The sequence below is a fragment of the Danio rerio genome, chromosome 2 (genome assembly GCF_049306965.1).
Source record: "Danio rerio strain Tuebingen ecotype United States chromosome 2, GRCz12tu, whole genome shotgun sequence".
Classification (NCBI taxonomy): Eukaryota; Metazoa; Chordata; class Actinopteri; order Cypriniformes; family Danionidae; genus Danio; species Danio rerio.
Window position 1 is genome coordinate 44,236,980 of NC_133177.1, and position 72,089 is coordinate 44,309,068.

Sequence of the window (72,089 nt, forward strand, 5' to 3'; positions counted from 1 at the left end):
TGACATAAAATGAAAGTAATATAGATACATATAGACAACATGATAATTATTTGTATAACATTGCTATAAGCCAAAAGCAAAGGTGGCATGATCAAACAAATAGTTGACTATTTGTGTAAACACAGCTGTTTTGTTTTAACCACTTAGCAGTTGCTCGTGTGACTCTGTGAAATTTTTGATGCCTACTGATTAAATCAGAAAACAGCACTGGAACATGATTATTTAAACATTTAAAAAACAATTTAACATAATTAAATTTAAGTTAAACCTGAATAGATTGGATTTTTCTTTAAGTAAAAATAAAAGTAAAAAATACTAACAGAGAGCACCAATGATTATTCTGAGACTAAAAGCAATGATTATTACTAAAAGCACAACTGTGTCTGGCTTTAAAGGTTAATAAATATAAAAATCTCAAAATGCTTACATTGTGTGCAATTACACATATTGTTTACTCCCAAACTAAGTTCATCATTTGTAAATATTCATAGCAAGATTTAGCAATTATCACAAATGACTCATATAGAGATGCCATTGATTAAATATTCAAAGAAGGTTATTAGCAAGCGACATGCAGTATAATAGTGCATCACATACACAATATAATACTCTCTGACCCCAAAAAAACAACTCTTCTTTGAGTCAGAGATTATCTTATTAAAATTCCATCGCCCGCGTGCTATACGTTTTTATTTAACTGATCAGCTTTTCAATTAAGTTAGTCTGTTTAACTGTTACTTCACAGTCTAGTCACAAAGTGCGAACGCCACACTCACTTCACACATCATCACTGTGTCTCCGATAGACAGCCATTAAAATCAGGACACTTCTGCCTGACTAAGATAACAAGTGGATTTTGCGTGGAAAGGCTGTGTGTGTGTGTGTGTGTGTGTGTGTGTGTGTGTGTGTGTGTGTGTGTGTGTGTGTGTGTGTTCCCAACCGATGCATAATTTGCTGTGTCTCTTTCTGAGACAGAGATTAGGGCACATCAGTGTTCCTGCGCTGCCGCCGGTGAAGGAGGAGGCTCTACTTCTCCTTAAAACAGTTTCCTGATCTCAAGTGCAGAGTTCAGCAGTTCTCCAGAGCAGCGCAACACAACACGGCTTAAATATTCATCGCCGTCCCTACAACACATTGCTCTGTGTGTCCTGATATGAGTTCATTTCAGAGGCAGAGAGAGAGAACGCCAAAGAATTAAACAGTCAATTATGAACTACGCTGACAACAGTTTACAACAAAAACAACTGTTCTGCGTTGTAATATGATGTAATTTCCTAAGTTGTTCCTGTGATTGAAAAAAACTGACTTATTAGCAGCCAATGTCAAGCTAAAACTAGAACATTTCTTAATGTCACAATCACCAGCAATCTAATCCTGACAGATCGCTGGTAAACATGCAGATCTATTATAGAACTACAAATCCACCAGTATATGGACTACAAGTTCAGTCATGCACCGCTCACTTACACCTGTTCTGGTTTTCCTGCTGACGGCTAACTCACAGCTGAAGCTGTTCACAATTCACAATACCAGCTTAACAAGTGACAATGACAAGACAGGGCATATATACACAAAGAAACAATTAACTAAACAAGCTGAGGAGGGGGTGGAGACAATAATTAAATCAAAGACTAAGATAATGATGGTAAACTGAGGCGACAGGGAGTTACACATGAAAACACTAAACTAAAATACACAGAAAGAAGACTAAGACTTATAAATTGTTTGCCTGAAAGTGATTAATTACCAATTATTTATTGGTTAATTGATTGATTTGTTCATTAATTCATTCATTGTAAAGTGGGATTATCAATGCAACAAAGGCTTGGATTTTTTTGTCTGCAGTAAAAAAAAATATTAGAATAGGATTTACTGTTCGCTTAAAATTTATTTATTTATTTATTTATTATTTATTTGTCAGTTTACTTATATTTTTATTTATTTATTTATTTATTTATTTGTCTGTTCGATTGTGTATTTAATTTATTTATCTTTTTATTTTTTATTTATTTGTCTGTTTGCTTGTATTTTTATTTATCTATTTATTTATTAATTTATTTATATATATATTTATTTATTTATGTATTTCCTTCTTTCTTTATTTTCATTTGGTTGTCTGTAGGTTTGTGTTTTTATTTACATTTTTTTATAATTATTATTTATTCATTTATTTATAACTTACTTGTGGAAAGTTTCCACATTAGATTTAGTCCAATTGAACCAGCAACCATATTGCTGTGAGGCGACAATGCTAGTCACTTTTAGGTACTCAATAAATGAAAATGCTGTATTATAAACAGATTAATTATTTGCTTTAAATTTGTATTATTTGTCTAATTAACAGATTTTCATCTCACTCAAAAAGCATTCTGTAAATTTATTTATTTATTTATTTATTTATTTATTTATTTATTTATTTATTTATTTATTTATTTATTTATTTATTTATGTATTTATTTATTTATTTATTTTTATTTTTTTGCTGTGTCTGCACCAAGTGTGCCGCAAGCCTACGTTTGAGTGAAGGTTTCGGCCGTTAGATCGCCCCCTGGGGGCTGGCTGCAGTACAAGTCATAAAGCCCGCCTCCTCCGTGTTAATGAAGGAGACTTGAGCCCAAATAAAAAAAAATATTACACTTGCAATAAAATGTCCCGAAAGATAGTTCTGGTCGATTAAGGCACTGGTTATTGTGCTGAAATAGGTGCAGATCTTCATTTTTGTAAACAGTTTGTTTTTAGCAGTAATTTAATGCTGGGCGTGTCATCGTGATTGAAAGCTGTGATTGACAGTTTCTCAAAGCGCGGCGTCTGAGCTTCGGCAGGAGACTGAAGTAGACTGAAATGTTATTATTCGATTTCTGTGTTATTTTACCATGACAAAATGAGTTCAGCAGTAAACTATAGTTTCTGACATACATGATCCTGGTGGAACACTGTTTATTCGCTAAGTTCAGGGCTTTTTTCGGGCTTTATTAGTTTGCTGATACACGCCTAGCCACCCAGATAGCAAAACACAGTTCCGGCTAGATTCTCGCCTGCCGGAGACTTATCTCTTAGAGCTCAGACTGACTAATGTTACCTCTGCTGGACCTACTCCGGATGCCTGGACTCACTGCCCGATTCCAGTCCGAGTCAATCGAGCCAGATGCGGCGGCCGAGCGAGCAGGCGCTGCCGCATGCGAGCCGGAATCAGCCCGCGACGCCGCGAGTAAGTTATGCGCTGCGGCCTGGAGCTGGCGCGATTGAATATATAAAACCCTCATATTTGTTAACGTTATTACATCCATTTGTGTTGATATGACAGCAAACGCATGCTGAGAAGTTCGGGGGGCGTAGTTGATTTTACATAAAGCGTTTGATTGGAAGCTCGACTCTGCTCATTTTCGCGGCTCCTCCTCTGGCTCCATTAGACAATCCTTCTGCGCATGTCTGGCTCCAATTTCAGCAGTCTTTTGCGACAGTTTGTGCCCGTCAAGCAGGCGTTTTGCCCTCAAGGCGTTCAATGGGAAAAAGGGCTGTCGCGTCGTCCATATTTTTTACAGTCATTGGTCTGCACACTCAACAAAGTCACTTCATTTGAAGTGAACATGCCTTTCATCACTATTTTCAGTTAAAGTGTTTCAGTGTCTCTGTCTGATGAGGTTCATTTCTCTGCTCTGCTGTTTCCACTTCAGTGCTTCAGGGCCAGAATATCGCAATAGTTGTGCCAGGATTGAACCCTAGAGGCACTTGGGACCCTGAAACAGACCTTTGACTCACTCATAATGAAAGGTCAGACATTTTTCTTTCCTATGATATGACCCTATAAGCTTTCTCAGTTACCAGAGGACACTTCAAACCAGAAACAAAGGCTGAACTCACTGACAGAAGCTCAAATGCAGATCAGCTCGCATAGGAAATTTAACATATATAAGACCAAAGTGATTCAACAAACAAAAAGTACCAATGGTTATATTTACAGAGGTTAAGCTAAAATTTTAGGTTAAACAAATAAATAAAATCCTTTCAACTATACATTTACATTGCAGGAATATACTAAATACAAATGAAATGGAATTTAATTGCAATGCATCACAGTGCGTAGCAAAACAAATAATTTACTAAATAATATTTTAGTCACCTAAACAGATTTAGAAATTGAAAGATAACACAATTAAATTCAACTAAATATTTGTATTTTTTATAATTTTTTTTTTTTTTTTTTGCTTCTCTTGATTTTTCCACTTTTTTTTTTTTTAAATTAGCATTTAATATTTTTCTACAACATAAGTTTGGCTGTACTCATTTTTTGACAATTATTGTAAGCTCCAGATTTGGCGTAAGTACTGACTAGTCTAATGTACAGTTGAAATCAGAATTTTTAGCCCCCTTTGAATTTTTATTTCTTTTTTAAATATTTTCCAAATGATGTTTAACAGAGCAAGGTATTTTTCACAGTATTTCTGATAATATTTTTTTCTTCTGGATAAAACTTTGCTTTTATTTCAGCTAGAATAAAAGCAGTTTTTAATTTTAAAATTATTAGTCACTTTAAGCTAATTTATTTATTTTTTTGATAGTCTACAGAACAAACCATCATACTACAATAACTTGTCTAATTACGCTATCCTGCCTAGTTAACTTAATTAACCCAGTTAAGCCTTTAAATGTCACTTTAAGCTGTATAGAAGTGTCTTGGAAAATATCAAGGCAAATGTTATTTACTGTCATCATGGCAAAGATAAAATAAATTAGTTATTAACAATGAGTTATTAAAACTATTATGTTTAGAAGTGTGCTAATATGTGCTTTCTCTCCGCTAAACAGAAATTGGGGGAAAAAATAAAACGGGGATTGGGGGAGTTGGGGGGTAATAATTGAGGAGGGCTAATAATTCTGACTTGAATTGTATATGCACAAATATTAAATATAGATTTGTGAGGGGCGTACTTATATATGCTGACCACTGTAAATAAAAAATGTAATTAAATAATAAATAAATGAAACAAACGAACATGAAAACAATAAAATACAATATTTAATCTATAATTAAATCAAAAACAAATAATATAACATTTTATAAAAATAAAATGAAATCAGAAATTAAATAAATTCAGCTATTATAAAAATAAAAACATTACCATTAATATAAAGATAATAATAATAATAATAATAATAATAATAATAAAAATAATATTAAAATTATTAGTAGTAGTCGTAGTAGCTATATCTATTTATTTAGTATTTGTTTATTTATTCATTAAATAATTTTTATTCTAATAAGACATGAAATAATATTTAAACATCTTTATTTAGTGATATCTTAATATAAACAAAACACAACCCCTTTAAACATAAATCTGGCAACATTTTGTGAGGTTTAAAAATAAGGCAAATTGGAAAGAAAAAAATTTTAAATAAAGAGTTGACTTCTCATATAAACATTTAATGTATTATTATTATTATTATTATTATTATTATTATTATTATTATTATTATTAGTTATTTTAGCAGTTTGTAGATTATTAAAAAAAAAAGTTTGTTTTCAAATTTGAATACAGTACATGCATCCCAAGAGATATGTAAATGTTTCAGGCCCTCGTTGATCTGAAATGAATTAATTAGAGTGAAAATGGACAAAGTTGTCATGGACATGCGATCGGGCTGCTGTGTCGGTCTAATCTCAGCAGTTCACTGAAGAGAGTCTCACATCTCCTTAAATCAAATGATCCGATATGACAAAACCCTCTGCACACTAGATTCAGTCTGAAATCTGTTCACAACAAACCAAATTAATCCTTTGATACAAACAAAAAGAGGGGAATTGGTAGTTCTGCATGCTGCGTGCAAAAGAAACCAGCTACTTTGAAGTTAACAGATCAAAAAACGACAACATTAAAGGCAAAAAGATTGCTTTACGGAACAAAGCAAACCTCTTTGTGATCTGTGTATATGCAAACACCAAACCCGTCACTTTACTGTCAAAGAGCTGACAGGTCGCAGAAGACAACCAGTTTCGTGATGAATAAATTATGTGTTTGAAAATCTCCATGAAAATAAATGCAGTCAATCTCCAATGAAGTGTTCGAGACTGTTCAGTGACTAGCAGACCGGTCGGGGATTGATTGAGCAGGCAAGAGAAAAATAGAAGAAAAGATAAATGCAAAGCTGCTCCACCCAGCAAAAAAAAAAAACATAGTTTGGTAACAAATCTTACAGCAAACTGACTAAAAACAAGCAACTGCCTTACATCCAGAACAGACCAGCTTAGGTGATGAAATAAAGCAAATCTACTCTATTTGTACACATGTAAATTTATTACCTACACTTCCATATCCATCTGACTATCCATCCTTCCTTCCATCCATCCATCCATCCTTCCGTCCCTCTGTCTATCTATCTATCTATCTATCTATCTATCTATCTATCTATCTATCTATCTATCTATCTATCTATCTATCTATCTATCTATCTATCTATCTATCTATGTCTGTCTGTCTGTCCATCCGTCCATCTGTCCATCCGTCTGTCTATCCATCCATCCTTCAATCTATCCATCCATCCATCCATCCATCCATCCATTCATCCACATATTTACCCATCAACCATCATAGACCTGCTAATTTATCAATCCATCCATCCATCCATCCATCTGTTAATGCATCCACCCATCCATCCATAGACCTGTTAATTTAAACATCCATTTGTCCGTCCATCTGTCCATCCATCAGTTCATCCATTCATCTATGCATCCATCCATCCACCTGTTAATTTCTCCATCCATCCATCCATCCATTCATCCATCCATCCATCCATCCATCCATCCATCAATCAATCCTTCTGTTAATTTATCCACCCATCCATCCACAACAGACCAGCAACGGTGATGAAATAAGGCAAATCTACTTAATTTATCCATCCAATCATCCATCCATCCATTCATCCCTCCATATAAGTCAAATCTACTTAATTTATCCATCCATCCATTCAGCCAGCCATCCATCTATCCATCCATAAACCTCTTAATTTAAACATACATTTGCCCATCCATCCACCAATCTTTCCATCCATCCATAGATCTTTTAATTTATCCATCCATCCATCCATCCATCCATCCATCCATCCATCCATCCATCCATCCATAGACTTCTTAATTTAAACATCCATATGTCTTTCCATCCACCAATCAATCCATTCATCCATAGACCTGTTAATTTATCCATCCATCCATCCATCCATCCATCCATCCATCCATCCATCCATCCATCCATCCAACAATTTACCCTTTCACGCGTCCATCCACCAATCTATCCATCCATAGACCAGTTAATTTATCCATCCATCCATCCATCCATCCATCCATCCATCCATCCATCAACAGACCTATATATTTATCCATTAATCCATCCATCCATAGACCTCTTTTTTAAACATCTATTTGTCCGTCCATCCACCAATCTATTTATCCTTCCATCCATCCATCCATTCATAGACCTCTTAATTCAGAAATCCATTTATCCATCAATCAATCCATCTATCCATCCATCAAACTTTTAATTTATCTATTCATAGTCCTGTTATTTTAACCATCCATCCATCCTTCCATCCACCTATCCATAAACCTGTTGATTTATCCATCCTTCCTTGCATCCATCCATCCATGTATTCACCTATCTATCCATCCATCCATAGACTTGTTCATTTTTCCATCAATCCATCCATCCAGCCACCTTTCTGTCTGTCTGTCTGTCTGTATCTCAAACTGCTGAGAAATTATTCATTTAAAAACAGGATGTTTCAACATCACACACAGCACATTTTGGTCATTTTTGGCTTCATTGAATGAAGCATTACAATCTAAAACAGCTTGTCTGGGGTGCCTAAAGTAACTAGAAGTGGAATCTAATTTTCATTTTTATTTTTGGTCATGGTATTCCTTTAATGAAGAGCTTAAAACATGTACCCAACATTAGTATGCGTAAAACAGCAATCCAAAAAGCACCCACTTAAAACAAGAAGTGGTTTTACATTAAAGAACACCTGCTGGGTATTTAATGATATAAAGTTGAAAAAGTACCATGGCAGGTGTTATAGTGTACCTACTAAGTTCTCTTCAATTATTTCTAAAAAATCCTTCCTGAACAGAAACAGTTCCCTGAAATTGAATTCAGTGTTTGTATTACTTTCAGACAGCCTGAGCAAGACATCTAATTTCACAACCACTGGCCTTGCCACTTCTAAGTCTGAATAAAACCTCGGGAACCTCCCACAAGAACTAGAAGTACATTATCAACATTACAAAAACAAACTTGATGAGCGTTTCACCACAACTTATAAACTGATACTGTTCTGATTACCCTCTTGGTACATTTTTAAGGAACACAATATGAAAATTTCACACAAACACGGGCATTCTGGTTTTAGTGCTTAATGAGGACTCTTCATAAGCATAAATGGATGAGCGTAATATATTTTGTAATTTAAAAACTGCTTACTACATCAGTTCAACCTATCCATTTCACTGAATTCATAACCTGTGGCCAATTTTGAATGCCAAAATATCCCATTAAGCATGATAAAAGACAGATCTACTCATTTAAGCATTTATCTATATCTATACAATCATATACATGTTAAATTATTCACCTAAACACACATATCCATCTATCCATCCAACAATGTAGTCATCCATCCATCCATCCATCCATCCAACCATTCATGCATCCATCTAACAATGTAACCATTAATCTATCAGTCCATTTATTCATCCACCTGTTAATGTATCCACACACCCATCCATCCATCCATCCATCCAACAATTTAGCCATCAATTCATCTATGCATCCATGTGTAAACCTATTCATCCATATATACCTGTGAATTTATTGATTTATTGTGGATGGACTCATTGACGGATAGACAGATTAACAGTTGGATTGGTGACATCCAGCTGTTCATCTGTCTATCCTTTCATCCATTCATTTATAAACCTCTTTATGTAAAAATCCATCCATTCATTCGTTCGTTCATCCATCTGTCTCTTTATCTATCTGTCCACCCACCCATCTATACATCCATCTTTGGACCAGTTGATTTGTCTATCCATCCATCCATCCATCCATCCATCCATCCATAAAGTCATCCATTCATTTATCCATCCACCCATCGGTGGGTAGACCTATTCATCCATATGCCTGTTAATTTATCTATTTATTGTGGATGGATGCATGGATAGATAAACAGATCAATGGCTGGATGGGTGGCATCCATCCATCCATCCATCGTCCATCCATCCATCCATCAATTCATCCATAGACCTATTAATTTAAACATCCATCCATTTATCCATCCAAAAATTTAGCCATTAAATCATCCATCCATCCATCCATCCATCCATCCATATACCTGTTAATTTATCCATTTATTGTGGGTGGATGGATGCATAGATGGATGGACAGATCCATCTGTAGTAATAATAAATTATCCATTTATTTATCAATCCATCCATAGACCTGTTTCATTAAGTTTGATTTTTGAGTGTTTTGAATTATGAGGTCACAAATTTAAACAATAGCATCTTAATGCCTAGGTTATACCCATGTATCAATATTACTTAAATTTCTGCCCTCATAAACCACATACACACTGTAAAAAATGTCGGTTTCCACACAATACCTTCATGTTGTCCCAACTCAATTAAGTTAATAATTGAAGTGGATTGAACAAAACACAAATAAGTTGTCATCATACAATCCTAAGAATGTTGTATCAACTCGTTTAAATAAGTAGTTTAAACAAGCAGCAAAAGGTATTTTTGAGTGCACACACACACACACACACACACACACACACACACACACACACACACACACACACACACACACACACACACACACACACACACACACACACACACAAACACACACACACATACACACAAGTGTCAAGCTGACCTGCAATAAAATACAAGGATTAAGAATGACTTTTACTTCTAAATACTCCGAGGACAATCTTTGCAGCCGGTTTGCTTATCTCATTGGACATAAAAAGCTAAAATAAACAATTATAAATGAACGCTATGTTCTCGGTCTTAATGTAACAGAATTCACTTCACTCTTAGAAAGCAATTGTATCGCTTGGAAAGAGCCATGAGGCAAATTTGTTCCCAGACAAAGTGAATATTACTCAACACTTTGGAAATGCAGTGTCAAAATGACCCTGAGAGCATTCAGGAGCCTTTGCAATCTTGGTGAAAGTGACAGCAGAGATTTGAGAGGTGCTCTTAGGGAGGGAGCCAGGAGCACTCAACAGAATCGCTCTCTCGAGAGCCATCAGAAAAGATTTGTGTTTAACAGAGACTTTTAAAAACTGAAGACTCTTACGAAATACACACTGAATATTCAATGCTCTCTCTGTATTATATTACGCAGTGTTAGAAATATCTGAGATTTCACACGTCTTGCCTTACAGTGCTAGATTTGAATGTTCATATCATCTAATGTTTTTTTTTTTTTTTTAGATTTACAACAGTAAGTGATGTTGTGCATTGCATTCTGCCTGCCTTTGAAACACATATTCTTAATAAACATTTGTTTATTATGAAAAAAAAAAGTGTCAAATGCATTCAAAGGTGTGTACAAATGCACTGTATAGAGCAAAAAAGTCAACACACAGAGTTAATGGTGTCTTATTCAATTTGTATAGTGCTTTTCACAATAATTATCTTCTCAATGCAGCTTTACTAAAGTTGCATGTTATTACATTACAGTCAAAAACTTAAAATTTAGGGTGTTGTATATAGGGTGGACATTATATAATGAAATACAATAAAAAAACAAAAAAATGTATACCTAGGCATAGTCAAACATTTCAGAACATGGAGATGACATACCATGAGCCTCAAAAACCTCACAATCACCTGTGATTTAGCAGTTGCAGATCAATGGAGAACAGCTAAACTGTCTCAGAACTGGACTTTATATCCTATCATGCACCTCACACACACCAGTTCCGGTTTTCTCCCTGATTGCGCACACAGCCAGAATCAACCCATAGACTGATAACATGGACTATATAATCACCTCTCTCTCTCTCTCTCTCTCACACACACACACACACACACACACACACACACACACACACACACACACACACACACACACACACACACACACACACACACACACACACAATCATGTGAATCGTGTAAAATCCTGTAAAAGAGGGTTTAGTAGTAATGCCATAAAAACACTTATTTTGATTCTTGATATGTGTGTGTGTGTGTGTGTGTGTGTATATATATATATATATATATATATATATATATATATATATATATATATATATATATATATATATATATATATATATATATATATATAAATATATTTAAGAACCATTCACACACATACGCGCGCACACTCACACATACACGCGTACGCATGCAATTTAACTCAAATTACTCAAATTAGTTATGATAATAGCAGAACACAAGCATAGTGTCTTTAAGCTGCATCATGAAACACCAGCCTGCATTTTTTTTAGAAGTAGCAAGAAGTCATCTAGAAGTCTTTTTTTTATTATTATTTTATTTTTATCTTCCATGCTTACATTTTTTTTTTTGTCATTTTTACAGATTGTGACACTTTTTAACACCTATAGTACATTGATGATTTAACAGGTCACATAATTATTCATGACACTGTGTGTCCTTATCCTATGAGAAAACGCATTGTTTAATTATTCATGACAGCATGTGTTGATTTCCTCTGACAGTCACTTTAAATGTGAGATTGCGTACAGTAAGTGAGAGACATCCATGGAACAAAAGTATGTTTATTTTTATTTTGTAAGATAGTTTCAGCAAGTCAAAAAAAGGCTGTGTTTTTAAGCATTGTGGGTTGTGAGTTAAATTATTTGACTTGAAAGAAATTATGTGCTACATAGAACCGAGATATGTACTGTATGTACACGTCTTGTATTGTATGGCATTTATTTGTCCATTCAACATACATTTACTATGAAGTAGGAATACATATATACATACATCTATATGACATATATACATATATACATACATATATATGAAGTAGGAATTAATTTAGCTCTTTCAAAGGAGTTCTATGACTAAAATTGTTCGCAGTTCCTGCATTGCTAAACAAGCTAAAACACCAGCACACGGTTGTTGCAATATGTTTTGTATAACTGCAAAAACTTCAACATACATTTGACTGCAGTTTCTAGGTCAAATTAACTATTTTTGATATTTACATTGATGACATTTATGATATTTAAATATCCTCTATAAAGGCTATTTGCAGGGATATATTGTTGACAAATAAATCATTATTACCTTAGTGATGAAAAATCAACTACATAGGTACAGTTCACATTTATCTTACTTTAGCTTTTGGCTTTCTGTTAAACAACCTTAGCATCGAACAGACTTGCCTCTGGCAAAAAAAAAAAAAAAAAAAAATGAACAAAAAGTTTAGCTTTTGAAAACCGATTGGTTGGGTTCAGGTAAGAGTTTATGCCAGTGGTTGTGTATGACAAGCCCAGCTATCTGCTGAATGTGTACAAGAAGGACATGTTTTTGAAACGAACAACAAAACTCACACTGTGATGCATTTCAAAACTGTAAAAATGTAGACAGCGGATCTATAGATCTAGTAACTCTGTCAACTGAAACACGCAATGAAACATGCTCACTTCACAGAAATGTAAATTGAGCTGTGTATTTCCAATAAGTGGGAATGTTGTGAAAAGCAGTTACTTCCACCAATAGTTCTAGGAACTATAAAATGTTCCTCTAGTGCAGAAGCATCAAATGATTCTATAACTCAGGACTTCTGGTAGTTCCTAGAATAGTCAAATCAAGTCAAGAAGGTCGAGCCTTCTCATTTATGGCTCTGGAAACTCTGGAATAGCCTTCCCGATAATGTCCAAGGCTCAGACACACTCTTTCAATTCAAAATTAGATTAAAGACCCTCTTGAAGACCATTCTCTAGCCTCTTCGGAGTATTCTTATTCAATTTAGTTTTTTTTTTTAGGTCTTTTTGACCTATCATCTTAGTTTTGTCTTTTTGTGAACTTTGAGCCTCAATGTCATTCCTTTTGACTGAGAATCTTTTTGTTTTTGACTTGAAGATTTTTGGGTTGTTTGATTTTTTTTTGCCCTTTGAGACTATCCTTGCTAACATAATAAACATTGTTGAGACCTGCACCTGTGTCTGACCAGTTTTCCCTTTATCCCTACCCTGACACTTTCAGCAGTGAAATTTAAACCACACCAAACTAAACTAAACTGAACTTCAGCTCTGAAATCTGGACTCTAGAACTGCATTAAGCTGCTTTGACACAATCTACATTGTAAAAAGTGCTATATAAACAAACATGAATTGAATTGAATTGGATATTTCGAAACAATGACAATCATTGCTATGCCTCACAGCAAAATGGCTTCAGAAATGTCCCTCTGTGCAAGATGCAAAGGTTTGGATATTCTTTGTCGAAATCAAACAAAATCCCTTCTCAGTCAATGGTTTCCACAAATTCAACTATTTCCTATGATGTTTCCTCAAAGCAAACTTTGAAAGCTTAACCTCTAAGGAGGTTTCCTCAGAGGCAGCATATGGCCAGACGTGCCCGGGGGAGCTCTTACATATTAAAGCTGCAGATGTAAGTGTGTCTGGAATCAGCCAGACTTTAGACAATACGAGAAGACAGAACAGAGGTGGCGATAATCTTTTATCCATATTAGATAAGACCAGAAATCTGCTGTTGAAGGCTTTCAGTTAAACAACCTTAGCATCGAACAGACTTGCCTCTGGCAAAAAAATGAACAAAAAGTTTACTCCAAAACACCTATCAATATTACAAAAAAAAATAATAATTCTTTGTTGAGATTAACATTGTTATTAAATGCATCCTTCCAATTATGGGAAGCATCCATTATGGACAGACAGACACGCAGCATTTGAAGTGTTCAGAAGGAAGGAGACAGTTAGATAAAGACTGTTTTATTCCTATGATCAATGATTTTGCCTTGAGCTAGTGGGAGTCGGTATTGACTTGCATAATAGCTCTTGCACTTCAAATATAGCTGATGTGGGAGGACTAGCAACATGTTCATGAACTGTGCAGTCTGCAGATCAGAGCATCGCCCACAGTCAGAAGCACACAGCATATTGCTGGCGTGTGTCACCGTGTGTGCACTAGCCCGAATCTAATACGGCAAAGGGTCTGTTGCTTTTTCAGGGGATAATTTGTATTTCATTTGGTGCTCTTGTTTCGAGCTCTCAGGAGATATCGATTATCAAATGTGGCTGGGGAAAATGGCAATCGAATTCATAAATGGCTCTACATCATCTCAATGAATTATAGACTAAGAGCATGCTGAAGTGGGTTGCAGAATGGCTTCAGTTTTTGAAAGAGTGACGTGATTAAGTTGTTAATGTCTTGATGTGCAATTTGGCTTGATCTGAAAAACTAATAGTAGAGGAATCTGCAATCATTTAAGACATATCTAAATTGAGATCGATTTTTGTTTGAATTGCATGACTTTTAGCAGTGCTTGGTTGTACAGTACTCGATGAATGATTTTTGCTGACTTATATAAAAATGAAAGCTATGTATCTGAAGTGTGTAACAAAACATAATTTAACTAATGTTATTTCAGATTCACAAAATGTTGACAGCCCCCTGTAGTGCAGGGGTTCCCAAACTTTTCAGCCTGTGACCCCAAAAATGACAACGCCAGTGACTCGCGACCCCTAAATTCCTCAGAGGTGGTTATAAATATACAAACATTGCGCACACAACAACACGCCTATATAAACACGAGCCTACTGACAACACAAAAAAGTGCAACAGTCTAACAACCACATAATTTTATAGTCATTGATTAGTTTGTTTAATTTAATATTAACCTCAACTGGTGGACATAATGTTGTCAGCATAGGTCTATTCTTGGTTTAATTTTGGAAATCGCCAATCAGAGATTATTTTTAATATTCAGTTGTGGCCTGCATTTAATGTATTTGATTGCCATAAAGGTGTCAGAAAATTTAACCTGGTTCTGTAAAATTAATCTGCTGCAGCTGACACTATTGCAGTGTTCTTAATCTAATGTAAACACACTAATTCTATGAAAAAAATAATTGAATGATGAAACATGTTGTTGTTTTTTACTATTAAAACTAACATTTTTTCTTCTTTATAGTTATGCTTAAAATATTGTAGTTCTAATAGCTTAATAAAATGTATTTGACTTTTTGAAATCACCAAGTGACCCCCTGTCAATGTCCCCAACAACCCCCACTTTGGAAACCGCTGCTCTAGTGGATTAGTCATTTGAAATGTGCAATGAAATGTGCTCAAAGCAACATCATTTGCATTTCACATAAAACTAAGTTGAGACATGCATTTTCAGTGAGTCTGGCCTGTAAATAGGGTCCCTTCAGCCAATGGTTCTAGAAACTATAAAAATATTCCCATGGTGCAATATCATCAAATGCTCCTGTTCCCAAAAACTGACAATCATTGCTATAACTTACATATTAATAATAATAATAATAATAATAATAATAATAACAAAAAAGGCCATGATGGACAAAGGTCAGTGGGCAAATTTGGCCAGGATGCCGGGGTTAAACCCCTACTCCTTTTCGAAGGACATCATGGGATTTTTCATGACCACAGAGAGTCAGGACCTCTGTTTAACGTCACATCCGAAGACAGCGCTCACTGAGCAGTATAGAGTCCTCTTTACTGTACTAGGGCATTAGGACAGACCATCTTGGTCTCTCTAACACAGGGCCGGAGTGGGACTCTTTTTCAGCCCTGGAGTTTCAAGCCTCAGACCGGCCCACCTCAGTTCACCACTGACTACCACTGACTATATTAAAATAAGGTTATTTCCAATTCAGTTTCTAATTACAATATCACGTATTTTTTTTGAGAAAACAGCTCTTTTAGAACTTTAAATGTTCAACAACCCTTACAGTATTATGTCTTAACAATAAAATGAAAAAAAAAAAATTTGTTGCTCAGACAAGGACCGAACCCAGGTTGGTCGCGTCTTAATCTAACGTACTAACCACTGTACCACAACAGTTGTACGTTAAATGGTGACTTATCTAGTTATATCATCATTAACCTGCAGGCTGCATCCTGCTCACGAGGCTACAAGAAAATAGATAAAAAGAGCAGAGCTGCGGTAAAATAATGAATAAGAAGGCTGTGGTCAAGTAAATAAATAAATTATTTTTCAAAAGTGTGACTGCTGAGAGCAACAGATTCTGGAACTAGGGACACCAGCCCTCGCGGCCAAAAAACATACCGGCCCATCGGGAATTCTCCTGGTCCTCCCGATTAGCCAATCCGGGCCTGCTCTAACACCACTTCCGGCATCAACCTAGCTTTCCCATGTGGTTTCCCATCCAGCTATTGACCAGGGGCAGCCCTGCTTAGCTTCAGTGGGCGACCATGTGAGAGTTGCATACATGCTTTTTTACTGAACTATAGAAAAAAACGGTTGAGTCTGAGGTATTAGTTTTAAAATTATTCTTGCAAAATTGTATTAGCTATATAGCCTATTTTTAACCAATAATGTTTTTTTTTCTGGATTTGTTTCAGATATGAAGACAATCATCAGTCTTCTAAGAAACGTGTAGATATGTACTTTATAAGGGTTTATGCTGAGGAAATGTTTGAGATGTGTTTTGTTTGAGCTTTTAACAATTAGCATTTTTGATGGCATGCAGTGTAATGTAATATTTTCATAGCACATTTATCATGCATGGCCATACACCCAAAGCACTTCACAATAATGAGTGGGGTCGCTCAACACCACCACCAGTGTGCAGCAACTTGGATGATGCGACAGCAGCCACAGGACAATGGCGCCAGTGTGCTCACCACACAACAGCTATAGGTGGAATGGAGAAACAGTGATAGAGCCAATTCAGTCAATAGGCATGATTGGGATACCTATGGGTGGAGTTTTGCCAGAACACCGGGGTAACACCCTTACCTTTTTACAGAGAAGCGCTATGGGATTTTTAATAACCACAGAGATTCAGAACCTCGGTTTAAGATCTCATTCGAAAGACGACACCCACTAACAGTATAGTGTCCCCTTCAAATATAATTAGCTATCAGCAAATAGCATCAGCCAAAATGACCTATAGTATTTATTTTAATTGAATATCATTATGAAAAGTTATGCACCAAAATATAATATTTCAATTAACGTGTTTGCCAAAAGCACATTTCTGTGAAGGAAGCGAAAGTGTCCTTGAGTAAAGCACTCATAACTTCAGTTTGCTCCAGGAGAATGTCGTTTACTGCAAGTTATTTTGGATAGAAAATTCAGCTAAATGACTGCTTACCTGCTGGCATGTCTCAAAACTGATTTTATCTTGAATTCAGGGCAGTCGAGCGATAGAATACATGAATGAAATAGAAAGTACAGTGACTGTGGCTACTGCCAAAATCAATACCATCCAAATCATATGCTCAATTACGTATCCTGCTGAAGGAGTATTGTTTTTAAACATTGGCAAAAGTGTTATACAAGTCTTCTCTAGCAAAAAAAACAAAAAAAAAAAAACATGTCTCAGCTACACCCACTTGCCCTTATAATCGTCCATGCTGCTGAAATAAGCAAAATTAAAAACGTAACCACATTCATGAGGAAAACATACCAGAACTGATTGCATCTGCTGCACAAGCAATCACAATGCCGCGCACCACAAGTCAGCACCTGATAAGCTGCCACAACAAGCTGTGAGCTGCCAACTCAGCTGGACCGAAAGCAAACATATGTAAAAAGGAGTCCTCTATGCGGAGGGATCTAGCCTTAAATAATTCAGAGGATGAGCGCTGGATGCCGGAAGAGCCTGGGTTGTATATCCCAGTGTTCCAGACACTGTGACGCCGGAGCGTAGCTCTTTTCTGGGCGTCCTTAATGTCTGACATGATCAAGGAGAAAGATCTCAGTTCCAGGGGAGGAGGTGACAGAGATGTGATTAGCTGACAGGAAGGTGTATAATGACCAGAGAGAGAAAGCACATATACACCGAGAGAGAAGACACCTGCCTGACAGGTCAAATGCAGTTTAAGGGCCTTCTAATCTCATCTTTGTTTGTTGTGAGGACAAGGTTAAAGACAGAGACATACCATGGATGAGACCTCCACATCTATCACAACACAGAGACAGTAGTGTTTATGTACATGCATAACTCAAGCAGTGTTAAACAAGCAGGAGTGTCGTTTTTCCATATTGTCAGCAAGGTTATGCGGACAGTAATAACATATTTTGCAGGTTTGAAGGCATCACTTTTGTTATTACAGTATATTATTATTTTACAGGTCGGTTCTGCAGGTACATTCATTCATTTCTTTTCCTTCGGCTTGGTCTTTAATTCAGAGGTCAACACAGCGGAATAAATAAAAATCCAGTATTGGGAAACAGCCATACACACTCATTTACACACACACTCATACACTATGGACAATTTAGCTTATTCAATTCACCTATACCACATCTTTGGACTGTGGGGGGAACCGAAGCCCCCGGAGGACACCCACACAAACACATGAAGAACATGCAAACTCCACACAGAAATGCCAACTGGATGTACATATTATATACTAATTACCATAACTGGGTAATAAGGGTACTAAACTTGAAGCTATTTTTATCACTAAAGGAACAGTCAAAAGTGTAGCTTAGATTCTTGAGCCCTACTGTATATGTTTATGAAGGCTCTATCTCATTTTCAAAATCCATCCTATTTATTAGTTCTTTAATTAAACAAGTTTACCTAGTAATTGCTGCCAAGTGGCAAATCACTGATGTAAAATCAAAAAATGTGTTCATTTAATTGCAATATAATATTTTAAAGATGTCAAATGATCTAATCTCTGTGTGGAGCACTGGCTGTTGTCAGACTCCTTATGGAAACAAAAATCTCTCTGAATAATTAAAATTAATTGCAAAATGTATTTAAAAACATGGACATACTTTTAAAAATGTAGTCATACTTCTGTAGTCACTTTGGTTAAAGTAACCTGAAAGTAATTCAAAAGTAGTTTAATGCATATTAATATTGTAATATAAGTTGCAAAAGAAATGACAGTAACTAGTAATGAATAATGTATTACATTTTGTAAGTAACTTGTCCAACTGTGTTCATAACATTGCTAATGTTTGTTTGCAGAATTAGATATTATTGGGGACTTTAAGTAAAATTGTCTGTGCACAATTTAGGTAACACAGCAGATGTTGCATTAGAATTTGAGAATTTGAATAAATTTTTAAATAGGACCTGTAAAATAAAAAATAAAAAATCTGTAAAACATTTGAAATAATTATATAATTATTTGTTATTGGTCTTTAATTTGTAAAGTTGTTTATTCAAATAAAAAACTAATTGGACATTTATATCCTCTAGTCTTTTTTTTTTTTTTTTTTGAGAAATAGTTATTCTTTTCTTATCAGTACATTTTTAATGAGTTAATTTTTACTTTTACTTGAGTAGATTTATAGACATTTAACTTTACTTTTATTTAATAAGATTTTTTTTTAAAGTAACAGTACTTTTACTTGAGTAGAAGATTTTATTACTCTTTACACCTCTATACTCTATACTTAATATTTTATACAGTAAATAGAGCCTGGGGTATCCCATTAGAGGTTTAATATAGCTAGAACTAAATAGATGATTAATGATTTTTAATTTGTGACCTTGTGTTGGACCTGTTGATGAACAAAGTGTTTATATACAATAGGTGGGCATAGATTAATCTAGATTAGATTAATCTCACTGTAATCTTGGAATTAATCCAGATTAATCTAGATTAAAATGGCTCAATTGAATTCGTCGAAGGCATTTAGAATATCTGTGCTACCCAAATAATGACTAAAAGTACGTTTTTGAGAACTTTTTTCTTTCCATTTGGCGTGCGTTATTAAATTTTATAACACTCTGACCAGTCCTTACTCCCTATTTGCATCTACTAGGCCAGTTTGTCACAGGGGCATGAATGAAATGATCATGACAGAATGTGAAACTGCCGAACTGCAGTTAAAGTCACCCAAAATTAAAGGAAACTCGTAATGAAAGCACTTCACATAAACTCTTTAATTATATTAATGTCTATTAAAGCAAACAACTTGATTACAGACGTCCATTTAAACGTAGTCAGTAGTGTCTTCGTAGTAAGTAAAAGATCCAAAAGGGCATCCTGCAGTTTTGATTCAGAAGGGCACTTTTTTGTAAGACAGCTTACCGGTCAGGTACGCATCCACGCTAAAATATCAAGGTGAAAGTCATCATAGCTTGAGTAGAATAGACCCAGCTCCCAACCCAACTTTGAGAATAGATTAACAGCGATAGTTTTCTAAGTCGCACGATAAGAGTCTCGTATTAGAGTCTGGTAGTCTCAACAGGCTAAAATCAGCCATCTACATGGTTAATCAGATCAGATACAGCTGTGGCCGGTAGTTAAGAATAATTATTTTTATTATTTATGAAATGTCCCATTAATTTTATTTTATTAACGTCTACCACTACCCCAACCCTAAACCCAACAGTCACAGCAATATAAAAACAGATCTGGATCTGGAGTCTTCTCTATTAGTATAGCTGATTGACCATGTGGATGGATTAACCATGTGGCAAAAGGCCCCAATTGCCCCATATCTATCAGCAGATGACCACTGATAATGTCTTCAATCGAGTGATAACAGTCAAATCGGGTGGGTTTAAGAGCAGCTTTGGGGGAAAAAAAAAATTGTGAAAATAGTTTTTTCTTTATGTCGTTTTACTCTCCTTGTTCTCAGTTCTTTTTTTTTTTTTTTGTCAACTCATTTTTGTGTTGCATCTGGTTCAAACCATTGGATCTTTAGCTCCTCTCCACCATTCTATTTTGCAGCCAATAAGTATTTAGCAACATTCCTAAACTACAAATACAATCATCCGAATTTAAGTACATGCACAGTGCCTACGAGAAGGCGTCAATGCAGACGTGTCTGTGACAAATCCTGAAGCTTGTTTAAACAGCCACTGTAGGACCAGACTATTGCTCACTGCTCAGGATCACACATACACTTAATATCACAACAATAATATTTCAAGATCTTCAAGGGAAGCCGAGCCAGGGCCCTTGGTGAGCAGCTCAAGGATTTGTACATACCCTTTTTCCACCAAGGCAGTTTTGAGTGCTTTGTCTTTTCACACTCAAAATACTTGTCCTGATCCAGGAAAAGTGCTTCTTAAGTAGCACCATATCAGGGCTATAAGCAAAAACCGCTTGCCATGATCAGCAATCTATACAATAAACAGCATGCTGCACTAACATGTTATTACTGTTGTAATCTCTGTCTAATCAAAATGGCATGCTGCACAAACATGTTGCATTCACTGTTTTTGGATGAGGATTTGGGTTTGCAAATCATTATCATTAACAGCAATGCATTGTGTTTGATTCTTCTGTGTTTGGATTGCTGGGAAAGATGAGACTTATTCAATGACTTCAGATCTGGCTCTACGGTGGCTCACTGGCCCATGGAAAAACAAAAACAGAATACAATAAAAGCATTAGCTCTGAACTAGCACCTAGTTAAGGCTGTTTTAAAAGACATTCTGACCTGGTTTTAATTTAGGATATAATGCGTTCTTCAGTACCTGCCATTGGAAAACATCCACAGTGCATTATACTCCTCCAACTTGGTTCATCGATAGGATGGTATCGTGCAGGTAGTGAGCAGTGCCTGAATTCCCCTAGACATTATGCTTGGAGCTGAGGTCTATCAGACCAGAGCCTCTTGTTTCTTACAGTCTGAGAGAACTTCAGATTATTTTCTGCCAATACTGAGTGGGTTTTTATGTGTGTCCCCTGAGGAGAGGCTTCCATCTGGTCACTTTCATAAAGCCCTGGTCAATTGATGGCTGTGGTGATGTTTGTCCATCTACAAGTTTTTTCCTCATTTTCATGGGATCAGTCTGAACCAGCTCAACTACAATAACCTTTATCCATTCTTCTCTGATCTTTTAGTTTGGCTAGAAAGTCATCTCTAGAAAGATTCCTTATTGTTATCATCTTTTCAGCATTATGGAGAGAACATGCTGCGTTTCCAGTGGTTAAACCTTACATAGACAGGCATGTGTCTTTCCAAATCATGTCCAGTGAATTGAAATTACCACAGGTTTAATTGGTTAAGTGTAAAAAAGATTTCTAAAGATGATTAAGCAAAACTGAAATGCTTCTGAGCTACTTGTCAAATATAGAAGAATGGTTATAAATATTTGTGCAATGGATTAATTGTTTAGATTTTTTAAAATACATTTGCAAAGCTATCAGATGTTATTTTTGTTATAAATTTGAATGATAATAAATACATTTAGGCTGCATACAAAATTGCATACTTCCATACTATATAGTACGCTAAAATCAGTATGCGAGCTAAGTAGTATGTCCGAAATCATAGAATTCAGCAAGTACCCGGATGAATTATGACTCTCAGCGAGATTCTGAAGCGTGCATCTGATGCATGCTGCGCTATCCCATGATGCATGAGAAAATTCATAAATGGCAGGGAAGAGACGCAACTCACGCAGGTAGGTCATGTAATCATGACAAAATGATAGCTGTAGTACGTCTGATCCATGCTCACACTCATACTGTATAGAACGTACTTTTCTAACGGCCGAGTAGTACTTTTAAATTCAAATGCCAAATCTACTGAATAGAAGGCTGTTTTGGACGCAGTCTTGCATATGTAAGGATAGATAAATACAAAACAAATCTCTCAATGAAAAAAAAAAACAACAACAATGTGAAAATGGTGAGTAAATATCATTTAATTTAAAATGGAAAATCACCATTTTATCACTGCTAGATTGGTTTCTGACACACATTGGTTACAGAGCAAAATATACAGCAGATTTTCTCTGATTTTATTTTATTTCATTACTGACTGCACATGTTCTTGAAGTGTATGCTTGACAAACATGATATAGGAGCTATACTTGTATGATTGGCAAGCTGCCCGGGGCCATTTCCATGATGGCCGTAGAGTGGACCGAGTTGCTTTAAAAGGACTTTGATAAATACTGACAGAGATTGACAGTCAAGACGGATAGTTTTCAAATGATATTGTCAGAGTCTAAAACACACGGGGGGATAGTAAACTACTGCTCAAGCTTTTTAAACTGAAGCTTTCACATGGTGTCTGTCTCATCAACCCGTTTTATTTTATTTTTTATTTTTTTCTACCTGCTGGCAACTTTGTCAGTGAGACTTACACCATCACTCAGTCTTTAGTAAGCTTTGTCCTGCATGCAATTGGAAACCTTTTATGCTGGTTGCTATGCAACATACATGTCTTTACTGTAATTCTATGTGTGAGAGAACACAGATGGGCACATTTTGTACCAAGGTCTCCCATAAAAGACAGGTTCTTTTATTAGACCACTTGCTTTGAGAACAAAGGAGATGCTCTCTGGCATGCTGTAGATTTCTTCTTAAGCAGGCCGCTTAGGTAAAGCAGAATAGTTCAGATAATAGTTCCCCTTCTTGCCCTGCTCTCAGGTAGCCCTCAGCACGTTGATGGGTGAGCTGTGCACTCCAAGCCAAGAATCTAAATAGTTTTGTCTGTGCACACACACCTAAGGGGATATCTTCTCATTACCCTGCACCTGCTTTTGCAGTCAGTTTGCAAAAGCAAAAAATGCATGTCTGGCACCTGCTCAAGAGTCTTTAACACTGCAAAGAATTACACTATAAGAAACTATAACATTAGAAGTACAGCGGCAGTCATTTTGACCTTTTTAATTATTTATTTGTTGAAATAATACACACATATAGTTTTATTTCCTGATCTTTACTAAATATGTGTATATTTCCTTCTAACATTGTTATTTTATTGAAATTACAGAACGCAAAAGAGATTATTTCTAGAATTACCAAAAAAATCATATAGAAAACCATGGCTCTAGCAACACCAAAGTCATAGAGTTCAGTATACACCCTTTTACACCCTTTCCTCTCGATAGCAACATGAACATACGACTGAAATTACAACAGCAAGAAAAAATAAGGTATAGTTTACACAAAAATGAAAATACTGTCATCAGTTACTCACTCTTAACTCGTTTAAAAGCCAAAATAAGATATTGTGAAGAGAGCTGGAGACCTGTAACAATTGACATTTCACATAAAGTAGTTATTATGATTAATATTTAAGTGTCAACGAACAATGATATTTAAAAGGTTTTAGCAGCTATTTTGAAAAGGTTCACTTTGGCCTGTGCGTCCTTCAGTTTTGGTTCAAGTAAAAACTAATGCCTTAACTCTCATCTGAATTTGTTTTTAATTAGTAGTTACTGTAAATTATGATATGTAACATAAGTAAAGTTATAGTTTGGATTAGCAGAAAAGGTCAACAAGTACAATCAAATTAATTATAGTACGTAAATTGTTTTGAATCACTAGAATGTCTGTTCAGAGATCATCAAAATGAAGTGTTAATTTGGTATATTCATAGATTTAGCAGGACTATTCTAGTAATTAATTATACCATTTTGTAATTAATTATTAAAGTATAACATTAATTAAGATATGCATTAACATTAAGGATATGCAATAATAAGATGTGATCGTGGAAGCAAATTTGTAATTCAAATTATGTTCAGAGCTCAGTAGTTTAAATTAGGCTAACAGTCAGATAAACTATAGTATAAGATAAAACACACAGCTGCCTAAAAAAAATAAGATATAAAATTCACAGTTACTCACTTAGACCTATTAAAATATTATTAAAAAATTGTACTAAAAGAAAAAAGCACAAGAAAGAAAGCGGTTTTGAAAGAGAAACTTGTTTTATCGAAGTGTTTTAATTTTAGACAGTTATTTAAGATTTTTTTAAAATTAGAGTTAGCCTACCAGAGAAACTTTATGTCAGTGCGGGATCTGAGCGATATTGGTTTACCAGCGAGCAAGTGCACGATCATGAAGCAGAATGCTTAGCGGAGCATCCCATCGCTTAGCTTCACTCATATGCTCTGGCTGCGGCAGTATATCAGTTCAGCATGTTCACTATGTTACATAACTGCCCCCTGCTGGCCATGTATTTCTTGTGTTAGACCATGTTGTGCTGTGCCGCGCAGTACTGCAGTACCATGTGAGATCACTTTAATTCACTCACGCATTCTCAGTAGCCAAATCTGTACTCTAATGAATGCTTGTTGACAAAGTCACTCATGATCAACAGAATGTTTGAAGAGGATCATCTAAATGAAGTGCAACCAATCACTATAAAGCCCTTCGAGGTTTATTTTTGGTTTATTTTAGCTGATTCGCAAGGCATATAGTAGCAAGGTTGAGTTTTGAGAAAACCTCGGAGGTTTCTATACAAACCAAAAGTATTTTATCGTTTATAATTGTAGATTAGACGTATTGACGCAGACGTTGCCGTGGGAGGCTGATCTGACAGTAACGGCCCAATGGTAATTGAAGTTTGGATGTGTTCATGGGTATATTTACCCTATAGGGAATGGAAAGCGCTGATGATCAGAGTTCATAACTCGCCCCAGGAACTCCGACAGAATGTGCCTCAGCAAATCCTTCTGTTTCCAGCCCAGCAAATTCCCCATGCACCCGTTCTTCCAATCTCTACTCAATCTCAGCATCCTCAGCCGTTGCCCCAAACCACAGCTCGGATCCCCTCAGCAGACTTATTAGCCATCTGGCTCCGGAGTCGAGAGGGTCCCCGGGGCGAGCGTCACACTCAAAACAAACCATTCTAATTCCTCCGCCTCTGCCCGTCTCGTTTTTCTCTTTCGAAAATCAAGATTTGCCAGTCTCTGTTATAGCCGAGCACATACACGCACATTGCGGCCCGATCTCTTCTCCCAGTAAGTGGGCTTCTGTAATTTGTCATGTCCATGATGAATTATGCCTTCTGCTGGAATCAAGCCTACTAAAAACTGGTGGTGCAGAGAAAGAGACACGGAGAGGGACTGTGACTAATTTCATTGTGCCTGCAACACAAACACTTGCACGAGGCAATCAGGAGGCCCATTACAGCAAACAATCCAGGGTCACAGGCCTTATCTGTCCTGAGGAGAAAAGAGCGAGGCGATCTGCTGTACAACACACAGATTTGATTCCCCTTTCTATATTGAAGATTCCCCCAAAGCCTTGATCCCCCCCACTCTCCCCGCATCCCGTGTCCCAGGGTGAGGCTTTCTTCAAAAACATCTTCTCTCTAAATAACAGCCACTAGCTTTTATTTACTGTATGTTTCAATCGTGAATCAGAGCTGGGCTGCAGGGCTCAGTTCAGCCTCAGCCACTGGCTGTCAGACTCACATATATCAACTCATCCCTGTGAGAGGTTGTCTGCAAAACCACACGCAGTCTGAAGCTCAGAACTACTATGATCTTATACTTAAACACACAACATTTGGATTTGTTTGTCTTTTAGAGCATTAAGGAGTGTGGGTTTATTTACTGTATTGTGTAGCTGTTAAGGGAGAAAATTGGATTGAACTGGGTTGACCAAGCTACTTTTAAGTTAAAGCTGGTTAGGCTTATAAAGACATAGCCTTTACGGGACCATGTATTACATTTTATTTACAATATCCACATTTTTAAAGGGTTAATTCTTGTTCACGCCATGTCTTTCAAGACCTGCTTATTGATGTTACTGTGATTGATTGATAAATACATGTATCTTCCTATGGAGATTAAAAAAAACATTTTAATTTAATATGTAATATGAAAATGCACACTTTCAACATTTTCAAATCAATAAATAATAAATAAATAAATAAATAAAGCATGCAAAATTTGCAATTTGCACTTTGAAACCTGTTTTAAAATCAACCCAGGCTCATTCTGAAAACGTACCCCAATATCCATGTCTGCAGTGTGCCAAATACATCCCAGGAGTCCCATTTTTTTGCAGTTTTTGTTTTCGCGAATCCACCAGAGGCCGCTGTGTATGCTTTTTCAGATCTCAAATTTCTCTCGCATGTGCCATTCACACCTGCTGTTCTCGCGTAAATCCACCAGAGGCTGCTGTCAACTGACTGAATGACTGACTGACCGATCGACTTACCCACCCTCCTACTTCCCTAATCCCAACCAATAGTATTTTCAAAAGCACTGATTGACCCGCCCACCCTCTTCCCTAAATCCAATGACAATTTTATAAATCAATCCAGAAAAAGAAAGCTTTAGCCTGATTTTCACCACATCTTCAGATTTTACCACATTCTCACCCTGTTATTTACTTGTCTATTTTATTTTTTGGATTTTGTTTTTGCTTTCTGGAACCGTTCTTCCCCGGACTCAAACCTCGCCAACTCCTCTCTGCGTCTCAAGACCACACATGGCGAGCTAACTAGACACACTAGTAACAGTGGGAAAGCTGTCCTTATAAAGGTAAGCGGTCAGATGGTAAGTACGAAAAGGAACGGCGTCACACCGCCCCATAGCATTAATTTTTAAAACTAAATGCAGCCATGCATCCTTCTAGCTACATTATTCGCAATCTCCAGAAAAGTATATAGGGCTCCGTTTTCAGAATGAGCCTGTTGTTTTAAATATTGAATTTTTAGGCCACAAAACACATTTAAGTCTTTTTTCTGGTGACATATGTTGGATTTCTCCAATTACTTAGTCCACTAGTCAACTCAAATTGCATTAAATGCCAAACTACATTAAAATTTGCCTACAGTATATCCAATAAACAAACCTTGAATTAAAATCCCTGCCCACATACATTTTCTTACAATAACAAGTTTTCTCTGAAAGTATGTTAAAATACAAAAGGAAAGCTCGTATGCTGATGATATTATAATGGAAGTTTAACATAATGAAAGAATAGTGCTGCTGTTTTAAAAAATCTATAGCATTCCTGTATTTTTCATTTTAAAAAAATTAAACAGCTTAAAAGAATCCATTCTCTTTTGTGTATCCACAAAGGCATCTTTTTCTTTAGGCTAGCATACTTTTCCATTCTTTCTAAACAAAGCTGGATATTCAAAAACGGCAGCTGCATGATGAGGCAGTGAATGCCTATTTCACATTGAGCACTATGCACTGTTTTGTTTGCCAGGAGTTGACATTTTTTACACTTGGATCAAAATGCAGCACTGATCTGTTTAACTTTTTATTCAGCTGTCTAATCACGGTCACATTCTACTCACACAATGATGGAACAAAAGTTGAAAATAAAAAAGTTTTCATGTCTAGATTAAGGGCGTACTCTCACTAGGCACGGTTGCCTTGAACCGTACCAAATCGCGCTTGTCCTCCCTTCCCTCTACCCCCCGGCAGCACTCACATCACATTTACCTACCGAGCCAGAGCACACTTACGTCTGCGATGATGCGACTTTTCAGTTTACTAACAGAAGAGAAGCGTTCTTGCTCAGCACAGTGTACATTGCTTTAGTTATGTTGTTTTCTATTATTTTTAGTCGTTTGGGATGCAGTGACACACAGTCAAATATTTTGCGGAACAGATCCAGCACTTTTGAAGCTCATAAATTATCATAAAAGTCTTCATGCTGCAGGTATAAGGAGGTTTGCTGAAGATGTAGCTGATGTGCAGCTAGAGGTTTGCGTCTTTAATAAACTATGATGGTATACGTTCATAGAATAGTACGAATTATTAATAAATCCATATGAAACGGTTCTTTAATTTTGACTTCGGCATCTTCCGTTTCGGGATCAGTCACGCGTTGCACTTACACTACAAATGTATTGCGCCACAGCCCAATCAAACCGCGCTCTGGCACACCTCTTTTAACCGAGCCAGGGCCGACCAATTTATTTGCGCCTGGGCCCAATTCAGAGCACTCACACTTGTCAAACGAACTGGAAAACATACCCAGGCACGGTTCGGATAGGCTAATGTGAGTAGGCTCTAAATGACATCTGAAAACTATGAGTTATAATTTTCGCAGTTCTAATGATTAGAGGTTTACTCAAAAAGCCCACTAAATCACAATTTAACAAACGGATAGTCTTTGAAAACACTACTGAGTGAGGAAAAATGACAAAGTGTTCAATGTAGGCTAAAACTAACCCTATATAAAGGTAAAAAGTCAATTATCACTGGTATAGCTCTTTTCCTATTAAATTTAGAATGCATTCAGAGTTTGGAAAGTTCTGCCAGCTTGACAAAGGATCCTATGTTTGGTCTCTATTAGACTTATAGAACAGACCGCACTATGGCTTCCTGAAATGCGCATTAAAAAGCTTTCTGCTCGGCCAGGTTAACAGGGTTACATAAACCGCTTTGTCTCATTTTCACATGAACAGAGCACTTTTAACTGCCCGACTCTATGACACCTAGCGGCAATTACTGATCTCAAGCCTGCTCTAAATCAGTCGCACTGGAGCAGAAGACGGTACAAAAGCAGCCACGTGAAAATGCTTGCTTTCACAACCTAGAAAAAGAGTGGGCATGTATTTAACCTTTAGTCATTACAACTTTCCCTAAAATCTGACCACATGGCCACTTTGTATGGGTGGCCAATTAGTTTTGAGTGGAGAGACTGAATCAGCAAGTACCTTTTGCCCTGGAGTAGGAAGTGCTAACTCATTAAAGAGACAAAACCTGGACTGTGCTATTCCAACATTATGAGCTTCCCTGAAAGAAAAAAAGGCGTCCAGCACTCTTGTTACTACCATTGAGATGAATGTGAATGCTTATGTATGTATTAGTCCTCCTTGCTATTACGAAAGTATTAAACATGAGCTAGTTTTAAATGCATCACACAGACATTGCATTTTGGGGAATTTAAACAATGAATATCTTTGTTCATTCATTCATTTTCTTTTCAGCTTAGTCCCTAATCAGGGGTTTTCACAGCGGAATGAACCACCACCTTATCCTGCATATGTTTTACACAACGCATGCCCTACCAGCCGCAACCCAACTTTCATACACTCTTGCATTCACACACATAAACTACAGCCAATTTAGCTTATTCAATTCAGCTGTGTCACATGTCTTTGAACTGTGGGGGAAATCAGAGCACCAGGAGGAAACCCCCGCCTACACGAGGAGAACATGCAAACATCACACAGAAGTGTCAACTGGACCAGGGGCTCGAACCAGTGACCTTCTTCCTGTGAGGTGATTGTGCTACCCAATGCACCACTAGGACGCCCTTATTTATTATATCTTATTAAAGTATATACAACAGGCTCAGTCTGGTTTTTAAATCTGATTGGCTGATAGCCGTGTGATATTCTGCAAATTTTGCAGCACTTGTACAGCCTCTTCACCCTTGTGTATTACTCCGCCCACATACAATCACAAGCAGAGGACACTACAGTTTGACAAATATTGCTGATGTTGGATGACATAATGTACTTTTGAGGCTTTTTAAGTCGAGAATGTAGTTGTTTAGATTGCAACTATGCAGTTTATTTATAAGGATAGTGTCTATTTTAAAAGATTTATTATTTTGGAGATTCAGTGCATTGGCCATCAGCCTGTCTGAGCAGATCAAAGAAAGTGATGGTTGACGTTCCACCACAAGATGGTGACAGAGACCACATAATAAGACCTTAGAGGGAGAAAAACTCTCAATGTAAGTTTTAAACTACAGCTGAACAAATCATATTAAATCAGGTAAATGACATTCTAAGTCGAGCTCTCTCTTTTGTATTTTGTAGTGCTGTATTTATACAACAAAAACTAGTAGAGTTTGCTTTGGCTTTTTCAGGGGTTAATTATTATGATATCCCAATTGCAACAGAGAAATACTGAGAAATCTTTGTAGACTAATGGCATTTCATGCTGTTCAGCCTTAAAATCTCAAAATGTGAGCAAATATTACCAGTTTTTTCATCACTTTAGCTATTAAGCTTCAGAATAATTCAAATACTTGCTCTAAAATGGTGTGTTTTAAGCAGCGGTTTCTGCTGTCCTGATGGTCAGCTGCAGATGTGAATGAATGAAGGAAGAAAGTAGTTCTACAAACGTTTTTTTTTTGAGACTCTCCGTGTTTGATTTTCTTTTTCATACACACGGTTATGCCCTTGAAATGTTGTATAAATGTAATATCACACTCGTAGCAGTGTGACATCACTAGTGGGACATTAAGGCACTTGGCCTGAAGCCTCGAGCCAACACACGCCTCCTACCAGTGCCAATATACAGCCATATCGTACTGCTACTCGTGTAATATTGCTCATATATATGCATACTTTCCAACACAATCAACCACTGTTTAATATAGGGCAGAGTCTGACTTCTAATCCAGATTCAAACTTGGCAACACATATCATTTCACTTCTTTACAATAAAAAAAGAAAGAAAGAAAACAAAGACCTGAGCAAGCATTAGCTAACAGGACTGCAATTACTGTAGAAATTAATAAAAAAAAAGTCTTTTAAATCTGAACCTAAAATGTCAGTGGTGGCAATTCATTGTTTTAACGAGTGGGTCATTGAATTATTCATCAAAAGAGTAAGTTGTTGCGTCGTTCAAATATATAGAATAATTAAGTAATGTTATAATATTTGGAAAAGCATCATGGTTGCTAGTGTGCTACTGCTTAACTTGGAATTTTTTAGAAAAATAAAAAACAAACACACATGCAGAGGCATTCTAGTAACATTTAGATTCAATAATCCAAAAGTATACAGTACATAATTTGAGGTGTGATGCAAACACATTTTGATTTATAAAAGATGACAAAATCCCAGAAACTTCCTTTTGTTGAACAGTGTTAATATACAGTAAACTCTCCCTTTTAAAACTCCAGCTTTTTCGGTCAAGTAACTTTCTAAGCAAGCATGTCTGTCTAGGAATAATTTAATGTCGCCACAAATAATGAACAGCATTTTTTTTTTAAAGCACAGCATTTTCACTGATAAAGTCTGTTCTCCTATTCCAATTTAATGTGCAGAGACAACTATAAGTAAGATTTTCATAGGCTGAATTCCCCAAGAGTGTTAACATAGTCTTTGTGGTGCCTTCAAAACAACACTCTACAACAAAGGAGGTCTATAACACCTGGATAAATCTATCCATTAGCCCTTGCATTCAGCGGGAGAACCGCAGCCTGCTATATTTGCTCATGTGTACTGATAGATTTGAGCAGTCACAACAGGCAGAATGGCACTGATTGGCTGATTAATAGCTGGTCCACCTACTCAAGATCATTGCTCTTCCAATTGTTCTGTTCTGCTATAGCCAATAGATCAAGTAAATATAAATATACTACCATTGTCGATGAATAAGAATAAAACAAGTAGTGGTCTCTGATAATGACAACCATGGCCTCTGATAAGGTAGATTAAACACAGATTGACTGTATAGTATATAACTGTAAATTTGCAATGCAAAAATAGAAATGCATGACAATCTAGTGTAAGGAAAGAGATCATTTATCATTTTTTTTTTTTTTTTGTGAATAATTCCAAGTTCAAATGTTAGAATGTTCTAAACAAATAGGGCCTATTGGGGGGGGGGGGGGGGGGGATAACTGGAAATAGAACACAGCCAGGAACTATGTTTCTAACTACAACTCTAGAGGTAGTTGCAAGCATACAAGTTTGCGATGCAGTTTGCGAATGTTCCTTGGAACGATGGATTTGGGAAAAGCCAAATCAACAAACTAGATTTGTAACTACGCAACTTGCGACTTTAGTTGCCCGACCATGTTTTTGGCAAACACACCTCTGATTGGCTGATGATTCTGTTGCCGCTTAAAAAGTTGCGAAATTCCCAACTTCTGCAGCAGGAGAGTGACGGCTATGTATACACATCATTGTTTACTTAACACTTCTTTAATTAATGCATGGTTTTCTAAATATTGGTGAAGCTACAAACACAAAAGCTATGATTACATGTGCTTGGTAGCCTATTGTTGGTCTCTAATAGAAATAATTTTGCTTGATGTTTTCTGCCAGTTTAGACCTTTTCAATTTTAGATGACCCAAGACTATCTGTAATCTGTGATGCTTAACAAATGGCATTTTCAAGTGAAGTCACAGTTTAATTTTCAATTTAGGCATATATTTTCAGCTCATATCTTTGACCTTTATCTCTTTCAGCCAAAAAACCATAATGATGTTTTAGCTGTGGAAATTTGCATTCCTATTTTTGTCTCATGCACTTTAAAATGATGTGTTAGTTTGAGAGCAGGCTTCGAGATCCATTCACTTGAACATTTATGGCCTTGAATATCTCACAGTCAAACAAAACTTTTGCTCCCTACAATGTTGCTTTAAAATAAAAGCTGCCACAGCAATCCACTTCACTTTGCCACGATACATACCCACAAATTAATGAAAAGAAAAATATGTTAAAATGAATAACTCTTAGATAGTGCTCCAATTAAAACAGCATTCATGGTGAAAAGTTTTCTAGCAGTAGTACACTTTATGTTCTTCTGTAAATTATTCCTGATTGCAGCTTTAAGGCTCCTACACACTGGGATGCTTTTCGTTTGCGTTTTTGCGTCAGCATTTTACAAGACGTTTTTCCGCCTTCAAACCCAAGCGTTTTTTTACTGGCGTCGAGCGGAAGAATAAGCAAAATCACTCCTTGACGTTAGATGGCGCTACACAACTTTAAGCTTCTGAGCACCTCTAGCATTGAATAAATTATTATTGTTCACCAGAGCAATAAGCAGCTCCATGGCTGTTTCTCAATATGCGTTCTTCAGCGGTCTTGCGTCCTCGTGTTCTCGTGCAACGTCATCATCAGCTGCCCAAGTTCAGTTCCAATACTCAAGACCGCAAGTACAGAGGACGCGTGAAACTTCCCGAATGTGATCTTGATATCGAGGACCCAACGATGCAGACTTGAGCACCGAACTCGCTCTGGAAGTCCCAGAAGTCATTGCGACTGGAGGTGGGAAGCGCTGCATTTTATTTAGATTTATTATTAAAGTTCAGAGATATCTCTTATTTACATCAGGAGTTTCCCTAAATGAAACGGTGAAAGTAAACATTACCATGAACATCTTAATAAAGGAATAAACACATTAAGGGTGTTTGTTTGCTGAAATTCGTTTTAAATCTGTTTTATTCATATTGTGCAACATAGATTTATAATGTTTTCATGCAAAGTATATATTTTGAAAAGGGGAAAAAAATAAATTGTTGTATGAAGTCTGTAATGTTTAAATAATTTACCATTTAAAAGACGTGAAGGTCACGTGACCATCAGGAAGAACGCAGCATCTCAATTCTCAAAGGACGCGTTCTCTGCCCTCGCAGTCTCCTGAGTTCGTTCTTCCCAGGACACCTGGCAAGACCGGTCTCCAGAAGAACACAAGTCCATTCTCTGCGTTCTTGGAATTGAGAAACAGCCCATGTTCATATCGCTTCTGGGCATCTTCTTCAATGCGCGCTCGCATTGACACTTTTGCACTTGAGCGCCTCCAAGTGCTGTTTACTGTAACTTCAGCAGCTCCGTGCATATGAACAAAAGTGCCAACCTGATTGGTGCAGAAGGTTTTAACACGGCGCGTCCAATAAAAATAAAAAATAAAAATGAGTATGAGCCGTTTTTTTTTTTTTTTTTTTTAATGACACTTTTGCGCCTAGCGTTTTGCGCGTTGGTTTGCACGATCACATTGGCGCCCTTTATATAGTCACGATGCATCTCATGCTAGTTTTTGTTTTGTTTGCAGCGTCAAAAACCTTCTCCACCAATCAGTTTGGCACTTTTGTTCACGTGCACTGAGCTGCTGAAGTTACAGTAAACAGCACATGGAGGCACTCAAGCGCAAAACTGTAAATGCGAGCACACATTGAAGAAGATGCCCAGAGGCAATATGAACGCTGAGCTGCTTATTGCACTGGTGAACAGTCATTTCTTTATCGCTAGAGCTGCTACTTGAACCATCCATGCTTGTTCGAGTCACCAGCAACTTTAACAACAAGCATGTGAACTTCCTCTCTTCCTCCTCTTCTGTGTTATAAGCGGATGTCAGAAGCTTAAAGTTGTGTAGCGCCCTCTAAAATCACAGAGTGATTTTGCTTACTCTTCTGCTTGACACTAGTGAAAATCGCTTGGGTTTGAATATGGAAAAACTTCTTGTAAAACGCTGACGATAAACGCAAAGAAAAGCGTCCCGGTGTGTAGGAGCCTTAAAACATGTTTCCCACTGTAAAAACACTTTTGTGAAATGAAAACACGTTACAGGTCTTTCACAAAACCATCAATGCCAATAAAGGACCATTATGTTTAAGAGTAAACTATTCCTGATGTACAGTATTAGCATTAATAAGACAAAAGCTAACCATCGTGTCATGAATCTGGTTTATTGATTAAAAACTGTTTGCTGTCATTCACAGAGGCCTTCTGTTCAAATCTATCTGTGCTGTTCCGTGTGCCTTCAGCAGATCTCATTTGTGAGACGTCCGTCAGCTGTCAGAAAAGCTTGAATGCTCTAATGGTCTGCTGAATTCAACACACCATCAGGAAATAAAGGTAATGAAAAAGGATGAGAGATTTCTGTGCGAGATGGAGGAACAGAAGGAGATGATATCACTCCTCCTGTGATGGTAATTAATTGTCTCCTTTTTATATTTCTCTCTCATTGTCTCGATCTTATACAGACATTAAAAAAACAATATTACAGTATAATATAATTAGACAAATATCAACACTGTGAACATTAGCTTTTCATTGAGGCATGACTTCTCCAAGGCAACTACAATCTTACTGTAGGAAAACATACAGACACGGTGAATGAATGTATAACTGCAAGACAGAATTTAAAGCTATTTTCAATAAATAGCTCTATCTGGTTCTCAAATCTGATTGGCTGATAGCCGTGCAATATTCTGTAATAACAGTACTTTTACTGTCTCTTCACCTATCTGTATTACTCAGCCCACATAGAGTGACAGCAGATGAATAAACTCACTACAGTTTGACAAGTATTGAAGCTTTTGGATAACATAATGTACTTTTAAGGGTTTTTTTTTTTTTTAAATGAGAATGAAATGGTAAGAATGAAGTTGTTTCGATTGCAGTTATGTAGTTTATTTCTAGGGAATGGTGTCTATTTTGAAATAATTATAATTTTGGAGATTCAACACGTCGGCATCCATCAGCCTGTCAAACTGAGCAGAGTAAAAGCTGTTGACTATCCACCACAAGATGGTGAAAGATACCGCATAATAAGCTCTTAGAGGAGAAAAACTTAGCGTAATTTCAAGCTGCAGCTGATCAAATCATTGTAAAACAGGTAAGTGAAATTTTAAGTCGATTTCTCTCTTTTGTATGTTGTAGTGCTGTATTTTTACCATAGTGTTTCCGATAGTGTTTGCTTTGCTTTAACTTTTCTAGAGTTAATTATTGTAACATCCCGATTGCAACAGAGTAATACTGAGATATGTCTCTAGAATTAATTGATTGATTGATTGATTGATTGATTGATTGATTGATTGATTGATTGATTGATTGATGGATTTATTTATTTTTTATTTATTTATTTATAATTCATAAGGAAACATGCAGGAAAAACTATAAGGGTACATTACTAAATACACACAAAAAAACGTACAAGTGTTGACAAAAAAGATAAAAAAATGAAAATAATTTTACAGTTTATTTGTTTTTTACTCTTTTTAATGTTAAGTGTGCCACAAAATATTATTATCCTATAATTTACAGTGAAAAAGTCTCAACATAATTCATAAAGAAATTCTATGAAAAAATATTATTATCTGAAAAACGTATACATTTATCTTATGTAAATGCTTTTGTTGTTTATTTTTTTTTGCACTTGTTTTCTTTTTTGAATGTTGTCTCAAGAATACAATCATATGCAAATTATATATAATGTATAGATTACTTTTATGGCACAACATAAAGCAGGTATAGAGTATTAAATTAAAGTATTTTTAAATTACCACTAACTAAAACTTTTAATTTTACTTGAACAATGTGTCTGTTACAGTTCGTTTAAAGTGTAAAGGTGAAAAACAAGATGAGGATCCAAACGCAGCATTTAACATACAGCAACAAAAAACAACAGACAACGAGAGGGAGTATCAGTTAATACTATATATATATATATATATATATATATATATATATATATATATATATATATATATATATATATATATATATATATATATATATATGTGTGTGATGATGTTCAACAGAGCAAGGAAATTATCACAGTATGTCTGATAATATTTTTTCTTCCAGAGAAAGTCTTTTTTGTTTTATTTCGGCTAGAATAAAAGCTTCATTTTCAAGCTTTATTTTATTTTTATTTTTTTATAGTCTACAGAACAAACCATCAATATGCAATAACTTGCCTAATTACCCTAACCTGCCTAGTTAACCTAATTAACCTAGTTAAGCCTTTAAATGTCACTTTAAGCTATATAGAAGTGTCTATAAATATCTAGTAAAATATTATTAACTGTCATCGTGGCAAAGAGAAAATAAATCAGTTATTAGAAATTAGGTAATAAAACTATCATGTTTAGAAATGTGTTGAAAAAAAAAAAAAAAAAAATATATATATATATATATATATATATATATATATATATATATATATATATATATATATATATATATATATATATATATATATATATATATATATATATATATATTATGGTACATATAAATGGCAATAAAACATTTTAGTTCCATTGTGCAATGTAGGACTAACAAATCTGAAACACAGTTGACTTGTAAGTTACAGTTTCACATTGTACAATTTACATAAACATATTTTCATATTTAAAGTATGTTTTTACCAAGCTGCTTTACAGCGCACTCTTACAAACTGCATATGATTTCCACCAGAATCACGCTGTTCTATATGAGAAACATATTGTTATATTTGGAGGAAGGCTCATTCTGCAGCGGTAGCTAACAGGAGGTTATTATGCCCTGCACAATCTGTCAAACACATGATATCATAGTTATTTTGAGGGGGAAGGCGGCTCTGGAGGCTTACATTTCCATACAAGAGTGCATGTGTAATGTCTCTGAGCACTTTATATCCTTAACATTTCAGTCGAGGCCCCACACAGGCAAGAAAGCCTCCATCTTCTAAGGGTAATCACAACTGTAATTGGATAAAAGAAAGCCAAGCCGACACCGGGCCTTTTAAAGGCAGCTTTATCACGCGCAGTCAGGCGACGCTAGAAAGACATTCGCCCGAGCCCATTCACGCCAGTCCTGCGTCTACCTCAAACGCTCCTGCTTTCAAATGCAGTCACATCAAACGTGTTATGTTAGGTTGTTTGCGAGTCAGCAGTGAGATCAAATGTTCCCCTGTCGCTTTAAAGGTCCACTGAAGTGCCTTGAAATGTGCAGCTTTGTTTGATGTGTGATGTCATTTCAACTGAAACATGGGGTGAGTTGGGTAGTCCCACCCCCTTTTGAAGATAGCCAATAGCATTTTTATGTCAACAATTTCTCTACTTTACTACTTTAGCATTCAGTGTAGTTCAAATGGGTCTGATTTGTTATGTAGGCTATGTCTCTGCATATATCTGCTCTGTGCCATTATGTCCCTGGAGTTGAACGTTCTTTAGGCCTTAGTCTTAGCCTTACAGCCTAATGACTATAGCCCCATTGACACCCTCTGCCAATGCATTGATGAAATGAGCAATTGGATGTGCCAAAACTTTCTTCAGTTAAACAAAGAGAAAACTGAAATGATTGTGTTTGGAAACAAAGATGAGGTTCTCAAGGTAAATGCGTACCTTGGCACTAAATGTCAAACGACAAAAAATAAGGTCAAGAATCTTGGTGTGACTCTGGAGTCAGATCTGAGTTTCAACAGTCATGTCAAAGCAGTCAGTAAATCAGCATACTATCATCTCAAAAACATAGCAAGAATCAGATGCTTTGTTTCTAGTGAAGATTTAGAGAAACTTGTTCATGCTTTTATCAGCAGCAGGGTGGATTACTGTAATGGACTCCTCACTGGTCTTCCTAAAAAGACAGTCAGACAGTTGCAGCTCATCCAGAACGCTGCAGCCAGAATTCTAATCAGAACCAGAAAATCAGAGCACATCACACCTGTCCTCAGGTCTTTACACTGGCTGCCAGTTACATTCAGAATAGATTTTAAAGTATTATTACTGGTCTATAAATCACTAAATGGCCTAGGACCTAAATACATCACAGATATGCTCACTCAATACAAACCTAACAGATCACTCAGATCTTTAGGATCATATAAACTAGAAGTTCCAAGAGTTCAGTCAAAGCAGGGTGAATCGGCTTTTAGCCACTATGCCCCTCGCTGCTGGAATCAGCTTCCAGAAATGATCAGATGTGCTCCAACATTAGGCACATTCAAATCAAGACTGAAAACACATCTGTTTAGCTGTGCCTTTACTGAATGAGCACTGTGCTACGTCCGACAGATTGCACTATCATGTTTTTCTCTTCTTCTTCATTCTTTTATATCACATTTTACCTGTTTTTATGTTTTGTTTTGTTTTTATGCATTTTTATTCTTGTTTATGTAAAGCACTTTAAATTGCCATTGTGTATGAAATGTGCTATATAAATAAACTTGCCTTGCCTTGCCTATGTTCATTTGGCATGTCATGCTTGCACTTTAGTCTAGGTCACAATTTACGATAATAACAAACCATTAACTAACCGCACTAGTTTTATAAACTACTAATTAGCTATTTATTAATAGTAAAATAAAGGACATCTAATTGACATCAAAACATAGTTATTTTGGCTAAAACAATGCTAAATTTGGGCTCTTTAATTGATATAACTAATATATGTACTAATATATGTCTAACTAAAGTTCAAAAATAGACTATTCAGCAAACAGACAGGAACAAATAACTACAGAGGTGAATCTGTTCAATCTGTCTTGATGACTAGTCTATTTTTGGACTATTGTTTGACATACTGTATATAGACTGTCTAAACAGCCTAAATTTAGGCTTCTTTTAAAGCGGTAACACTTTAGTTTAAGTCACAATTCACAGTAATACCAAACCATTATGTAACCCTACTAGCTCATTAAACTACCAATTAGCTGTTTATTAATGGTTAGTTAGGTAAAATACATCTGACATCCAAACATTGTAATTTTGGCTAAAACAAGGCTAAATTTGGGGTCCTTAATTCAAAATCTAATATATGTCTAACAAAAGTAAAAAAAAAAATAGTCAACAAATAGACAGGAATAAATATCTACAAAGGTGAAGTCTGTTTAATCAGTCTATTTAATGACTGGTCTATTTTTTGATTATTGTTAGAAATGTATAGAAACAGCCCAAATTTGGGCTTCTTTTAAAGCAGTAACACTTCAGTTTAGGTCACAATTCACGGTAAAAACAAACCATTACCTAACCTTACTAGCTTAATAAACTACTAATTAGCTGTTGATAGTTAGTTAGGTAGAATTTGGCTTTAGGTTTTGGGATTGGGAATCAGAATGAGATCATAATTTAATAACAACTAATGAACAGTTAATATCTTAATGATTAACAGGTAATAAGTCAGTAGTTAATAGCATGAGCACTGTGCCAAACTAAAGTGTTACCGTTAACGCAAAACCAGACTTCCTTCATCCAATTGGAAAGCTGTCTGAATCGTTTATGCTTAATTAAGTGCACTATGTGCTATGCACCATATAGAAAATTGGGAAACACTTTACAATAACAGTAATATGTTAATATTTAAACTAGACATAACTCATGAGCTGCTAATGTATAATTATTTTATGACTTTACTTGGAGGGCCACATGACCTATACTCATCCTTAACTACTCATGAACTCCTGTGTTTAACTTCATGTTAATGTTGACAGGACACTTTTCTATTGTCATTCATTGTAAACACACTAGAGTACAGACTGTGTAGTTAAGAACCGGTTAATGATTATGTGCCCCTCCAAGTAAACTTACTTACTTACTTTAACATATTATGAGTTGATGATGATAAAATTAAACACATACTAATGTGGTAATTAATATGTTAATTTACAAACAAGCATTTACTAACAAGTAATTAAGCTGTTATTCACACATGAGTTATTGTGAGTCATGTTGTTGTAAAGTTAGTACTAACTAGTAGTAACTTAGTGGTAGGTTGTAGTAATGTCTGTTCATGATTAGCACATGCATTAACTCATCATTAGATCATAATAAAGCAATGTTTAATTTACATAATAACATATCATTATTCATGTACTATTATTGTAAAGTGTTATTGAAAATTATAATTGTGTGAAACAGATTTTACACTTTGAATCCGCCTGTATGCTGGCTAGAACTAAATGATTAGAGACTAAAGTGTGATGTGATATGATCAAATATTCTTTTTTTTATTATTTGACTTAGTCACTGATTTATCAGAGGTCACCACAGTGGAATGAACCGCCAAGTATTCCGGTATATGTTTTGTGCAGCGGATGCCCTACCAGCCGCAACCCAGTACTTGGAAAGATCATAAAATATTGTTGATTCTTACTATCTTTTAGAAATAATGATACAAAGCTGATACTGGGGCATTTGTAAAACATTTTGAACTTTTTAGGAACAGATATGTATCTGAAAAGTACAATATAGACCTATTAGGTTTCTTCATTGTACATATATTGAACCTTTTAAGCACAAGTATGGACCCTTTAAGAACAAAAATGTAATTTTTGAAAAATCCTACACCAGTGACAGCTTTTGTACCTTTATTTCTGAGAGTGTGGGCATGAAGTATGAAATTGCCTGTTTTGCACCAGCTTAAATTCAACGAACATTTTGTGTGTGTGTGTTTGTGTGTGTGTGTGTGTTTAAAGGACAACTAATAGACATCCGTACATAGTCATTTTGGCTAAAATAAGACTAAACCTGGGCTGTTTAATACTCGATCTAATATATGTCTAAAAATAGTTCAAAAATGAATGAATAATGAAAAAGAATAAATAATGCCCCTCTTGTTGAGCACTACAGGGGCTATACTAGATAATAGATAGCTTAATTTGTGTTCAGATTTTTATGTAACGATAATTTTATTTATGTATAAGTAAAAGAAGTTGTATTTAAAGTAAAGAAAAAAAATAAATAAATAAATATATATATATATATATATATATATATATATATATATATATATATATATATATATATATATATATTTTATTTTTTTATTTTATTTTTTTTTACTTTAAATACAACTTCTTTTACTTATACATAAATAAAATTATTGTTAATTTAATTTAATGTGAGTATATTCAACAAAGGCAAATTATTGAACTATCAATGTTAATTCAGTGTCAGTATTTTCAGTGTTGGGAAATAGGTAAATTATCTATGTTTATTCAATGTAAGTATTTTCAATGTGGTGAAATGGTTGAATTATCAACATTTGTTCAATGTCAGTATTTTTAACAATAATAAATGACCAAAATAATAACGTTAAGTCAATGTAAGTATTTTTGATGTAAAAAAAAAAAAAATGGGTAAATTATCAACATTGATTCAATATATTTACAACAATGGGAAGTGATTGAATTATCAATGTTAATTCATAATTGAAATCAATGCTAAATATCCAACTTCAACCAAAATGTTGATTCTGGTAGAATTTCACTAGTAAATCAATGCCACTCAGCTGTCTGGGTACAGATGTGATGTCTGCTAATTTGATGACTAGTCTACTTTTGGACTTTTGTTAGAAATATATATGATTGTCTACTAAGCAGCCCAAATTTAGCCTTGTTTTAGCCAAAAGTACTATGTTTTGGGGTAGATTTTTAATAACAGCCAACATTTAACCTTGTTTTTGCAAAGATGTCTGTGTTTGCATGTCTATTTGACGTGTTTGTCTGTGTTTGCATGTCTAAAGACAAAAACTGCTTGGTTGGTACCTTAAGACTTGCATATGGATATTAAAAATGATTTCAGGTGGACATTAACAACAATCCCGGAGTATTTAATAGCTGACTTACTAATTTAGACTTTGCTCATTTGCTGGAAATGACATGACAGGGGAAAAACATAGACAATTCTACTGAAGATTGTACTGTCTGGTTTTTGATTGATGGCTATTGGTTCTTTTTATATTCTGCTCACTGTATGGGAGGGGGAACCTGTTTTCTGCACATACAGGGGCCATCTGGCATACTGGCAGCACATTTGTGGGGTGAAGAAAATCCTCTGGCTCCTGTCTTATGATGTTTAGCATGTGAGCGTGTGTAAGAGTGTGTGTCTGCACACCTGTTAAAACCACAGTGTTTGTCTGAAATATGTGTGTGTACTTGCGTGTGTGGATGCATTTGCTGATGCACGAGAGACTGCTTTGTTCCACTGAAGGGAATGTGATTTCAGTCGTGCCAAATGCAGTCTGGAAAACACATTGCAGTAACCTTGACCTTCAGTTCAACCTATCGTATATTGACCTGACTGACATGTTATGTCGACCATCTGATGGCCTGTCCTACTTTTGGTTGCCTTTGTGTGTAAAAGCTTAAAAGCTCTAACATTGACAAAATATCGACAAGGGACAAAAACCAATCAGCACTTTCGGAAAACTAAACTTCATGATCGGTCCATTTTGGGTTTTTCTTTCCATTACCGACCGAAGCAGCAATCCCAAAAGTTGCTATTTAACTATTTAAATTAAGCATGACATTTCATTGCAAAGTCCAAATGGTCAAAGTAAACAACTGCAAAATAATTTTGTTGATGGTAGGGGAGAACAGGGACGAAAGCAGTATTTTTGCATGATATTTTTTGCAGAAATATATTTTCTAACTCACAAGAGTGCTCTATCAAAATCAGGTGTTATTTTTGTATCAGTATGGAACAACTCCAGTATAACTAACTTATAAGTTACTTTTGAGCCCATCATCAAGGACAAAAAGAGCACATGACTGTGTCAAAAGTAAGACAACAAGATTGTATTTACTAGCTTAATCTTGCTTATTTTGAATATAGCTGACTATGACCTTGAAAATGTTTACTGCAAACATATTTTGTGCTTTATTCGTTAATTTTTTTTCAGCTTAGTCCCTTTATTAATCAGGGGTTGCCACAGCAGAATGAACCACCTATTTTGTCCTTTATTTTTGTAAAAAAAAAATTAAAAATTAAAAATTTTAAAATTTAGGCCCATCAAATATTTTAAAAAGCAATTCAACATTGCAAATTGAAAATTTGTTTACAATTTTTTTTATATTTTTTATTATCATTGGTAATATGCACTCATTTTATAAAACATATGGATCAAAACACAGCAAACTATAATGTGGAAGTGATGAATAAGATATGAACATTAGCAATTGGACATAAATAACGATGTTACTTTCGTCCCCACAGGAACTCTTGCCATATTTTAACCTGATTTACTTTTAAACTGAAAAACTTAGACATTGCAAACTTAAAGACATGTTATTGCATTAAATAACCTGTAGATTGATCATTAGTGTGATGCATGAAAAAAGAAACACAACTTGTAATGAGAAAAAAAAGACAGCTAAAATAATTTGCTTTTTGAATTAAAAAAAAAAAGTTAAATTTATTTGTTATTTGGCAGCTCACCTAACTTTTTGGAAGCAGCAATCCATTTACCTCAATTTGATCAATCGACTACACTAAACAAACAGAAAGAGCTTGGGTTGATTTTTTGTTGCTTGCAAAATAAAATAAAACAACAATTTTATTCAGCAAGGATGGATACAAATTATGAAAGTAAAGGGTAACATGTTATTTTGATGATGCATTTGAGTATTAGTAGACTGTCTGCTTAATATCTGTTGATACTGCAGCTAAACAGACATTTAACTGAATATAAGAAACTTTGCAAATACATGTCAACTTGCACTAACCATAACCCTAACCTAACCCTCTATGGATTACCTAGCAACATTTGTTTTCTAAATGAGTTAGAAAGTGCACCTTCCAAAACATGTATACGCGGTCTTCGACCCCTGAGGGTTAGACATTGTAAAGTTAAGCACCCTTAAATGTTTCACAAGCAATCCAACAATGCAAAATGCTATTTTCATTTCTACAATTTTTGAATATTTTTTATTTTTATTGGTAATTTGCACTGATTTTATAAAACAACTGGATCAAAACACTGCAAACTTTAATGTGGAAGCCAGAAATGAGGTATGAATATTAGCAATTGGATATAAATAAGTGTGTTACTTTCATCTCCAGGAACTCTTGTCATTTTAACCTGATTTACTTTTAAACTGAAAAACATAGACACCGCAAACTTAAGAGTGTGTTATTGTACTAAATAACCTGTAGATTGATGTGATTTTTGCCTGTAGAACACATGAAAAGAGAAACACAATGTGTAATAAGGAAAAAAAAGAACCGATACAATAATTAACTTTTTGCATTTAAAAAATAAAAGTGAAAATTGAAGCTAATGGAACAGTCCCGAAATCACATATTTGGCAGCTCAATCAAGGGTTGCATGCAGAATGTGCTGTTATAGCCTGGAAACAAATGTTGTCATGGCTCAGAGAAAATCGCTTTGTTACTTTCATCCCGTGTTCATTCCTGATCTTCTCTAGCTTTTTGGAAGCAGCATTCCATTCAGTTCAACAACCTTAATTTAATCAAACAACAATACTAAACAAACACTAACCCTTTTTTATTTATTTATTTATTTTGCTGTTTATAAAAATGAGTTAATTTTATTCAGCAAGGATGGATACAAATTATGAAAGTAAAAAATTTACAACGTAAAAAAAGATATTTAAATGAAGTCCTTATGAACTTTATATTCTTGAATATAAATGAAAATTAAAATAGAAAAGAAAAATGAAAAAAAAATGCTCTGATGGAACTATGTCCTTACATTACCTGAGGATGTAGAGTGTCAAATTAAAGGTGTCTTTTAAAAATAGTGGTCACACTTTATTTTGATGGTCCAACTGTTGAATTTAAGTTGCATTGCATCTACATGCCAAATAATTCTCATTAGATTATAAGTAGACTGTTAGACTGGGGTTAGGGTTGGGGTTAGGGTTATTTTAAGTTGACATGTACTTGCAAAGTTCTTATAGTCAGTTAAATGTCTGTTGAAGGAGCAGCATCAACAGTTATTAGACAGACAGTCTACTAATTCTCATATGGACCATCAATATAAAGTGTTACCAAAATATTATATAAGAAAAAAAAAAAATACATGTATAATTTTACAGACTAATCATAAAGTCTGTATAGCATTGCTGTCTGGTGAATTAAAGTGCTTGTAAATGTATAGACCATTTTGAGGGCTGTAAACGATAATAATGGTCCTGACCTATTTCCTGTTTTATATTTTTAACTTCTATAGCTTCAGAGAATCCAAAAAGGTCCACAATACTGATAAATAATGTTATGGGAACTGTTTTAACATTAAGATATTGTCTCTTGTAACAGTTATGAAATAGTTAGACAACAAGCAGGAAATGTTCATGGGCCAAAGACATTGCCACATGTAATGGTCTATAATATAATATAATATAATATAATATAATATAATATAATATAATATAATATAATATAATATAATATAATATAATATAATATAATATGACAGACAGAAAGCTTGAAGTGTGAAATTAACTGTTAAAATAATGCCATAGCGTTTAATTAGCATATAATCTGTTCTCATTATATGCAGGCTATATAAAGACAATTTGGCGTGTCTACTGTGCTCTGATTTACAGTCACACTATTACTGCTCAGAAATATAATTTGTTCTCTACTCTACTGCCAATAACCAATGTTTATTCTAACCAGCAGACAACTCTGCTGTATAATCAGTGCCTGCCACTGTCAGTCAAATCAATCTAGCCCCGCCCACAAGTCATTGCACAAATGGATGAATGGACAGAGAGGAATCACTTTTATGAACTCAGAAATGGACTGGAAGACTAAAAGCAATTTCATGCTTCAGGGAATGGGGCTGAGATGTGCTATTCATCGTGTGCTTACCTCAACCTTTATTAAGAACAGAAAAAGAAGCAGGTATTAAAATTAATAAACCAAGTGTTATGCAAATTAGTAAAAAGACAAAAAATATATATATAAAACAAGAGAAGGAACACGAATTTGACATCCAGCTAATATCCCAAATCTCTAGAAGAAACAGAAAGTGAAGTTGACAAGGAAGATCTCTTACATGGAGAGGTACCTAAGTGGCCCATGCAAAGCAACTCCTGACATTTGCAGGTAAATTGATTAATGACATTTAACTGAAATTGAAATATTATGTCTGAAGGATAAAGGGTTAGAATGTAGGGAAATGTCACCAGTTCTCACATCAAATGCTGAGGTGACTGAAGGCATATTTTGGAAGAAAGAAAGAAAGAAAGAAAGAAAGAAAGAAAGAAAGAAAGAAAGAAAGAAAGAAAGAAAGAAAGAAAGAAAGAAAGAAAGAAAGAAAGAAAGAAAGAAAGAAAGAAAGAAAGAAAGAAAGAAAGAAAGAAAGAAAGAAAGAAAGAAAGAGATTGATGGATGGATGGATGGATGGATGGATGGATGGATGGATGGAAAAAAGAAGTTAAGAGAAAGAAAGAAAGAAAGAAAGAAAGAAAGAAGGAAGAACAGAATAGAATAGAATAGAAAGAAGTAATAAAAGATGAAAGGAAGGAAGGAAGGGAGGAAGGGAAGAAAGAAAGAAGGAATGATAAATGGATAGATGGGATGTATGGATGGATGGATGGAAAAAAATAGAAAGAAATAAGGTGTGAAAACGGAGGGAAGGAGGGAAGCAAGAAAGAAAGAAAGATGGAGGGGAGGAAGGATGGATGGATGGATGGAAAAAAGAATGCAGCAAAAAAGAAAGGGAGGAAGAAAGAATGGAGGATGGATAGAAGGGTGGATTAATAGAAAAAAGAACAGAAGAAAGGAAGGATAGAATGAAGGATGGATGGATGGATGGATGGATGGATGGATGGATGGATGGATGGAAAAGAAAGAAGGTACAAAAGAAAGAAAGAAAGAAAGAAAGAAAGAAAGAAAGAAAGAAAGAAAGAAAGAAAGAAAGAAAGAAAGGTGGAGGGATGGAAGAACGCAATAAAAAAGGAAGAATGGAAGGATGGATGGAAGGATGGATAGAAAAAAAGAACAGAAGAAAGGAAGGATAGAATGATGGATGGATGGATGGATGGAAAAGAAAGAAAGAAAGAAAGAAAGAAAGAAAGAAAGAAAGAAAGAAAGAAAGAAAGAAAGAAAGAAAGAAAGAAAGAAAGAAAGAAAGGGTGTAGACAATGAAAAGTGAATGTGATGAAAAGCATTTCTCTAGCTCTTGATTGGATGCAGGGTAAAAGGTGGTATTGCACTAAAATGAGAATGACCTCAGCCATCTAATACAACTTAATGGGTGTAGTCGCTGCCATTGAGATATCCAGCTGGGTATTAATAGCTCAATTAAAGAAAGAGTATTGGATTTCTTTTTCAATTGCTACGTTGAAAAGAACATTGATAAGTGTAGAAGCAGCAGGGATTGATTTTTTACTTCTAAAGTCAAGAGATCACAATGGTATTAAACCTTCAGTGAGTTGTACAGATCTTCTGGGACTGTTTCTCTCTTAAACTCTGTCTTTGCATCTCGTGAAGAGGTTAACGGCAAGTGAAGGCGATGATATTATGGAATAGAGGAGTTGACATTAACAGACACTTTGTTGTCGGTGTTGGGCAGTTACTTTTAAAAGTAAAATATTACAATCTTAAGCTTTAAATGCAAAAAAACATAACACATTACAGAGCCCCAAAAGCGAATTGAAAATAAAAATAAAGACTTTTGAATAAGCATGATACTATTATATGTATGTATATATAAAGTTTCTTGAAAAATATCTAGTAAAATATTATTTACTGTCATTATGGCAAAGATAAAATAAATCAGTTATTAGAAATGAGTTTTTAAAATTATTATGTTTAGAAATGTGTTTAAAAAATCTTCCCTTCGTTAAACAGAACTTGGGGAAAAAAATAAATAGGGGGGCTAATAATTCAGAGTGGTTAATAATTCTAACTGTAAACATATAAATATATATATTACTTTGGTACAATGTATTTTTACATTATATATATATATATATATATATATATATATATATATATATATATATATATATATATATATATATATATATATATATATATATATATATAATTAAATCACAATGGCTAGGAGAAAATTAAATATTTATGTTGTCTTAGTATTGTGAAGTTGTCATGACAAAGACATTGTTATCTTTGCATTTAATTTGATATAACTGAGCAAATGACACTTAATGACAGCTGTCATAAGCATTCATAAAATCCCTTCATGTTTTTAACGTGTCATATAAGGATTATAAGTTTTAATGGCAGTCTTTTGAACACCCTGTTCAAGTGTAATTCACACACACTGTTTGTGTTTAACAAAGTCTTATTGTAAAACATCACCAGAATAGGGTATGTGTGGCAGTATGCTAAATGACTTTTAATTTGTCAGTAACCTGTGTTGTGTCTCCAGTGAACTGCATAACATTGCAAAATTTAAGGTCGTTTTTCTTTAAAAATCAGCGATATCCACTGGCTGAGTCAAGCCCGTGCTGAGACAGTCCAAAGGGCATGTGCAGGATACATTTTTTGAAGAACGGGGTGTGTAGTTGTCGCACGCATACTGAAGAGCAGTGTTGCGCGCGGTTGTGATCCACTGTGTTGTCTTGTTTTACGCTTGAGCAAATAAATAAATGCCAAAGTCTATTTAACTGATTGTATTTTAATCACATTACAACATCAATGCTGAAAAAGGAACCGTATAAAATGGAAAAAAGTCACATTAACCGTTCACCAGAAGTTTACCACAATAGGAAGAAATAATAGTTCTGCATATACCCTATTATTATTAGGTTTATAATGTCATAAGAAATCATATGTGTCATGTCATAATTATAAAGGTGTCTTATGAACATCCTCTTCACGTAAAGTGTTACCGCTCATTCTTAATCCAGAGAAAAATTGGTGTAAATCAACATCAGTGTCACAGAACCCAGAATATTCCCATGCAAGCCATATTCCAGGCTTATTATGGCCATAAATTACGAACAACTGCAAAACTAATCAGCATTGTTAATTGCAGAAATTCTTCATGGGTAATGGCTGAAGTGTAGCGCGCCGGCGGACTCTGATGGATGTGGAGACCTGTAGAGGTGCAACAGGCTGTTATTGCTATGCACTTCTGGGCCATAATAAAGATTGAGCCGCTGCTGTTCTGCACCTGTAAGTGGGAGTGTGGAGGACAAATTGTCAGAGAGGGGCCGTGACGCTGCTTCATGAGCGAGAATCTTGTCCTTCATCCAGCGGTCATGAATAATTCAGCAACGGAGCTCTTCACACACTCCGTCAGCACTTTAATGTGCCTTTACCTGCTTTAGAAACAGCTGGATCTCGGCTTCCCCTTCGCCCCCTTTCTGCCACTCAATTCCTACTGTGCTGCTCAGAGACGTTTAGTGTGGGGAAATTAAATGTGCGCATTTGTCCAGGAATAAGAAGACAGTCGCTTACAAAGAGTGCATTTAACAACTATGTGTGTGTTTTAATAAATACATCAATGCTAATCTTGTTAGTTGTCAAAAATATTCAATACATAATACCTCTATAATATGAAATCAACATTTCCCCCAAAGCATTTTTTGCAGTTTGACAATGATAATCCTTAAAACATGCACTTTGCCACCAACATTCCATTATGGTGTAATTTAAAGAGCCCCTATTTTGCATTATAAATGGTCACATTTTGGCTTGGGTTGTCTCCAACAACAGGCTAATTTGCATGCAAGGTCAAAAACACTTTCATTGTCTTATGAAATGCATTTATTTTTACCTATTTATCCCAACGACTCCCTTAAGATTCGTTCAGCGTATCATTTGTTTCCAAACCCCTTGTTAGCATGAGGTTAATCTGCACTGATTGGTCCTTCGTGTCATGATCAGTCCCGTGATCCTCATCGCTCCGCTAGTGACTGAAGGGAAAACGGGTTCACATTTTACCAGATCTGGATAGGAACAACAAATAATAATATGCTAATAGGCTAAAATGAAATGCAAAAGCCGATTGATTATATATATTTGACCTAAATAAAATATGATCATGCCTTGTTTTTAAATTATTTAATTAGGACAGTAAAGTCTGACTTTGCTTAGACAAAAGTCTTGTCACTTAACAGAAATAATGTACAGTATAGTATATAAAGTCATGGTGCAGCAGAAAATGAATTAATATTGTGTATGACTCCCATGAGCTTGGAGGACTGCATCCATACATCTCTGCAATGACTCAAATAACTGATTAATAAAGTCATCTGGAATGGCAAAGAAAATGTTCTTGCAGGACTCCTAGAGTTCATCAAGATTCTTAGGTTTCATCTTCAATGGCTCCTCCATCTTACTCCAGACATGCTCATTATTGTTCATGTCTGGTAACTGGGCTGGGTAAACCTAGGCCTTCTTTGCTTTCAGGAACGTTGATGTGGAGTATGAGGCGGAGCGCTATCCTGCTGAAGAATTTGCCCTCTTGTGTGGTTTGTAATGTAACGGGCAGCACAAATGTCTTGATCCCTCATGCTGTTGATGCTGCCATCCACTCTGCAGATCTCTCACACATCCCCATACTAAATGTAACCACAAACTTTTTTGATGATTTTTCCTTCACTAAATTTGACTGATTTCTGTGAGAATCTTGGGTCCATGTGGGTTCCAATAGGTTTTCTGCAGTATTCGAGATGATTAGGATGCAGTTCAACAGATGATTCATATCGTCTGCCACATTTCCAAATGATCAACTAGAAGTCATATTATTATTTGTTGCTCTTACAACTGGGATTGACGACAAGACTTTTGTCAGGTAGAGTCACAGTTAAAACTACACAGTAAACTGTAATACTGTTGAAACTACGCAAAGGATTTGAGGAAAGTTGTTTCCTCAGTTGACCAAATGTGGTCTCTTCATTGAATTAACTTAAACATTTCAACTTAAAATTAGGGTTGGGTACCGAAACCCGGTGCCATTATAGCACCGGTACCTTGGTAACTGGTATATACCGCTATTAAATCAGCGTATGAATTTCGGTGCCTAATTTCAGTGCTGCGGCAAGCACATAAGAAGCATCAAAGGGGTGCATGAAAAAATATTTATACATGATCAAACTTGTGTTACTTTCTCCGCTTCAGTAATGTCCAGCGGCAGAGTAACAGCTTGTGCAAAGGATGAGACGGACAAAAGTAATCAATGCATGTATAGTTTTATATGTATTGATTTAGCACCGGTATCAAAAAAAAAAAAAAAAAAAAAAGAAAAAAAAACGATACCCAACCTTACTTAAAATGGCTAATAGACTAATCTAAATTGTTTAAATTCTCAGCATATATATTCTTTACTTGTATTAAATAATTTATAAATCATTATAAATAATTAAAAAAAAAAATTTCATTGCATCGAATGTGTTTGGACCTTGAATGCATGCAAAATTATTGTATGAGACCTCCATACATAATAAGAAAGCTTTAGAATACTGGTATGACAGTGATTTGACCTTTGTTTTCAGCACTCGCCCCCTTTCCACCAAGCCTTTGCCAGTGCTGCAGTTTCTATCTCTATAATATTCAAGTAAGTTATTCATCAATCTCTCAACACTGCCTCTGTGTTTACCACAATCAACATGTAATGAGAAACACACTTTTGTAAACACCCTTAACAATTTAAGGAATCTGAGAGCTCTGCATAAAACAAATATTTTCAAATGCTGTATGCATCTATATCCCCAGGTAATCCCCGCTGAGGAAAGTCGAGGAGTCGGCAACACACTGTCACTTCAACTCTGTTTCTCAGGCTCGTGGGAAATCAAAGAAGAGAAAGCAAGAAAGAGACAGAGAGGAAGCTGGAACAGGAGAGGGGAAGGCGTAGAGAGAAAATGATCACACTAAACAAACAAATTTGCCACATTCGTGCGAAAGCGGCAAATGCTTCCTATCCACCATCACAGAAGTTCTGTGTTACTTAAAGGGTTAGTTAACATTGACTTCCCATGTCAATGTCATTATATTTCTTTCTCTTTTTTGGACAATAAATAAATAAATAAATACTGTTCAAATACATCCATGCTCATTTAAAAAAAAAAAAAAAATTAGATGCAAGACTGTCAACGAATGGTTCCATGTGACACATCGCATGTGTTCTAGGAGTATACAATAGGGTTTAATAAGAAACATTAAATTGCATGTACTAAATAAAAGCCTGACCTTGACTTTTAGTTTTCATGCTTGGCTGTGCTTTCATGAAACTCTATTAGGGCTGTAATTCATGCCGACTCACCCAGAAATGGCACACAAGTGTACCGTTCTGATAAATCAATATTAATAAATCATAATAGAAATTCCCCCCAAAAAGTATCCATCTAGTTTCTTCATGGAGTTTAACCTCTTAGACAAATGTATGTTGATTTTTTTGCAGTTTCAGAAAAATGTCTGAAGCATGCATTTTCAATGAGCCTGTGTTGCAAACTACAATTGTCAAATCAACGTAGACCATTTCAATGTGGTCATGTCATTGGCCCATGATCATTTGCTGCTTGTTACCAAGCTATTTCATAACTGTACCAATAGGCAATTCAATCATAATTTAATGTTAAAACAGCTGCCATAACATTATTTATCAATATGTGGCTTTTTTTGGATTCTCGGAAGCCATAAAAAAGCAGGAAATACGTTGGGACCATTGTTTTTGTTTGCACCCCTTAAAATGGACTATATTAAATGTGCTGTTCCCCAGAGTCTTGGTAAATTTCCAAGTTCAAGTGGGTTAGAGACTCTTATCATGGTATGCTTGTCGTATGTGAGAGCCTGGTTGTCTTTGAACTTTTATAGATTTTATGAGAGTATGACTGAAATAGTTTAGTTCGGCCTGTCAATCTTGAAAAATCAAGTTTTTCTATGAAGCCCTGGGTAAAAAATCTGGGTGTCATTCTGGATGATGGCTTGAGCTTTGACAAACAAATAAAAGCAGTGGTTAAATATTGCTTATTTTGGCTTCGACTTTTAAAAAAAAAAAAAAATTTGAAAAAAAAAATTACCTATTCTGACTATATTGTAACTCACTATACTTTGAGATTAGTCAGAACTTGATGTTGAGATTAGTCAGAAAATCCTGTTTACAATTATTTTAAAATGCTGCAACAAGGCTTTTAACAGGCACCAAAAATCATGACCACATTACACCAGTTTTACAGTAAAATGTTAATAGTTTAATGTTTAATAGTTTAAAATTCTTCTCTTGGTTTTTAAATCTCTAAATGGCCTGGCACCTTCTTATCTGTCAGACACGTTGATGGAGCAGAAGCCTGATCGGTCTCTTTCGGTCGTACAACCAGAGATTGTTATGTATTCCTAAGTCGATGGCAGTGGTGGAAAAAGTACTGAAAAAATCATACTCAAGTAAAAGTATCATTACTTGCAAAAAATGTAGTGCAAGTAGAGTAAAAGTTTCTGTTGTACATGTTACTTTAAATATGAGTAAAAAGTAGCCCTTTCTAAAATCCTGAAGAGTTGTGAGTAGTGAGTATGGAGCTGTTAAAAGCTGATGCGTTTATATGTGATTTGTGCATGTGTGAGTAAACATAACATTCTGTAGTGCATTTAGTTATTGCCTAGCAGGCACACAACATCACAAGACATTAATAATATGTTAGATTTAGGTTGTGATGTCAGGTGACCAGAAAATCAATGTCTAGCCAGTGTCTAAGGACAGTGTTATTTTATGTCCAATAATAACATCAAATGACATTGATATTTGGTTTATTTATGTTGGAAAGTGACCAAAATCCAACATCGAGCCACCATGTTAAACCAACTTCATATTGACATATGGACATTTTCATTTTCAAACAAAATGCAAAGTCCCTATTACGTTAGGGTACAACGTTAATCTGACGTCATGTTGACTTCTTGTGCCTGCTGGGTAGGCCAATTTGGTCATCATACAGTAAACATCCGTCCCCTTCTAATCAGTGACATGCATCTAAACACACACACATATATATATATATATATATATATATATATATATATATATATATATATATATATATATATATATATATATATATATACAGCCTGTGCTGCAAATAGGTAAAATATGCAGAAGATGCTGGTGAACTGAATAATGCGCAGGAACTGGAGTTTGTTTTTCCCTGAAAAACAGCAGGTAGTTTAACTGCTCAGAACAAATGAGGGACTCACAAACAACAATCGCAAAACCATCAACCAAGATAATGACATTCAAGTGTACATTCATTCATTAATTTTCCTTTGGCTTCTGATTTATCAGAACCGCCAAATATTCCAGCATATGTTTTTACATAGCAGATGCTTTTCCAGCCAAAACCCAGTACTGGGAAACACCCATAAACGCTCATTCACACACATAAACTCATACACTATGGCCAATTTAGTTAATCTAATTCACCTATAGCGCATGTCTTTGGACTGTGGGGTAAATCGGAGAACCAGTGGGAAACCCACTATAACACAGAGAGAACATGCAAACTCCACACAGAAATGCAAAAAATTTAGGTTTTTCATCAAACCCTATAATATATCTCTAGAACAAATCTGAATTTGGTAAATATACTGAAGGAACATGTACTAAAACCTTTACTTTAAAAATTATGTCATTGACTAATCTATGGACAAAGTCAAGTAAGAGTTTTTGTTTTTTACAGCATAGTGAACAATATAATATAATATAATATAATATAATATAATATAATATAATATAATATAATATAATATAATATAATATGACAGACTGGCTTTAGTCACTATCAGGACTTCATTAACAGCATGATCATTACTCTAAATGTATCTGCCTATTAAAATGCTCGTCCTGAGTTTGTATCTCAGGGAGAAGCTGTAATTGGGAAGAACTGTTTAAATAAACAAACATTTGAGCTGCTGCTAATATCAGTCAACCTTAATTTAGTTTCCCGTGATGAGTCTGAGTCAGAGTCAGGCTAGAAGGGAAATCTCCGCTCCGCCAGAAACATCCCTCTTTCAGATGCCCAGAGCGCTGGACATTTTAATCAGGTTCACTTCAGGTTACACTCTAAACTAATCAGTCTTACTGCATGCAACTTGTAATTTGCTTAATTGTGTTATTTGGCTGTGCATCCACCAGCTGGGAAAAGCACACTGAAAATGTCAAGTTGCTGAATCTTAAAGGAGCACGCAGGACAATCAACAGACAAATCTCTTTACAGTCCGGCATATCAATAAAAGAGCAAAGCATCAAATATTTTGAAATATAACTTTAAACAAACCTAAAGAGAATAATACAAAAGCAAATTATAGAATAACCATTTAGGTGCAGCTGCTGGAATAATAATAATAATACTACTAATAATAATAATAATAATAATAATAATAATAATAATAATAATAATAATAATAATAATAATAATAATAATACAATGGCTGCCTTATTGCTCCAGACCACAAACCATACACTAGGTGAATGGTGGAGAGAAGACAGAGTGATGAAGCCAATTAGGATATGGGGATGGTTAGGAGGCCATGATGGACAGAGGCCAGTGGGCAAATTTGCCCAGGACGGGGGTAAACCCCAATCATTTTTCGAAGGACATCCTGGGATTTTCAATTAACATAGAGAGTCGGGACCTGTGTTTAAAGTCTCATTCAAAAGACGGCACTCACTGAGCAGTGTAGAGTCCCCTTCACTATACTGGGGCATTAGAATCCACACAGACCACAGGTTGAGCACCCATTACTGGTCTCACTAACATCACTTCTGGCAGCAATCTAGCATTCCCATGTGGTCTCACATCCAGGTACTGACCAGGCACAGCCCTGCTTAGCTTCAATGGACGACAATGTGAGAGTTGCAGAGAGCTAGCTGCCAACATAATTCTTACATTTATATGGCTAAAAGCTTAAATTAAATCCTTATAATGTAAATCAATGAGTATAACACATCGTGTACAGATACTGTATAGAAACATCAGTTACAATATTTAAATTTAATTTTACAATCATTACAGCATATTTATAATGATTAAAAACTCCTCAACAGCCCTAATGTGTCTTATTTATTACATACATTTTAACTTAACCCTCTACCACATGGTGTAGCCATATATGGCAACAGGATTCATTCATTTATGCATTCATTTTCTTTTTGGCTTAGTCCCTTTATTAATCTGGGGCTGCCACAGCGGAATGAGCCGCCAACTTATCCAGCATATGTTTTACGCTATGGATGCCCTTCCAGCTGCAACCCATCACTGGAAAATATCCATACACACTCATTCACAGTGGTCAATTTAAGCATACCCAGTTCACCTATATCGCATGTCTTTAGACTTGTGGGGGAAACCAGTGCACCCGGAGAAAACCCACGCGAACACGAGGAGAACATGCAAACTCCACATGCCAACTGACCCAGTCGAGGCTTGAGCCAGCGACCTTCTTGCTGTAAGGCGATCTATCACAATGTGTGCGGTAGAGGGATATTGCTTTGAATATATATTTGTATATATATATTATATGAATATGTTTATGAATTTGAATAAAGCTTACTTGAATTTATATAGCAAAGCTATGTTTCTTCATTTCAGAAAATGTTCATCCTGAAATGACAAGATTACCTCAACATTCCTATTTCAATAAGCATTTACTTGAGAAGTAAAATTACTTAAGATATTAATTCTACCATTTACATTTGATATTTACAAAAGTTGTTTGAAACATTTAACACTTAACCTGTTATTGGTTTTTTGGGTTAAAATACTGAAAAGTCTAAGTCCCTTTCTTTTGCGTTATTGTTAAAGTAATTCCTGTTGGTCCCAGGTTAAGTATACTACACATTTGTCCTCTAAACTTTAAAAATTGTTGTTAATTATGTGTTTGCCTGAAGAAAAACATGTCCATGTTGTTGGAAAATGAAAACAGTATTGATGTATTTTAGTGGATAAAGAGATGACATCTTGACCTGCCTTAAAAAAGCTTACTTTCGAATAACAAAGTTTCAATATTTTAGTCCATTTGGAAAGTGTTTCACGACTTTTGGAGAGTCTAGATGGTGACTCTTTTGTTGACTTGATGTTGATTTTGACATTGAAAGATGAGTTTGTCAGTGCTGAATTATTATTTTATATTTGTTTTATATCAGTTTGAGACTAAATCAGACAGAAAATGACACAGAGGACAAAGCTGAACCATACGCCTGCTGTTTAAAATAAAATCTGACAAGTGTCTTTCACATATATTCGGAATAAGCATGTAATATGAAGCGTTCACAAATCTTTTGCGAGTTTGTTATTTAAGATGTAAAAAAGCAAAGAAAGCAGCCACATAGAGAAACATTGCAGCGCTGCTGAAGATTTTGAGTGGTTACAGGGGTTTGAAGGATTATTATGAATTTGTAGCTAAATTGTTAGTGGTGCCAAACAGCATTTCCCGTTGTTTACATACATTGTTTACGTCCTTGCTACAACATACAATTAACGCTAGACACTATGCATATGACAGATTGATTTTATTAAATAAAAAAATACTTAGAGGTTGTGGCTCACAATTTACAGCTTCTGCTATTATGGTTGTAGCTGCTCCTTTAAAGAGTTTTTAGCTGAATCCAGCACTGAACTGGGAGAGATATTGGAAGCTCTCCTTTGTCAAATGCTAGTCTAGCAGAGGCCAGCTAGTAAGTGTTGTGCAGGTAAACCTCACTCCTCTGACCTTTAAAGGTGCTCTAGCGACAGATGATAGAGGCCATGGTCATTAGCCTCCTTGTTTGATCAACTGACTTCCATAGGGAAGGTCGCTGGTTCGATCCCATCGGAGCGGGTTGGGTGGTGAGATCCTGGCGGGGTTACACTAGCTAAATATATTTTTTATAATACTCTGGAACATAACTAAAATTAAATTGCAAGCACTTCTCTCTTTGTGTTGTGTCCTTTGGAAGCCCAAATAAACTAACAGAAGAAGCTCTGTGGAAATAGCAGGGTTTAGACGGCATTTTAACTTTCTCTGCTATAATTTTACAGAGCATCTGGCCACGCCCCTTTGCTGCGCAAGATGTGCTTAACCTGAAGCATTTGTGATCTTACTAGTCCGGATTTTTTATTTTTTATTTTTTTTGCAATCCCCAATCTTTGTTCACTAAAGACTTTGCTAAACTAACTCTGTAAAAGCCTTGTTTCCCTTTGCATCAAACTTTGAACGTATTATATTTAGAGATGTTGTTTATGTTTACACATTAAACATGAACTAAAGTTTAAAATATGATTTTTTACTGGACCCCTCCTTAGAAAAAAATTAAACAGTTGTCTTGTATGACAATGTTTGAAAATAAAAAATGTAAAAAAAAAAAACCTTTACTAGCATTTAATATGCTTAATTTAATATGTAAATATAATTTTGCACGAAATATGTTTAATCTTTTACCCTTATTCGCTTAGTTTTTTTTTCTTCTTCTTTCTATTGGTTGTTATCAAGGACATTTATAAGTTTTGTAATACCTCAACTTAAAACCTTCCAGGTCGCCAGCAATTTGCACTGAGGCAAATCAAAGTTTTAGCTCTTTAATCGTACCAAATATGATTACTCTGGTTTCTCTTCTGACATGATAAATTACAGTGAAAAGCCATTTCGCTCTCATTAGATTAATTGACGAGGCACTGACATGCATCATTAGAGCGATGCTGACAGCAAACCAGAGCTACAGTACAACACACAACAAGACTCACTGCGAATATAGATTTATAGCAGCCGCTTGCACACAGACTCAATATTTATGAAAACATTTGGATGCTGATATTTGGATGCAGAATCTGATTGAAGAACCGCATCTCTGAGTGCCAACCCAGTAACTAACGAATCTCGAATCAATCCCGGTGCTTGCCCTCTAATGGATAATCTCATATTTCTCCTGAGACGGTAGAAGAATGCAAAAGTGCAGATAGAGACATGCATCTGTCCCACAGTACAAGCTAAAGAGGCTTTTAGTTGTTTTCTGGAGTTTGAGATCAGCGTTGTTCATCACACCTCCAGATTTCAGCTCTAATTTCACAGTCCACACCTCCTGAAAGCAGAACCTAGAACGCAATGATCCAAGAAGCCTCTCAAAGTATTGCAGTTACATAGATTGCTTTTCACAAAGAGTGGGTGAGATCCTTAAGGGTGCATTAAGGAAATTCACAATGCTTTTTAGATGTGGTTGACTATATGTGTGGACAAAAAAAATAACTTGTTTGATTCATAACAATCTAACTGTACATAAAATATAAAACAAAAAGTTGCAAAAGTATTGATCATGCTTTAGGTAATGTTTCCGTATTCAGTATTTAAACAAAAGAAAGAAAGAAAGAAAGAAAGAAAGAAAGAAAGAAAGAAAGAAAGAAAGAAAGAAAGAAAGAAAGAAAGAAAGAAAGAAAGAAAGAAAGAAAGAAAGAAAGAAAGAAAAAAAGATAATAATTCTGTGCATTTATATAGTGCTTTTCTGGACAGTCAAAGCGCTTTACATATAGTTCGGTCTGACGAGCAAATTACTGGCACTACACTTCCTACACTTTAAGAACTGTACTTCTCTAGAGTAAGTTAAAGGTCTTGCAAAATCACTCTGGACCCCTCACACCCAGCACACTCCCTCTTAGAACTGTTACTGTCTGGCTGGCACTACAGAGCAGCAACGAGCACAAAAACAGCCAGATACAGGAAACGTTTCTTTCCCTCAAACCATCTACCTCATAAACAGTTAAATATTCCTCTACTGTGCAATAAACATGTGCAATACATGCACATACACGCACTTGTACACAGCACCTTATAACTTTATACAATGCAATACTTTTCTTATATGCATTTGTACACAGCACCTTATAACCTGTATTTTTATAACAAATCTGTACATACAATTTATCATCCAGAGCTCTTTTGTCTAATTGCATATCTGTTTAATGTTTGTCGTATTTTCACATATTTGTTTTGTGTTGTCACTTGTCACCTCATGTACACTGGAAGCTTCTGTAGCCAAAACAAATTACTTGTGTGTGTAAAGCACAACTGTCAATGAAATCGATTTAGATTCTGCTTCAATGTTTAGAGTGACTGTCCTTTTCTGCCTTTTGCTGTCAGTTTGACCATTTTAGCGGCAATATTTTGAACTCTGCCCCTCTTACTGTTAGTTTGCTATGTGGGAATAATGTGAAAAAAAAAATAAATCTAACCCCCTACCCAATGTTGCATTTCAGTTGAAAATACATCAACATTCATTGATTCATTCATTTTCTTGTCTGCTTAGTCCCTTTATTAATCTGGGGTCGCCACAGCGGAATGAACCGCCAACTTATCCAGCAAGTTTTTACGCAGTGGATGCCTTACCAGCCGCAACCCATCTCTGGGAAACATCCACACACACATTCACACACACTCATACACTACGGACAATTTAGCCTACCCAATTCACCTGTACCACATGTCTTTGGACTAAAAGAGCACCCGGAGGAAAGCACCCGGAGCACCCGGAGGAAACCCACGCGAAGGCAGGGGAACATGCAAACTCCACACAGAAACGCCAACTGAGCCGAGGTTCGAACCAGCGACCCAGTGACCTTCTTGCTGTGAGACGACAGCACTACCTACTGCGCCACTGCCTCGCTAGTACATCAACAAACTGAAATAAAAGTATCAGTAACTTTTAGGTCATGCAGACTTTAAAGAGTCTTCAGTTACTTATTGTTGGAGCTATGCCCAATCACAATTCTAGCCCTTAGCCCTTCCCCTAATTTTCTTTAGCGTGAAGGTGTAGGCCTAAGAGGAAAGGCTAGATAGCCCTTGAAACTGAGATTTCTCAGGACCACTCTCGAAACAATAGGTTACGAAAATTTCCCAGAGTACACCATCTACAACGGCTGCACACAAAAGTTTTACAACAAACAAGCATATGTTTTAATTCAGTCATAACAACATTCATGTTTTACAGCTAAAAGGAAAAAAAATGATTTAAAAATTCTGCTAAATTTAGCTTTTCGAAAGATAAAGTTTGTACTTAAAAGGTCCATATTACCGCTTTGGTGCATTTCTCACTTCACTATTTACATTTGCACAACAGGTAATGCATTTCTTAAAACAATTAGTCATTTGTGCACATCCTAGTAGCAGTTTCTCATTCTTTTCAACAAATTGCGAATGCTTTTTGACATGCATCATTTGCTTTCATACAACTCTCTGCTGTTTAGAACATTATCATCTGCTTATGTCATGTCAGTCAAAAGGAACTAAACTTTTAAATGCTGAATAGTCATTCTATATAAAACTAATAGTCCTCATTTCATTACTTGAGTCATTACATACAAAAACTAGTTGTCAAAATCTGTCAAGCTAATTTTTTTTAACAAATTTAAATCTCTATTTTCCTGAAAATGTCTTTAAAATGGAACAATTTGATGAATAATATACAGACCTGTGTATGTTGTAGGCTCAGTTCCAATATGTACTGCAATATTGTGTACAGTTGTGCACAGCTCTACCTAAAGGGAGTTTATGTTTGTTGTAAATAAGGGTGTATTTATTCTTTTGCACAATGCTGGGAATAAATTAAGACTGAAAAGAGCAAATGCAGTAAAATGTGAAACATACATATTCAGTGTCTTGTACTTAAATACCTCACTAAATGCAGTGATGTCCAACTTTACTGTAGTTTTCAAATGGCTGTGCAAATAGTATACAGTGCTGTCTTGAGCATTTTCAGGAAGTGTCACCAAAATCAGACTTTTTTTGCATTGAAAAAATGTAGAGAGTAAACTGTCATAATGAAAGCATGACAAAGCCATTTGACTATCTTGTTCATAAACAATGTTGTCAGGACTTTTCATCTTGATGATACTGACACTTTGATTGACATAAATACTTGCTTTTGAGGAATGAACTATCCATTTTGAGCATGTGACACGCTTTTGCAGGTTATCAGCTAGGTTTTGCAGTTTGTACTAATTGTTTTGAGAAAATCATTAAATGTTGTGCAAAATGCACTAGTGTTGTGAGACTAAAAAAGTGTTTTGTACTTTTTAGGTACTAATATGTACCCTTAAAGTATTAATTTGGACCTTTTAGCTACAAACCTGTACCTTTTAAAAAAGGTTCCACCCCATTGACAGCTCATGTACCTTTATTTCTGAGTATGTATAATCCATAATAATAACTTCTGTACAGTAGTCCCACAACATACTTTCACATCTGACACTGATGACGTTTGAATCCCGTCAGAAAAGTCTAGTGGCTGGAAATTAGCTTTTTACAGTGTCTAATGTAATGTTAATTATAATTTTGTATAAATGAATATGGTCACGATGTAAATACACAGTAAAGTTACAAGCTTATAACCGCATTATATTGTTATGTTAACATGATATTGTTGCATTCAGTGATTTCCTGAAGATAAATACCAAAACATTACGCAACTGGAATAACTACAGCAGTCACCATCATCAATCTTATATAAAGTATGAGCTGGCGATGACATGATGACGTGTGCAGGTGTTGTAGTGGTGGCCCATTTTTTAGGGGTAAAATCTGAATCCCTTTTCCCCAACACTCTGTTTTAAGGGCCAAGAGGAAGGGGAAAAAAAAAAAAAATAGAATTGGGATTGAGCCTTATTCTAATGCTCAGTCCAATGCTTAACTCCTCACTTTACCTCCATCATTTTGAAATTGTGTTCACATCAGAATAGCCCTGCTTTTACTGTATTTTTGATCAAATAAACAGCCTTGGCATGCATAAAAGAACTCTTTCATAATCAAAAATATGCCAAACTTAATCAGTCGAGTGTGCACATCACATCAAATAACTCACTTCACCTTTAAAGTTTCAGAAGAATACTGTCTTGCCTTATTAGCGACGAGTGTGAGACTTGAAATTGCTTTCGTAGGTGTGATTTCCTTCCTCGCCAAATAATTCTGATTTGCCCTTATTACAGCTGTGCCGGGCTTGATGGCTTACTCAAATGTTAAACGTGACCTTTATGAGACATTTAAGGTGGGAACATGGCTAATGTGTTTGTGTGTTTCCGCGACGGCTCTGTGTGAGACTTGCTTCAGCCTGAGTCACATCTGAATAATGTGCCTTTGTTTACGCTGAGCGACACACAATTTGTAAAACGCAAGAGCAAAATATACCCTCGTAATTGAGAGAGAAAGCTACTGGATTAGGTTTTTGCACATCGTGTCAAGTTGTCCATTATGACCAAGAGAGGGCTAACTAAAGGAATTCGCCCTCGTACAATAAAAGCACTCACCCGTCACATTAAGCGCTTTCATACTGCATTTTTAATTAGCATAAGCGCTAACCGCCGAGGCTGCAGGATACTGTGAGAAAGTGAGTGGCGTTTACAGCTCAGCGTGATTCATCTCATCATCTTCTGCTCCACAGTCCGCAACCATTAAAACATAAGACCAGTCTCCATTAACTGCTGCTGTAAATGCCCATTGACCTGGCTTGTTAAAGGACAATTATAGCATCATACAGGCAGCAAACTAGGAGGTTATAATGTGTGCAGGAACTTGTATGAATTGAAATCAATGTTTATTCTTACATTAGCATTTATCATCATTAATTTGATTAATTGAGATGGCAGAAGAGTTTTATTCATGGCTTTGTACTTGATGTACAAATGTGCTATGATTATTTGTTCAAGTGTAACCTAATTTATTTAACATGGGCTAACACTGATTAAACTTTTAATTAAAACTTTTATTAAATCTTTTTAAGAATCCTTTCAATCAGCCCAACGACAAAATCAGAAGAATAGTCAAAAGTTAAATGTATGTAAGCCTTTTATAGCACTTCTTAAAAGACGTTTGTTGATATCTAATACTATTTTTAAAATCAAGTGGATACAAAATTATATTTGTTAAAAAAAAAAAACTGTTATCACAACTCTAATATGATTTTTGAAAAAGTAGGTGGCATTAAATTTCTTCTTAATAGCAATTTTAACATTAGCAAGTTTCCCATAAACCTTTCAAATTTTCACAAACAGGCATTGTTATCATGGGTAATGATATACAAACACAATTTTCCCCCTCACAAATGCTTAATTTGGAATAATAGATATATTACACACCAAAATAAATCTCTGTTTTTTGATTAATTGGTTTAGAAATAATATTTTGCTTGTATTTTAATTAGAATAGTTTAATTATATAGTTTAAAATACAAATTTAGATTTTAGTAAAAAAATGGAAGGTATAAATTTAAAAGAAAAAAAAATGTAATAATAATTATCTTAGAATGATTTGCCGGATTGTCGGTGTTCCTTTATTCATTGGTTTTTGGAGATCACACTTTCAAGATGTCAACTAGAAGGAGATTTCCAGACGTTTTTGTATAACAATTAAAATTAGAGAGGTTTTATTTAATATTGTCCATCATATTTATCCAGTAAAACAGGTAATTGCAAGATTTTGTAAAGATGTTGATTTAAAATGTGCTTTCTGTAATGATAAAGAAGAGAGTATTGTTCATTTATTTTATGATTGTATTTATACACAATTGATTTGGTGTGTTTTTTTTTTTTTTTTTTTTTTGTTAAGCAGATTATGAATATTGCATTAGAATATGGTATATTGTTAATTTTCTTATTATACATGGATTCTTTTTATTGTAAATGGGCAGTGAAAAAACAAATTCTAGTCACTTTAAAATAGAAATCGGTCAATACCTATGCACGATAAATGAAACAAAAAATATCAAAGCAAAAAGAACTGTTAATTATTTAAAATTCTTAAATTTTGTCTTTGAATAATTGTATCTTTTTTCTTTTATTTTTATATTGTATTTGTTTTGATGCCAATATAATGTTATTGCCCTTGTATGTTTTGTGTTCTAAAATTGCAACACAAAAAAAAAAAAAAAAATGTGTTGGATTTTTTGGCGCACTGCCCCCTAGTGATCTGGAAATACAAAAAATTGCCTTTTTGCTGAATTTCTCAGCGCTTTGTCCAAAATTCATAAAATAGATGAATTTTTACATCTGATGGAGCATGCTAAGTCGGATGATGTCTGTTTTTCCCAGGTCAGCTATTTTGGGCGTCTGCCATTACATTTTTTCAAATGTATTCAAAAACGCATTGCTTTACTTTGTCTGATGCTCCTTACTAACCTTGTTGCTTTTGGCCTCTGGACTGCTTTGCTCATTTCAGTTCTAAAGTGCTTGGCCCCTTTACATTTCTTTTCAGCTCCAAATTCAACCTGACCCCAATTCTAAGTGACCATCAAGTTTACACTGTATTTCTAATTAGGAACGCGGGATATTTGTCGACCATGAATCAATTTAGAGTGTTGCTTTATAACTGACCCCATACATTTCAGTAATATTTTCGTTAGTGACTCAATAATGCTCAAAGTTTTCACACCCCAGGGTTTGTGTGTTTCTCATAGACAAGACCTCAAAAGTTTTTTTTTTTTTTTTTTTTTTTTTTCGGCAGCTGGTGTGCCGGAAACAAACTGAAAAAAATAACGGCCGTTAAATTACAGAAATTTACCGTATAATAATGGATGTTAAATTACAGAAACGTCCTTAAATGTAATTTTTGGTAAATGTTTGTACTTTAACATTGTTATTTTATGGTAAAATTTTATAATTTAACTGACTTAATTACAGGGTAATTAAATTACAGATTTTTTTTACAGTGTAGTGTTGAGCTTGAGAGCTCTGTACTACAGGCTGGTCTGGAGACAGACTTGTGACCCCGAGAAAATTAGACCTTCTCTTTAAATAACATAGGAGAGCAATGTATGGTTATTTTGTTAAAGTTAACCAGTGACTTAAAGATTTACTCATCTGTTGGGATTTAATCAAAAGTTATTAACAATATTGAACAAAACCATGATAAGTCACACCTGAGTATTTATCAATACCAAAAGAGAAGGAAAGTTCAGGAAAGTCCTGGGCCTTAATCTTCAGATTTCAGAGTAGAACATCTAAGTCAGAGTAAAATCAATTCCTACAACTTTTTTTTTTTATTATTATTATACATTATTGACTTTCATGTCAGATTTTGGCTTTAGGAACAGGTTTTGGATTTATTTACATAAGGTTTGATCAATAAATGTTTACAGCTTTCAAATTTGGTCATAAAAAATTAGAACCAATGAAGTTTACTATTGAGTGTCACATGGCACTTTTGTGTTTCTGCAAGAACCAATGAGGATTGTTCTTGCAAGTAAGGATGTTTTTATGTTTGCTGATAGTTTATATAAAAGTCTAAATTAAATATGTATCATATAAAACAATTGTGTCAATAAATAGTTTCTGTAATCCTTTTTTGAATATTTTGAAGAGTCTGTCCATTTGGTAAATAGATTTGCTGATAAGATTAAAAATGATTTTAATTGTGATGTCAAGGTGAACTAAAGTCTAATGGATTTAAAACAGGCCAAGAAATTCATTAAAGACTGTTAAAATTGCAAGTGAAACAAAAATTTTTACATTTACAAATACATAATTAAATTATTAAAGGGATAGTTCACCTTAAACTGAATATTATGGGATAATTTACTCTTTTTCCAAACCTGTTTGAGTTTTTTTTTTTTTTTTTTTTTTTTTAAACACAAAAGAAGTTCATGTAAAAAAACAAATAATAATAATTTAGGAAATGTTTTGGTTATTTTCGTTTCAAGTGATTTTCTGTTCATACAATGAAAGAGACACAAAGGTTTCAAACAGTACAAACACACTTAAGTCTCTCACACACACAGTATGTAAATCTCAACCAGATTTTAGCATCATCTGATGTTTAAGTAGCAAAAATATTAGAAAACAGCAAGTATAACTCAAGCCTCCTAAAGGATGATACTTGAAAGCAAGAAGTATTCACGTCTAACACATATTTTTTTATGCTTATGTTTTACGTATTTCTAATATGCAAAGCAGGAACAAGGTCATACATAGTGATTAAAATGTAGCATTCAAGGAAAAATATGCAAATCAATATGTTGCATGAACAGCAGGAATATATGAATACCTCATAGAAACGATGTACGCTGGTATGCACTGAGACTGTCTTTTAAATAGATTTACAGTATGAAAAAATCTTCCTCAGGCATTAAATCTTCTTGTGTACTGTAATTTTTAAAAGTCAAGCAATTGTTTCTGCGAGCAAGTAAACCATAATAATGCCTTGGTAAAATAAATAAAATATAATTCCAGAACAGTCATAATAAGGACTTTCAAGTGTTGTAAATGCAGTAGTTTAAATATTTTAGATATTTAATACCAGGTATGTTTGATTATTTTTTTCTCTCACTTTTACAATTCTAAATGACTTATTACAGTAAAATCACTTCTAAATCTATGAACTCTAGTCTATCACCTCTGATCAGCAACATTCTACAGTCTCGATAATTGTGGAAAAAACTGTTGGCTGTGAGCCTTGTTTGTCTCCTTATCTCCTGCTGTACATTTCATAAATTATTGAGCTCAGACTATTTTTGTTATTTGTCATTTGAAGAAATTTGGTCACAGTGCCAAACCATGGAAGAGCTTAACGATTCATATTTGATTAAATAACAGACTTAACAAATATCAACGTAGTTTGTTTTTCTTACTGTAGAGAGCAGAAGTAGCTGAGGTGGCATTTAATGAAGTTTAAATAGCCCTAATTAATTTACATAAAGCAAAATTACAGATGCAGACATTATGCTATTAACTCAGTGGTTTAAATCATGTACATTATATAATTATTTAATGCAGGGGGAAATGCATTGATCATTTATAATATGAAAGCAATCTGTGACTCTGTGTAGGAGTGAGTCATTCAATTCATTCATCCAGACTGCTGATTCATTCAAGAACAAAGTGAACTTCTGTCTTTATGCATCACTGACTCACCAGATTTAAAAACGGCTGCAACATGCAGTAACAAAAAGTTGTTACTTAAGCATGAACAATTTTTTTCTGCTGTAAACTTTTACAGAGTTCTTAAAAGATTTTGGTTATAGTTAGACACATTTGCTCATTTTAGCAGTTGGCATACTCTAAGCTAAGCTAGTTGCGGAATTTATTTTATCTATTTATTTAAAGTTTTTACAATGTTGTCCATGCCATTTGCACATTTTACATCTCTTTGTCTTATGTGAGGCACTTTGGGCAATTCAACTTAATTCAGCTTTAACTTAGCAGTTAAAAGTGCTATATAAATAGCACAAGTCAAAGTTTAAGTTTAATTAGCACAAATTAATTAACATTTAGCAAAATTACAGCTACGTACATAAATCAGTGTTTTAAATCATTTTCATTATATAAATATAAAATGTGAACAAAATGCATCGATAACTTATAATACGAAAGTAATCTGTAACTCTGTGAACGATTGAGTAATTCAATTTATTCATGCAGACCACTGATTCATTCAAGAATAAAGTGAACTAAAGTAAAGGTAAAGTTTTTATTTATTTTTTTTTTTTAGCATCTTTCACAGACATTAAGTCACAAAGAGCTTTATAACAAAAGAAAAGCAGAAAACAGGTCAAAGAAAACATATCAATAAAAGAAAACATATAAAAACAAGTTCCTCTAGGACTAGGTCCAAGAGGAAAGTCCTTACCACAGGTGGAGAAGTTCAAGTATCTTAGCGTTTTGTTCATGATTGAGGAAAGGATGGAATGTGAGATTGACAAGCGATCGGTGTAATGGCAACAGTAATATGGTCAGTTTATCAGTCCGTTGTGATAAAGAAGGAGCTGAGCCGAACTGCAAAGCTTTTCGATTCTACCTTCCTACTCTCACCTGGTCATGAGGTTTTAGTCATGAGTAAAAAAAGACAAGATCAAGACAAGATCAAGATCAACATCAAAACAAGCAGCAGAAATGAGTTTCCTTCGCAGGGTGGCAGGGTGCACCCTTATAGACAGGGTGAGGAGCTCTGTCACCTGGGAAGAGCTCAGAGTAGAGCTGCTGCTCCTCCACATTGAGAGAAGTCAGCTAAGGTGGCTCAGGCATCTGTTTCGGGGGATGTGTTCTAAGCATGTTCCACCAGGAGGAGGCTTCGGGAGAGGCATTAGCCCCTTTCACACAGTGATACCGGTAAATATCTGGAAAATTTCCAGAACGACTTTACCGGTATATTCAAAAAAGCGCTGTTCACACAGGCGAGGACGTTACGGAATTTTTCCGGAAAAGACCGTTCACACATCCATTCCAAAATACCGGTAAATTCTGACATCATTCACCACAAATGAGGCTTAAACGGCTGCACTTGTATTTGTAAACATTTGACTACATTACAAACTCTGTGGATGATCAGTGTTGTGAACAACTTCGATGAAAACATATAGAGGAACACTTTCGCATGTCGAGATGTTCATGATATGTGTGTGTGCTGGCGCTCACCGGCTGTTTCACAGGCACACGCAAAGCTTAAAGGTAAACAAACAGCGGCTTATCATAAGCATCTTATCGATTATTATTTACACAGTTGACATTAAGAAGAACATATAAACATGATCTCACTAAATGCGTCTGGGAAAATATTCAAAGGCTTTTATTCTCATAAACCGCGCGGACGTAAACGCGTCTGACTGTTCTGATTGGCTAAAGCAGACGTCTCACGTCAGCACGTTCTAGACATGGACGCGCTCTTTCTGGCAATTTTCCTTCTGCATTCACACAGCGCAGCATTCCGGCAAATTACCGGTAATGTTACAACTTCTCTTACCGGAAAATAGCCAGAACGAATTTACCGGTATTTTCAAAAAGGACCTGTTCACACATACAACCTTTCCGGAAAATTGCCGGTAATTTTCCGGAAAGGTCTGTATGTGTGAAAGGGTCTTATGTCTCTCGGCTGGTCTGGGAATGCCTCGGGATTCCCCCAGAGGAGCTGGAGGATGTGTCTGGGATGAAGGAAGTCTGGGGTTTTCTCTTAAGACTGCTGCCCCCACGACCCAGCCCCAGAAAATTGGATGAAAATGAATGAATGAATAGCCACTAAATCAAAAAGTTATGAATTGTCGTAAGATAGCATTGGAAATTCACATATTTTTGTTATTCTTGTTACATACTTGTCTTCATAATGGCCGCTAGATTTCAGTCTCTTTCTCCGTGTAATATATCTTCTTATAGGCACAGGAAACAGTGCTCAGCATAAATGTCTGACATTGTTTTCATGCACAAGGATCATGTATAGCCTTCGGGCACTGACTACTGACCTTTTGTGAAATTCTAGCAGTGGATAAAACAATATCATCTGATGTCAACCTTTATGGCTGATATAATACCAAGAAAATCTATTTGATAATCCTTTCACAGTAGACTCCAACATTCCGATAGACACAAATAAGCTTTCCTCAAACCCGGATCAAAAAGGGAAGAGAGAGTGTCCATGCTGCCCCTTGGATCAGAATATTCGTTCAGGTAAAATGGAGTCATCCGTCAATCTGAAAAGGTCATTGGCTGTGGCACCGTGACAAGCCCTTTCCAGATAATCCATTAATCTCCAAATTTAAATTGTCATTCTTCATCCTTATTACAGCGGGGTCCGGTTACCAGGCTGTCGCCGACCCTCCTCATTTCCATATAGTAGCCTCGTCTTCAAAAGCCCGCTACTGAGAGGATTAAAGATGACACAAGGAAAATAAGAGAAATGGATGATGGAAATAAAGGATGAGGAGATGAGAATGAAATGAAGAATTACATTAAAACTTGAGCTCTTTGTCAAAATCCAGTGAGCTGCTTCAGTGTCTACTGTAAGGGTAGCTCGCAGTAACATTTACCATTGCCTGGCAACACTTTACAACCAAATCCAGACATTCCAACTGTTTCTGTGAGAATGAGAAAGTTTATTGTGTGAATTTCAGACTATATGTTTTAAGTCTGCGTGAACTAGAAGTTGCTGAGACACATTTAAATATGTTGATGTACTTTCAATTGAAACACAATATTTAGTAAGGGGCAAGCCTTTATTTTGTGCTTTATTAGACATAATAAAGTAACAATAAGAGGTGAGGATAGTGTTAATGAAGCCGTCAAACTGACATCAACAGAAGGATTGCTAGTCCAAACTCAAAAGAAAATAGTCAGATTTAGATTG

General features: G+C 35.3%; 1 long non-coding RNA gene across 1 annotated transcript; it reads left to right on the forward strand.

Moving 5' to 3' along the window:
• The first annotated feature begins 33,609 nt into the window (after positions 1 to 33,609).
• On the forward strand, positions 33,610 to 53,373 carry LOC110438100 (uncharacterized). The gene is made up of 4 exons (XR_012393570.1): positions 33,610 to 33,879; positions 35,331 to 35,466; positions 52,538 to 52,599; positions 52,758 to 53,373. It is a non-coding gene; the product is annotated as an uncharacterized lncRNA (long non-coding RNA).
• Positions 53,374 to 72,089: the final 18,716 nt, after the last annotated feature.